At 39.9% G+C, this 72,089-nt stretch overlaps 3 protein-coding genes across 5 annotated transcripts in view; 1 reads left to right on the top strand and 2 right to left on the bottom strand.

Annotated features, from left to right (window-relative positions):
- Nucleotides 1-34,223: 34,223 nt before the first annotated feature.
- On the bottom strand, nt 34,224-57,045 carry LOC135480478 (phosphatidylserine lipase ABHD16A-like). The gene is made up of 20 exons (XM_064760318.1): nt 56,968-57,045; nt 56,552-56,608; nt 55,748-55,814; nt 54,468-54,554; nt 52,916-53,001; nt 51,436-51,509; nt 50,641-50,733; nt 49,741-49,814; nt 49,458-49,498; nt 48,720-48,824; nt 47,612-47,725; nt 47,115-47,279; nt 45,877-45,940; nt 45,184-45,247; nt 41,766-41,822; nt 41,264-41,326; nt 40,941-41,014; nt 40,249-40,347; nt 39,228-39,274; nt 34,224-37,701 (listed from the first exon to the last, which is right to left on the bottom strand). The coding sequence occupies exons 1-20, from the start codon at nt 57,037-57,039 to the stop codon at nt 37,597-37,599; spliced, it is 1,608 nt and encodes a 535-aa protein (XP_064616388.1). The 5' UTR covers nt 57,040-57,045; the 3' UTR covers nt 34,224-37,596.
- A 6,287-nt stretch (nt 57,046-63,332) lies between these two features.
- Nucleotides 63,333-71,589, bottom strand: LOC135480318 (RAB6-interacting golgin-like). 2 transcript variants are annotated; one of them, XM_064760130.1, is made up of 6 exons: nt 71,509-71,589; nt 70,111-70,207; nt 68,871-69,228; nt 67,639-67,740; nt 66,258-66,398; nt 63,333-65,490 (listed from the first exon to the last, which is right to left on the bottom strand). In XM_064760130.1, exons 2-6 carry the CDS (start codon nt 70,166-70,168, stop codon nt 64,833-64,835), a joined length of 1,317 nt encoding a protein of 438 aa, XP_064616200.1. In that variant the 5' UTR covers nt 70,169-70,207; nt 71,509-71,589; the 3' UTR covers nt 63,333-64,832. The 2 variants fall into 2 exon arrangements, with proteins under 2 accessions (XP_064616200.1, XP_064616201.1); XM_064760131.1 differs by having other exon boundaries at nt 71,417-71,542.
- Nucleotides 71,590-71,627: 38 nt separating this feature from the next.
- LOC135480580 (E3 ubiquitin-protein ligase CCNB1IP1-like) overlaps nt 71,628-72,089 on the top strand; it is an 11,377-nt gene continuing 10,915 nt past the window's right edge. Inside the window, exon 1 of one of the 2 annotated variants that reach the window (XM_064760448.1) lies at nt 71,628-71,703. The gene's annotated coding sequence lies outside the window, so the exon portion shown is untranslated. The remainder of the gene's footprint in view (nt 71,704-72,089) is intronic. The other variant, XM_064760447.1, reaches the window with a different exon arrangement.

Genomic DNA, 72,089 nt, shown 5'->3' with positions numbered 1-72,089 from the left:
AGCATATCCATGCGTAGAGCTTGTGTTGTTACATGCCGCTGACTAAATGGAATTTTGGCAGCGACCATAAATAATTTTACAGACAGCTGAAATAGGCGATTCACTAAAAAAATAGACTATAGCTCTCAGTTCCCGACTCGAAGTCCAGATGTGGAGTCAGCTCCCAGTTTCCAGTTACTGGCTTGCTATTCAGGTGTGAAGTTTGCTCCCAGTTCCAAGTTACCGGCTCGATATTCAGATGTGAAGTTAGCTCCCAGTTCCCAGTTCCCGGCTCAATATTCAGATGTGAAGTTACCTCCCAGTTCCCAGTTACCGGTGTGAAGTTTGCTCCCGGTTCCAAGTTACCGGCTCGATATTCAGATGTGACGTTAGCTCCCAGTTCCCGGCTGAATATTCAGATCTGTTAGCTCAAAGTTCCCAGTTAACGGCTTGATATTCAGATGTGAAGTTAGCTCCCAGTTCCCAGTCCCCGGTTCAATATTCAGATGTGTTAGCTCAAAGTTTCCAGTTAACGGCTTGATATTCAGATGTGAAGTTAGCTCCCAGTTCCCAGTTCCCGGTTCAATATTCAGATGTGTTAGCTCAAAGTTTCCAGTTACCGGCTTGATATTCAGATGTGAAGTTACCTCCCAGTTCCCAGTTCCCGGCTCAGTATTCAGATGTGAAGTTACCTCCCAGTTCCCAGTTACCAGTGTGAAGTTTGCTCCTGGTTCCAAGTTACCGACTCGATATTCAGATGTGAAGTTAGCTCCCAGTGCCCACTTACCGGCTCGATATTCACATGTGAAGTTAGCTCTCAGTTCCCAGTTACCGGCTCGATATTCAAATATGAAGTAAGCTCCCAGTTCCCAGTTACCCGCTCAGTATTCAGATGTGAAGTAAGCTCCCAATTCCCAGTTACCGGCTCGACATTCAAATGTGAAGATAGCTCTCAGTTCCCAGTTACTGGCTCGATATTCAGGTGTGAAGTTTGCTCCCAGTTCCCAGTTAACGGCTCGATGTTCAGATGTGAAGTTACCTCCCAGTTCCCAGTTACTGGCTCGATATTCAGATGTGAAGTTAGCTCTCAGTTCCCAGTTACCGGCTCGATATTCAGATGTGAAGTTAGCTCCCAGTTTCCAGTTCCCGGTTCAATATTCAGATGTGAAGTTAGCTCCCAGTTCCCAGTTACCGGCTCGATATTCAGATGTGAAGTTAGCTCCCAGTTTCCAGTTCCCGGTTCAATATTCAGATGTGAAGTTAGCTCTCAGTTCCCAGTTACTGGCTCGATATTCAGGTGTGAAGTTTGCTCCCAGTTCCCAGTTAACGGCTCGATATTCAGATATGAAGTGAGCTCCCAGTTCCCAGTTACTGGCTCGATATTCAGATGTGAAGTTAGTTCCCAGTTTCCAGTTCCCGGCTCAATATTCAGATGTGAAGTTAGCTCCCAGTTACCGGCTCGATATCCACATATGAAGTTAGCTCCCAGTTTCCGGTTTCCGGCTCGATATGCAGACGTGAAGTTAGCAAACAGTTCCGGGCTCAATATTCAGATGTTAAGTTAGCTCCCAATTCCCAATAACCGGCTCGATATTCAGATGTGAAATTAGCACCCCGTTCCTTGCTCTATATTTAGATATGAAGTTAGCTCCCATTTCCCGGCTCGATATCCAAGTGTAAATTTACCTTCCAGTTCATAGTTCCCAGCTAGATATTGAAATGTGGAGTTAGCACCCAGTTCCTGGCTCAATATTCAGATGTGAAGTTAGCACCCAGTTCCTGGCTCAATATTCAGATGTGAAGTTACCTCCCAGTTCCTGGCTCGATATTCAGATGTGAAGTTAGCTCCCGGTACCCGGCTCGATATTCAGATGTGAAGTTAGCACCCAGTTCCTGGCTCGATATTCAGATGTGAGGTTAGCACCCAGTTCCTGGCTCGATATTCAGATGTGAAGTTAACACCCAGTTCCTGGCTCGATATTCAGATGTGAAGTTAGCACCCAGTTCCTGGCTCGATATTCAGATGTGAAGTTAGCACCCAGTTCCTGGCTCGATATTCAGATGTGAAGTTAGCACCCAGTTTCTGGCTCGATATTCAGATGTGAAGTTACCACCCAGTTCTTGGCTCGATATTCAGATGTAAATTTACCTACCAGTTCCCAGTACACACATTAATACATGCCACACCTGATAGTGACAGCCGACATCTCATAAATGACACAGGGGCCTCCATGGCCGAGGTGGTTAGCACGCCAGCACTGCGCAATGACTCAAAAAGGTTCTCACCCATGCGGTCGCTGTGAGTTAAAGTGCAGCTCATACTGGCTTACTATCTGCTGATAGTCGTGGCTTACCTCCGGGCTCAGCCCGGTTTCCTCCCACCATAGTGCTGGCCGCCGTCATATAATTGAAATATTCTTGAGTACGGTGTAAAACACCAATTAAATCAACAACTAAATAAATAAATAAAGGCACAGAATACACTAAAATAAGGCATCTGTCAGGTGAAAATTCATTAAACACTGTCGAGGAAAATAGTTTGTGTTATTTTTTATTTTTCTATCTGTCTAAAATGCATTTAAAACATAGGTTCCTATGGTGGTCTCTGGGGATCCAGGGAGTGTCATTGACGCCACCGCAATAGCTTTGATTTGAAATAGTTCGCTCCAGGATCCATTTGTTGAATGCATTCATATCTCTAAATTAAGATGGATTTTGAATGATGAAATATAGCAATATATGTGTGTAAAGTGTTAAAAGCTGAAGTGACGTCACTAGGCCTAGTACGGAAAGAAAAGACAACAGCAGAATCTAAAGTTTTATATCTATATTACTAGGTCAAACAATATTCTAAAGAAATAAATCAAACTATTTTTTCTGCACAATATTTAATGGTGTTTCATCTGAGAGCGATGAAATACTGTCACTAATGTCTCGGAACACGACTTCATTCATTCGCCCAGAACATTCCTTACGTCTTTCCAACATCAGTGTGAACTGTTGACTGCGTCTCTTTGAATCCGTCTTAAGTTCATACTTTCATGTGCCTTGCGACCATCGACCTGGAACGTCAATTTTTGTTTCTGGTGTACAGTGTCTGTTTTTGCGGCCTCCGTTTATCTCGTTTATGGGAGAAAATGATGTATGTCTTTGTATCTGAACCGAGAAATCAAATGAACAATAGGGAATTTTGAAGTCTTTGAGCCTGACAGGAAGTGGACTATACATCGTTGGAAAACAAGATGCCGAAAATTAAGCCTACTGTTATTCATCTATAATGTTTGATATGTAAAAATGCAGTCACATGCAGATACAGGCATTTTTTTTAATGACAATCAAATTTCACAAACAGCTCCGAAGTGGAACTAAAAGGGTGATGAATCAGTCAGAATTGAGCAGGAAGCGCAACCTGAAAGTTCTGAACTTTATGTGAAATACAGCATAATTGATGTTGTTAATGTGCTCAGCAAGGCAGAAGAGTCCATCATTTTATAATACAGGTAAGACAGAAACGTCAAGGCACCAAATGGACTGACTCGGAGCAGCAATGCACCTTGTTTTCATTAGCGGTATAAAAATGTAATTCGGCCATACCAACACAATGTCTTCGTGCAACACGCAAGTCCGACTGCCGATCATTTTATGTACAGAACTGAAGTTCCAGTCATAGCCTCAGTGCATTAAGAAACAACCAAATAAATAAATAAATTGCCCCAGTATACTGATACCAAAACAGCTGTCTTTCTGCGAGGCCTGTTTGGCAATACTCATGTCCTCCAGACGCCCGTAGCCTTCCGCCTATTACCTCTGCTCTGGAAGAGCTCACAAATTTGATATGTAGATGGCTACATGCAATTTACATAACTCAGAAAGACCAATGGAAACGAACGAAGCATGGTGAGCCATAATGTGCTACTGTTTGTATAGTTATTGTGACTCGTAGAGCATGAATGAGAATGGAGGCCACATTGCACCAAATTTATGGATGGAGAGCAGTTTTTCGGTGATCCACTTGTGTGTGATCGTTGACGTAGGAGTGGCTTTTATCCCATTAGAAATCCCAGACTCGGTAGTCTACACGCCGTCTCTGTATAAAGTTAATTGGATATTAATGAAGACACATGCACTGGCACTTCGGCCAATTTGAACTGGTCTGCCAAGTTACTTTGCTCGCACGGAGCGTTCATTGCTAAGCACGGAGTACGTCACTTTTTATTCATATCAGACAGTCAGGGCCCAGTTTCACAAAGATGTCGTATTTCTACTATAATCGGTCATTTAGGACAATGGCTCCTGTTTATTTAATATGAAAAGATTTTTCCATCATGTGTAAGTTTTGTTCTCAAGATTCGGAAAACCGTTGTTAAGTTGAATTGGTTACAGAAAATGTGCATGAAAGTTTACCACTTTTACTGACAGCGTAGAAATTAAACGTAACCTAAGAACAATAAATACCGGTCTGTTGTATGTACATGTGCTGGTTAAGCTTAGTTTGTGCTGGGAAGAGCATTGGTCCTGTAGGTTTATTGCGATATACCGTTCATGGTGACTTGGAGACGGGAAAGTATCGTCAGACGAACTGGAAGGTGTGAGTCATATCCCAGCCTTGAATTCTGTGACGTGCAATCATCTCAGCAGATGTGTGGCTTAGGTTATGACTAGCAGAGATTTACAGCACATAGAATTTCAGTCTTGCTGAGGGATATAGGTGGAACTGATCTATCCGTTAGCAGCAATAAATACAAGTAGGCCGTGTATGATGCAAAATTTGGAACATTACGGACACAAAAGATGACAGGCAAATCTAATCAAACAAATTTAAAAAATAACGTGAAAAAAATATATCTCTGTAGAACACAAAATAACATTGGATTAAATTGTATATTTAAATGATTAATATTACTATATAATAATATATGCGTGTAAGCGTGCTTGTACGTATGTAAGTGTGTCTATGGAAGTATCTATGTATGTATGTAAATATGTATGTAAATATGTATGTATGTATGTATGTATGTATGTATGTATGTATGTATGTTCGTATGTATGTATGTATGTATGTATGTATGTACGTACGTATGTATGTATGTATGTATGTATGTATGTATGTATGTATGTATGTACGTACGTACGTATGTATGTATGTATGTATGTATGTACGTATGTACGTATGTATGTATGTATGTACGTATGTATGTATGTACGTATGTATGTATGTATGTATGTATGTACGTACGTACGTATGTATGTACGTACGGACGTACGTATGTATGTATGTATGTATGTATGTATGTATGGAAGTATCTATGGAAGTATGTATGCATGTATGTATGTATGTATGTAAGTATGTATGTAAGTATGTAAGTATGTATGTAAGTATGTAAGTATTTATTTATTTATTTATTTGATTGGTGTTTTACGCCGTACTCAAGAATATTTCACTTACAGCGACGGCAGCCAGCATTATGATGGGACTAAACCGGGCAGAGCCCGGGGGAAACCCACGACCTTCCGCAGGGTGCTGCAGACCTTCCCACGTACGACCGGTGTATGTATGGAAGTATGTATGGGAGTGCCTATGTATTTATGGAAGTATGCATGGAAGTATGTATGTATGTATGTATGTGTGTATGTATGTATGTATGTATGTATGTATGTATGTACACTATGCATGTGTATGTGTGTACACTGTGTGTGCGTGTCTATGTGTATGTATGTACACTATGTGTGTGTGTGTATGTGTGTTGTTATGTATGACTATTTAACGTTTTCATGTACTGTTAGTCTGCGGACCTTTGTGAAAGCATAACAGGCCCTGTTATATGTGTACAGCGCGGACCGGATCGAAAGCACCTTGTTCAATGCTTCGTTTGGCTGTTAATTCTGTGTTTAAGAATAGTTGAATCCACCTGGAACGTATATAAGCCGTGTTTTCTGTGCAGAGTGGAGGTATTTTTGCTGCATCCACTGGGAGCCAGGAGAGTGTGCGACGCTCTCGTATCGAGTCCATTATATTGATATGAGCTGGTGATGCCAGTTTCGTTTGGGAGGACAGATTTTTATGCCGGCACCGTTTGTGTACCACAGTTGTACTGATGTCTGACTTAAGTGAATTTCTGCGGAAGTCACGTTTATTGGTGTTCGGATCTTTATTATGATTATACAGTGTTGACTGTGTAATTTGTTTAACACGCTGACCTCACCTGACCGACAAGGTCGTCACGGACTCTAAACTGAAGTTTTCAGTTTTGCAAAGGACGTTCGTTCTGCCACAAGGTGACATTACTCTACGTCTCTGAACGGCTCGTTTGTGAGTTTCTGCGGGAGCTGTGACTGTTCTAAAGTGGATTATACCTCCATGCCTGGATTTACCCTGTGTTGTGCTCTGCGGGTGTGACGTCATTCAAAGGCTTGACTGTTCCAGTTCTGTGTAACCTGTGTACTGTGTTCGCGTTCGCTAACCTAGCGAAGTACCCGACTGGGACAATTTGTGACTTGTGTGAATTGTGTGTTTATCCCATGGTCTTTACGTTGGATCTCCTGGAATACGTTCCTTGGGATGCAAAGGTGAACTGGAAACTTTTAAAGACCGGTAATACTGATGTGTATGTTTTTTTATGTTGTTGTTGTTGAACTGTCTGTAAAACTGTACGTCTCATTTTATATATAAAGCATTTGTTTACATTGTAATATTGAGTCACTGAGTCTGTTTTCTGTTGCTGTTTTCAATACCGTAACAGTGTACACTATGTGTATGTATGTACACTATGTGTGCATGCGTGTGTATGTATGTACACTATGTGTGTGTATGTATGTACACTATGTTTGTATGTGTGTACACTATGTGTATGTATGTACACTATGTGTGTGTGTGTGTACGTACACTATGTTTGTATGTATGTACATTATGTGTGTGTATGTGTATGTATGCACACTATGTGTGTGTGTGTGTGTATGTATGTTTTTATGTATGCTTGGGGTTTAAGTCGTACTGTTCAGTTTTTCTACGACGTCGAGGGGCAGTAGGTGTTTGTTCATGTATTGTATTTCTTGTGGCAGGGTACCGGCCCCGATAGCACAGTTGGTAGAGCGTCGGCTTCGGGAGCGGTGCATCCAGGGGGTCGGGGTCGAGTCACACCTAAGACCTTAAAACACCATGGCGTTCAGGATGAAGGGGAAAGTGCAACGATTGGTTGACCCGTATCAGTATAACGGCTCAGGCGGGACAGCTCATTTGCCTTCGGTAAGTGAAGTCAGCACTAGATAATAGGGCGTTGGAAATCCATCCTGCCACAAGGAGGCACAGTATAGGAACTCTAAGGATTCCTCATTGTCGTATGACTGAAAAATTGTTAAGTACGACGTTAAACCCGAAGCATTCACTCAGTATTGTGGCAGGGGGAGTCCATCACACCAAAGTGCTGTTGTCACTTAAGTATCATGCCTTTGACACCAAACATGACACCACACCCAGTAACATTATATACTGATACAAAGCTAACCAGCCCTGTTTCTTGCTCTCACCTGTCAGCACTGAGCGCCAGGTATGAACCATTTTTAAAGTATTTGGTATGACCCAGCCTTCGAGGCAGACGCTCTAACCATTAGGCCACCGAACTGATCTCGTAAAATCGAGTGACGTATAGTTCTAGTATATTTAAGACATAAAAACTGGATCGGTGGGTTCACAGTAGAGAAGCAACTAAATATGTCAAACAGTTTTACACACACGGTGTGCCTGACAGTTTTAGCATATTGTGAAAAGGCAAAGGTTTATTTCGCAAAAGCAGTGTTTTTATGTGGGGTAAGGCAAACGAAGATCACAATACCTACAAAGGTATTATAGATATATTGTCATATTTGTGCCGGACACTCGATCTTTCCCACTCAATCAATACGCCAAGTAAAGCGGTAAGACGGACTATTTGCGGTAGATGACACAACCTGAATTCTACATGTGCAATGTTGGCAGGTGTTACCATGGTGAACAGAAGTAATACGTGTATTGAGGGATACGGAGAATATGATTTCCTGTCTGTGGTCTTCTCTAATGGTGCAATGAACGCTATCCGATATTTTCTTTATTTCCATATACAGCAGTTTTGTGATGCGTACAGTTTAATCTACCTGGTCCAGGTTGTTTAAAAAAGAAACGTCTTAATACCAGATTTAACAGTAAGTCAAATCTTCAATTTTGCACTTTAGATCAAAATGATGTGTTACAGTGAATTAAATATGTGCTCAATCCGCTGCTGTTATACTTTGGCTTCGGACAACTGCATTGGCTGTTCAGGCTGTGTTTCGCTAAACTCTTGAATATATCGGGTGCTACTTTGGCTTCAGACAACTGCATCGGCTGTTCAGGCTGTGTTTCGCTAAACTCTTGAATGTACGTAGTGCTACTTTGGCTTCGGTCAACTGCCTTGGCTGTTCAGACTGTGTTTCGCTAAACTCTTGAATATATCAGGTGCTACTTTGGCTTCGGACATCTGCATTGGCTGTTCAGACTGTGTTTCGCTAAACTCTTGAATATATCGGGTGGGCATAAAAAATGGGCCGTACTTTGACACCCAATATCTTAAAATTTACACACTCAAAAGCCGTTATGGCCTAAGTATACAGACCAAATTCAAATCAAGTCAAAAACCCATGTTGCGGACATTTCGAAATGATGTTCTACCTTGTTTTACTTGAAAATGTAATCAATTCCTTGTCCGCTGCAGAGAAAACCATCCTGATTCAGCAAAACTTGTGTCTATCTGGCAGAAGGGTTTCTCTGACACTAGAGCCAGACAATTTCTCCAGACGACACTTGATTGACGCGTGTCACACAGGTGCAGCGCGCGCTCTCCTCATGACACCGGGCAGGTGATGCAATGTGGGTCACCGGGACATGCGTTTTTAGGCTATGATTTCATTTTAACCCTGTGTACTGACTACCCAAGCTATGAAAATTGGTCAGTATATTAACAAAATCATGTTATTAGAATGTCTAAAGTTTGAAAGGGTTTGAACAAAAGATAATGGAGCATACAGCATCAAAGTACGGCCCATTTTTATGCCCATCCGATATAATATTCAAACTTAAAACCGCTATTAGCTAATAGACTTTTGAACAACAGAGTCCTGCTTAAATCAAAATAGCGTTAGGCGTTCTCTATATCTACTGACATTTCCAAGAGAGGAAGCAATACCGGCATTTCCGTTAACAATAGAGGGAACGATACTGGCATTCCTATAACAAAACAGGGAACAACAGGGGCATTTCCTTTAACAATAGAGGGAACAATACCGGCATTTCCTATAACAAGAAAGGGAACAACAGGGGCATTTCCTTTAATAATAGAGGGAACAATACTGGCATTCCTATAACAAAAGAGGAAACAATAGGGGCATTTCCTATAACAAGAAAGGGAACAACAGGGGCATTTCCTTTAACAACAGAGGGCCAAATTTTGGCATTCCTGTAACAATAGAGGGAACAATACCGTCATTTCCCCTAACTAGAGAGGGAACGATACCGGCATTTTATTCAACAACAGAGTGAACAATAGGGGCATTTCATTTAACAACAGAGGGAACGATACCGGCATTTGCTTTAACAACAGAGGGAACGATACCGGCATTTCCTTTAACAACAGAGAGAACGATACCTGCATTTCCTTTAACAACAGAGGGAACAATAGGGGCATTTCATTTAACAACAGAGGGAACGATACCGGCATTTGCTTTAACAACAGAGGGAACAATGGGAGCATTTCATTTAACAACAGAAGGAACGATACCGGCATTTACTTTAATAACAAAGGGAACGATTACTGGCACGTTTTTAGAGGATATACTTGAAGAGTGGTACACGTACTCCGTTAACAATACCAGCGTTGGGCACATGTCGTCTTAGCTTCAGAAAAACGTGATCTGGGTCATGGATACGGGATAACTTCTCGCAACTCTCGCACAAGTCATAATTGGGGCAGTTTCTGAAAGAACGAAGGATTCTTTTGATTGTAGCTCATTACATATATATGGATAACGTTTTAAGCTGCTTTCATATAGAATTCATTTCTGTACGATGGCTTTCGTTTTTTCTGGGTGAGTAACTTTCAGAGGAAATTAATTTAAGACCCCTAGCTACTTACGGGATCGAGATTCGAACACGCGACCATAGAAGATAAGAATGAATGAATGAATCATTATGGTTTAACGCCACATCGGCAATATTTTAGCCATATCGTGGCGAGAGCAAGGTGAAAACACGAGGCGTTTGAGGTTTCCGATATGATGGTGAGAACATCAAAAATGAAACATAAATGTTTGGACATTTTAAAAAAAACAGATAAGAACAACCAAAAACAGTTAAAACTCGAAAACCCGCATATTTTAAAAATGATATATCAAGAAATGAATATATAACTTTTTATCGATAAATATATATATCGATAATATACGTATTAAAATTTATATCTTATGATAAAAGCCAATGGCCTTCAAATAATTTCGCCAGCGATGTTGTCAAATAAATCATATATAGAGATGACTGTGTAGAATCTGTCCCAAACATGGGCAAAGTCCATACAGTCAACCAGAAATGTTTGATGCCATATTGGTCATCACATCCAACACACTCGGGAGCACTGCTCCCCTCCAAGATGACATTGTGTGTTAGACGAGAATGTCCAATACGGCATCTTGTTAAAACGACTTGATCTCTACGAGATATGTCAAGGGTATAGGAATTGTAGCCAGTGACAGGATGAATGGCATGCAGTTTATTGTGAACCTGCAGATCCCATTTACCCTGCCAAAGGTGACGAATATATTTAAGAATATTAGACTTAAAATCATTACATGGTATTTTGACTTTTGACAAAGGTTTGCTAAGGGCAGCTTTCGCCTCCTTCTCTACGGCTGTGTTTCCATGGATACCAGTATGACTTGGTATTTAACAGAATATGATATCTTTACCTCTTTTAATTTGTTTTCTATGCATGGCTAATATTTCGAGGATCAACGGATTTTTAAATTTATTATTCCTAATTGTCAAAAGGCAAGAAAGCGAGTCGCTGCATATCACTGCCCTCTGGGCATGCCCAGAAGAAACATATGATAAGGCCAGGAGTGTCGCCCTGGCCTCTACAGAAAAGATTGAAGACGAGGATGGAAGACGACGAGAAACAACTTGCTGCTCTAAGACAGCTGCAGCTGCAACCCTGTCCCCATCCTTTGACCTATCAGTATATATAAATTTATAATCCGAATATTTAGCCTTAATTTCAGCAAAACCTTGCTGAATTATAAGAGGATTTGTATTTGATTTATAGTATTTACGTAGATCGAATATCAACTTAGGTTGTGGAAGAAGCCATGGAGGGGACTCCGGAAAAGAAACCGGAACTATGTCCCCAAGATTAATGTTGGCTTCCACAATATGGTCCCAAACATGAACACCGAACGGAGGGATCTTGTTAGGACATTTAGTATATTTGTCTACATATAACTGATTGAAACTACAGTCGTGGGCAAGGTTTGTTGGGTGTGCTTTAAGCTTTGCAGCATATTGAAGGCTCAGTTTTATACGCATATGATGTAAAGAAGGCTCGTTAGCCTCTACGTATAAACTCTCTACTGGGGAGGTTCTAAAAGCACCAAAGCTAAGCCTCAAACTTTTAATATACGTCTTCTTAGCGGAACCGTAATACAATTTAGACCTCACCAGAGAACGATATAAGTTAATTAAAACAGATCGGTCAGCACCCAAATTGGTGCTAGACACGACCTAAATTATATTGAGAGCCTTTGTACATTTAACTTTAAGCATTTTTATATGAGGTATGAATAATAATTTTTTTATCGAATATAGCCCCTAAAAATTTATTTTCTCCATCAATTTTCAACGGTTGACCGTAAAAATTAAGTTCAGGGTCTAGATGGAATTTATTACAAAAATGCATACCGACGGTTTTAGACGCAGAAAATCTAAAACCATTGGCAAGTGAGACAAAGCTGCAGTTGCCGCTCGATATTATTCATATTTTAAGCACGGTAGCATATCAAGAAATCATGAACATATAAAAAAAACCTCCGTGCCAGATGTCAATGTTTTAGCCAAACTATTAATTTTTATGCTAAACAGTGTAGGTGAAAGAATACTGCCCTGGGGCACACCCATCTCCTGCTCATAAGAGTCAGAAAGTGGACCCCACCCTTACCTTAAACTGACGATCAGATAAAAATTGAGGTATAAATAAAGGTAAGCGACCCTTTGATCCCATATCACGAAGGTCTTTTAAAATTCCATATTCCCATGTGGTGTCTTAGGCCTTTTCAAGGTCGAAAAATATCGACACCACATCGAGCAAGGTCATCGAAAGTAGATCGACCCTGACGAAAACCACATTCAATATTGGATAAAAGCTTGTTGGTTTCAAGAAACCAAACAAGTCTATCGTTGATCCTCCGATCCACAGTCTTACAGACGCAGCTGGTAAGAGCTATGGGACGGTAATTATTTGGATCTGTATGATCTTTACCCGGTTTAGGGACCGGGATAATACACGCCTCCCTCCATGAGGGTGGAAAATTATGAGTTATCTAAATATCATTAAGCAAGTTCAAGAGAGTCTCAAGTGTCTCGGGTTATAAATGGTTCAGAAACTTGAATGTTATCAGGACCACATGCTGTATCGTGTTCCTTTTTTTGAATGCAAATTTAAGATCATCGATGTTAAAAGGACGATTATAATCTTCTAAATATTTACAAAAAAGGGCAATTTAATTTTCTCCTTCTGGTTTTTAATATACTGGAATTCTGAAGTATAATCCTCAGAAGAAGATTTCTTGGGTATTGGCTCAGCTAATTTATTTGCTATATTGGATGGAGCGGTTAATATATTATCTCCATCTTTTAAATGCTGGACTTTTGCTTTATTACTTTAGCCCTTAAGTTTCTGAACCACGTTCCAGACCTTCCGCATAGTTGTTTTTGACGTAATGCCCGAAACAAAGTTCCGCCAACAAGATCGTTTCTTGGACTTGATTAATCGACGAGCTTTAGCTCTAAATATACGAACTTGGTTTAGGTTATTATCGGTGGGACAAATATTAAATCTATGTTCAGACTTTTTCCGGTCCTTTATGGCTTCACGACAGTCATTGTCGTACCAGGGTTTACTTTTGGATTTGGGATTTGTCGAGGTCCTCGGGATAGTTCTATCCTCAGCTCGTAAAATAACCTCATTAAATTTTAATACAGGATCATCTGCTGCTTTCAGAGTCTCTGAGGTGATACCAGCCTTGCAGAACATCTCCAATGCGATCCAATCTGCTTTATTGAACTTCCACCTAGCTACATGTTCTAAAGAATTAGAAGTGATATGCTCCAGGATTATAGGAAAATGGTCACTACCACAAAGATCGTGATGCACATTCCAAGAAAAATCCGGGAGAAGTGATGGATCTGTGATAGTAAGGTCGATAGCAGAATAAGCGCCGTTACCCGGATGTAAATAGGTATTAGAACCATCATTGAAATAACACAGTTCCTCTTTAGATAAGAAGTCTTCCACTATCTTGCCCTTAACATTTATGTTATTACTGTCCCATAAGGGTTTATGGGAATTAAAATCTCCCATTATTATAAAAGGTTTTTGGCAATTGTTCTTTAAAATTATGTAACTGGAAAGCTGACAAGAAAGTGTTTGGAGGTATGTAAACTGAACATAATGTGACTGTTTCAGACAATGAAACACGAACGGCCATAGCCTGAAACTCTGTATCGACAGAAACAGGGCTGTGGATAATATTGTTATTTATGAAGACTGAGGAGCCGCCTGCAGCTCGCTCTTCTTCCACACAATAGGTGCTACAAAGTGAATAATTTTTCAGTCATTTTATCTTTGTCAAATGTCTTCAGGTGAGTTTCCTTAATACAAAGGGCAATAGGATTTAATGATTCAACTAGCTGTGTTATTTCAATAAAATTTACCTAAGACCTCGACAATTCCATTTTATAATTTTGTCATTTATAGACATTATGGAGGGAGACGTATAGGGGATTTCTCCTCATGTTTTGACCAAAGGCGCCCCTTCCTTGAAGATCCGCTGGAAGATCTCCCCGGTGCGGGTGATGTATCCATCCCATCCGCATCTGGTGTTGAAGCCAACGTCCTCCAACGACCCAAACCTATTAAAAGTCTGGACAGGATCCCTAGGGCCTCAGAGGGACTGAGTGGGACCACTAGGTTTATTATTTTCGTTATGAGATTTATTTTTAGACTTAGTTCTGGCAATTTTGTTTTTGCTTTGATCAGGTTCGGGTTAATCAGTTTGTTGTGTTTTATTTACTGGGTTTTTTGATTTACTGCAGTGGTCTGGGTTGAACAGGAATTACGGGCAGGTTGAGCAACAGGCTGTAAAGATATCGAACTAGGTTTGTCGTTTCCAATGGGCCAAGTCAGTGTAGTTTGAGTAGCAACAGATGCTACTCGCTTGACCACATTGGCAAACGAAGATTGCAGTGTTAGAAGTATTAGAAAGGGAGGCCAATTTGCGGGCCTCCTGATAAGAGATATTGTTTTTTGTTTTTAAATATATTATTTGTTTTCCTTCAGGAGAAGCGGACAGTCCCTAGAGGAGGCCATGTGATCTCCACTGCAGTTGCAATTGTTATGCGCACGACTGCCGTCGGTTTCTGAATATAGCTTGCCACTGTTTACATATGCTAAGTTCAGGGAGTGCTGTCTGCCTCTACCTTAGAATATTCCAGAATGCGCTCAGTTCGGTTTGTTTACATCAAGGGTTCAGGAATTTTCTTATTCTGGACAATTCCACCAGGCTATATAAGACGGGAGAGAACAGAGAACGGAGAAAGGAGAATTATTGAGAGCTTGGATGCTTTTGCTGTGTATTACTTTAGTAGGCCATTTGTGCTGAATTTTGGTGTCTTTTATAGCCTCTGGCTTTGTTATATCCTATCTCCACCGAGCACTTGTTCAGTCTGAACTTGTATGTTTAATTTGTGCTCCTGTATACACAGTGCCTATTAGTACACGGAACCTGTCTGTGGAATTTTGTGTATATTTCGTCATACACTCAGTTATACTGTGGATTTTCCCTCTTGTGAATTTGCCTCTGAGCATTTATGCCTGTGTGGTATATGTATTGTGGAATATATGCGTCTGTTTGGACTTGACAGCGTAAGTACTTTAGTATTTGTATAGATACTGCTATCCTTTCTTGTTAAACTTAAGTACTTTAGTATTTGTATAAGTCTTATTAGGCCTATCTGTTCTTGTTAAGCTAATAAATTGTTGTAAAATAGAATCTGCTGGTTTTGGTTACTTTTTTGTGCGGCTAAACTGTCGTGTATTTCGAACAAGCCATCTCTTTATAATACAGACAGTTTGGGTCGTTACACAATACTTAACTGTGTTGTTGCAGTCGGAACCATCATGACCTTCGCTGCCGCATCAGAAAAAAGAAACAGTTCATTTTTGAATTGGCCCTTGCCGTGACCAAATTTTTGGCATGTGAAACGTGTAGGATTAGGGATATATAAATCCACATTAACCCTATACGGGCCAATGTGGATATACGATGGCAGAGAAGTGTTATTAAAGGTCAAAAGGTATATGTTTAATTTGAGGATGTTGCCAGCTTTTTTTTGTTGTGAAACGCTTCACTCTGGCAACACCCTGTGGTTTGAATTCTGAACAGATATCTTCTTCAGATAACTCAATCTCCATGTAATGCAAAAACAGATACATCAGAGATTTTCTTAAGAGATAACAAATTTTTAGATTGTATTTTCCGGAAATATTCGATGAGAATGTCTCCGGATCGTAGTTTTTAAATAGTTTATAAAGTGCCTGCTGCGCCTTCTAAAGCCCTTTTTAACAACAAAAGGGTGGATTTTTAGGCCAACTTTTTTCACTCCTAGTGGAGAGAACGATAAAAGCCGGCCAATTGTCCTGTCTATTATCGAGCAGATCAGATGAAACTCCCAACTTCCTCTTTTTATTATCACCTGAAATGGGCTGAGAGGAAGATCGGATAGATATATTTGAAACATTAGGCGAAAGGTTTATGAAAGTCATAATATATAATAAAAATTCACCCCATTCCCCACCCACCACGGAGTGCCAACAAGGGCGATGCCTGAACCTGGGGATAGGGGAAAGTGGGGCAAAATGGACCCTTGGGGCAAAATGGGACAGTTCTCAGAAACGCATATTACTGGTGCTGCCACCTATGATGTCGCGTCCAGAATCAGAACGAGGCCGATTTACAACAATAAGGTCGTCATTAAAAGCTTATGTGGACATGAAGTCATTTTAGCGGCAGTTTATGAATTTTGACCCGTTTGATCTAAGGTAAGCACGTTTTTAAGCTCGGTATGAGCATAACTTATTCTAAGAAATACTACCTTAAACATATCCATTTGAAACTTTGCATAATTAGCTCCCACAAACAAGTAAATGATGTGAACTCAGCAACGAGTTTTAGCCCGTGATGGCGATGATTCAATTTTAACAGTTGGGGGCAAAACGGGTCAAACTGGAATGGGGTAAAATGGGACATGTGGGTCCATTTTGCCCCACCCAGCGGGGCAATATGGGACATACCGAACAGAAAGTATTTTTATTTTCTATTGGAATAGTCCGCGTATACGAACCAAAAATGATTTAAAAAATAAAGATATTATAACCCTTCATCGCAAACCCTCTGTTTTTACACACCAGTTTTGTAATTTAGCTACACACAGGTACATGAAGTTAAGTGTCCCATTTTGCCCCACCTTCCCCTATCGAGCAGGAAACGCGCCAGTATCCCACGATCTTCCTTTCTATTGATAAAGTTAACAAAAGATATGTTATTCCCATCGATCTATATGACAGAAATAAAGTTACATGGTAGACCGCACAATTACAATACAATACCGTTTCTGATATTTCAAGTTTGCCGAAAATCTCCCGTCGTCTAGAAAACACAGGGAGGTAACTGACTAAAACAATCAGGCTTTCTAAATACAGCGCCTTGAGTAGACCTAAGTTGATACATGGCTGAGGGGAAACCCTGGATAAACTTAACATTCAATAGTTCACTCTAAGTCAGATACGTGTCAGCAGACATTTGGAAATCTCAAATTTATGTAGATGACGTCTAAAATAATAGTACAATTTTTCCGACGTCGGCGGCATGTCCCTTTAAGGGGGGGGGGGGGGGGGATCCTTCGAGTTGTCGTAGCACACAATAGTTTTGAGCACACAATAGTTTTGGGCACACAATAGCTTTGAGCACACAATAGTTTTGAGGACACAATAGTTTTGGGCACAAAATAGGTTTGGGCACACAATACTTCTGAGCACACAATAGTTTTGGGCAAAGAATATTTTTTGGCACACCATAGCTGACACAACAACTTATGTCAGGTTAACAGCGGAATGTAAGGAGCTCCCCAAACCCGTACATGTAAATATACATACAAAACTTGAGGCTTCACATCCGGGTTATTTTCAAAATGCACCAAAGTAAATAATCAGTGACGCTCTTATGGGTTTGGACTACTGGCAGATATTACTTTTATAACAGTACAATGTAACTTACCCACATTTATAGCGAATACCGACGATTCTTTTACGACAAACGTCACAGAAATAACCCCCATGATAACAGGGTTCTGAAAACAAGAAAAGAGAAATAGATCTTTAAATTTTAAGGAAGAAAGCTGCATGGGTAAGCAGAATAAATGAAGGATGTAAAGTTATGTCAACCAGTAAGGCTGTAAGTCAACCAGTGAGGCTGTAAGTCAACCGATGAGACTGTAAGTCAACCGATGAGGCTTTAAGTCAACCAATAAGGCTGTAAGTCAAGTGATAATTATTGTTTTATGTTTATTGTTTCACCTGAAATCACATACTAGTATATTAGTAGGACAAAATGGCGCTAGTAGTCGACCATCTCCGCTGCGCCAACCAAGACACAGATTTGTCGAGCGTCACGCATACTCGCAAAGCGTCACAAACACAGTATAACAAAAACGCCATTGCGGTATAGATTAACAGCAAAAAACGCCCCCACTTTCCCTGACACGTTGTTTTCGTCCAACCGAACGTTCTAAAGGGGCGTGACCTAATTCTGGACGATACCATGATGTGTTTTACAGGGGGTGTTAAAATGCGATGCTAAATATTACGGACGTGCTTCACGACTAGAATGGAATAATAAAAAGAATACGTTTGTTTCTAGAAAACAATTCCGACTATAAAATATAGCACTATAGAGTAAAACATCTGCAGGGTTGCTTTCATATTGTCCTGCTTTCAGCTAAGACGCTGTTATCAGGGTGGGCTTCGTAAGACAGGCACGGTGTCAAACAGCGACAAACACTGACAGTGAGCCGGGGAGGTCGCTCCTTGCTGGCAGCGAGAGTTCGGACGGGTCAAAAGTTTTCCCAAACTCTGTCTGACAGAGCTAAAGGAGTTGGAAACCTCAGGCATCAGCAAAACGAAAACAAAAGTGGGGAGCTCAACTGTTTAAACGTAATTAAAGTTTGAGTTAAGTACGACAAAATAGTAATTGAAACACACAAAATTAGGTTGACAATAGTTTGATACTGAATTTTATTTGGTTTGCTGGTGTAAATGCTTTGCGGTCGTGTTGTATTCTGTATCAAATTCAGTAACACTGGGTAACGAATGTTGGAATAATGGAACACTTCAGTTCACATTTTCAATTCAATGTTAATTTTTCAACATATGTTGATAAATAACAAAACAATAGCAGCATCATAGATATGTGTTTATGCTTATTATAAGTAAGCAAATAAATATATTATAATTTATATGTTCAAGGTATCACGAGGATAAATGTGATTTGCGTTTGTAGTATTGTGAAATACAATGGATGGCTATCACAATTTAAATTTATAATGACGCAATCTGTACAAAGTCATATATACATTAAACCAGCCCCGTGCACATGTTTCACTCAGCGCGCCGTACATTTACATAAAATATACGCGTCACACTCATGCATAAAGGTCACATGATGTACCATATTTGAAGATCTGGGTCAACGGCAATACATTGGCGGCAGTCAGACAATAGCGTTTGCGGAGAGAAAACATGAGTAAACGGACTGAACACTGTAGGGGGGAAAAAACAACAGTTCAACACGGATAAATATCAAACAAGGATTGGGAGTTGAAAACGACGATCTGCAGCCAGTCCGCTATCCAGAGGATGTGAAGTTGATGTGAGCTATGCTGTTATTTGTTGTTGCATTGTTGAACACCCTCCAAAACTTTGAGGTGTGACTGAAAACTGGGATTTTGCCATTTGGATGGTATTGCTACTGTTACGTGTAATATTACAGTCGACAGCATCGGGCATTTGCACTGGCAGTGGCGTGACTGACATGGGTGTATTTTCATTCAACGGCATTTTCACTTTCAGCATTTTCTGATAACACACTGGAAGTGCTTCTGTCTCGTGATGGGGTTGGGGGGGGGGGGGGGGTTATCTAACGACTAAGATAAGGTGCACTTGGCACAGAACCAAGCAGTTCGTTGTATGTTATAGAAGGGAATCGAAGGGTAATAGAATTCTCAATTTAGCTTCGAAATAAATATCTATTAAAGACACTGTCATATATTCACGGCATAATTCGTAAAACAAAACTTGTTTCAAATACCAAATATATTTGTTGGGCCTATTTCATCGGCTACACGTCAGATAACCATTTCAACCGCATAGTGGGGAAACGTTTGTGTCACTTCGCAGACGATGTCACCGTGAGCAGGTTGGCAATCGACCTGACCGAAAGAGGTTTTGCTATCTAGCGGCAAGGGGTCCTTTAATACAAGGGTGAGCTCGGCCTGGCATTATACATACAAGTCACATTTTTCACAGCACAGAACTATTTGGCTTTGATACCAACGACACTCTGAAATGTATTTCCGTCAGTCCCGCTTTTTGAACAACTACTGATATAAACATATAGGGTCACTATTACTGTGTTTACTTTAGGGAAACGCTAATAAAGCACTGCGATTATTACACACACAGCCCCTTACGTCAGACATAAGATAAAATTCCTGCGAGAATCGAAGATGTATACTTACTGGACACCGCTTCGTTTTGCGCTTGATCATCGACTGTTTCCGAAAGTGCGAAACGCCTCTTTACGACCGCATCCGGTCTAATTCCATTTGATAGGTCTGGGGAATGTCGAGTTGATCTGTTCATATCTTCATGCGGCAGGAACCGGTCATAATACATTTCTACAAGAAAAATACATAGTCCGTAGTTCCGATTAACCTATCGGTGTCCAGCGGCGCTGCTGTAGACTGTGGTGCATGTTTTCCTTTCGCCTTTTCGGTTTTTTGGTCTCGTACTTTTGGATCTTCAACCTTTGCATTTTATAACAGTTTGTTTTCTTCGATCTTTGCATTTAAGTGTTTTTACATTCTTGATCTTACGTGTGTACACCTGACAGAAAGAAAAAATGCAAGTGATCGCATCCGCGTTCATTTCTTACGCGATTATACCCCATTAAGGCACCTCATAGAGTCTACTTGGTCACTTGGAGAATCATGAGAACTATAAATGTTTGTCCTTTTCTCAGAAGAAATTCTGCCCACACAAATGATTGGGAGTAACACACAGTATGTAAATATCTAATTATCGAACCTTTTCGCGGCTTCCACATACATATTTACAGAAAATAAAGCATGGCGGGAGTAAAGTCACAAAAGGCTTGATCTGTCCCGGGAAGTACAAGTATGTAAGATGGTGCTGGTTGTAGGTGAATTATAAGTAAATAATGAGAGAGTAAACGTTTTTACACATTTAAGGAAAACACAAAGCATTGTGATGTGCCAAAGGAAATGCTGTGGTGCATCGCTATGAGACATTATATGTTTGAAAATAAGTCAGAATTGTTTCATAAGGGCTGAAGAGAGTTTTTTATGTCCAGAAACTAGTCAAATCTGTTAGCATACCAAATGTATGGATCACAACTTGTTTTTGCTCTACGAGCGACGCCTTCGGTAAGGGTACTTATACCCTTATCAAGCATAATTAGTATTCGGTGTTAGTACTTATACCGAAACGTCGCTCACTGAAGAAAACAACTTGTCATTCATATACGTCTTATATTATCCACCTCAACTTCTAAATGCTAGATTGAAAGAATTAGTCCAATCCGAAGGTAACAAAAACCACTAGACTCGTAATTATTATATGATGCAGTGGCAAACTGCTTTTAAATGGAAAGGTCCTTGTCTTAAGTCTTTCCAAAAAATGCACAAATTACATTAGAGGTTTGGTAAAACGTTTTTGCGCACATGTGTGGTAAAAGCAGACTAACCTGTTGCTTTTCTATTAATAAGGGTTTTTGCAGAGGTCTTAGTAGTATACACGCCCATGATTTCATAGTGTAACATATTGTGATAACACGCGTTTTTGATAAATTGCAAAATGTCGCAACAAGATAATATGGACCGCTAACTGTGACATGGCTTTCACTGTATGTAGTAACAATAGTAGGCAATGTAGCAGTCATCTATGGCTCAGTCAGGTAAAACATAGTCTGGATGTCACTGCCTGTAAAAATCCAGCTGCACTCAAAAAATTAATCTGTTAACTTTAACAGAAATTCAGTCTGTTGTCTGATTAATGGAAGAATGCATTATGTGATTGTAAAACAACATTGTGTGACATTCAAAATAATATCCTGTTAGTCTAATAGAATCTTTATGTTGAATTTATAGAATAACTTTGTGATTTTTAACAGAACAATCTGTCTGCAATAACAGAATACATTCTGGCATCACTCAGATAACAGACTTTCTGTTAAATTTAACATACTTTTTTTTAGAGCTTTGCTTTTGCCATTTCGTCTGAAGCTGGTTTGCCAGGTGTATACCTAACGAAGGGCAATGGTTCATTCGGTTTCACTCACCCATAAACCTATTCACCATCATAAAACTGAAGCATCTTGACTGCAGCGGTAGATTACAGATGAGATGAATAAACTATACTCTGACCAAGTCTCTGTCACCTTCTCGGGTGAAAATGGCTCAGGACAGTTTGAATAAACCTGTGATCTTGACATTTTTTACAGGAAAATAAGGCATGATAAATAGATCTATTCTTATTTTCACGTCTATTTAGGATCTCTAGTGTGTCAACAAGCTCATGTGTGGAAACCATACAATAAAAAAATCAGAATTCATCACCGTCATGAGCGACACATGTTTTAATGCATACACTTCCAGGTTGTCCGCTGGGGGCCAAGTTTCCACCGAAGTCTTTGGGGTTGAAAAATATTCTTTGAAGACTCTGATAAATGCATTCACCACCAATGTCATAAAGCCGGGGAAACGCTAGAAGGCGTTGTGCTGAGCACGCGTGGCCTAAAACATCAACCGCCAAGCCGGCGAGTGATTGTGTTTCAAATGTATGTACGTACCTAATGTATGTATGGATGGATGTTATGTATGTTTGTGGTTTTACGTCGTACTTAACAATTTTCAGTCATATGACAACCAGGAGTTATTAGGTGCATACACTGTATCTTATTGAGGTAGGGCGAGTCCATGTCCTCAAAGCGCTGCTGCCACCACTGAAGTATCATGCCGAGAACACCAGACATGATTCCCCACCCAGCCATAAGAAACTGGAGGAAAATTGAGAGAGTGGCCAAAAGGGTCAATAAAAAAAGGCTACGTACTAATAATGTTTGGGGTTTGTTTCGCTAAAAATTGTACAGAAACTGTCACCATGTGTCCAGTGTTATTCATATCGGGGAAGCTTTCACGGCGTTGACGAAGAACACATACGTATAGTCCCACTGGAGGATGGGTTCATTTTATAGCTATAGCTGGTTTTTATTGCTATACTGTGATATATTCAGCTTAAAACGTAATCCAGGAAAAGTAAAACTGCTGTTATCATTATCATTATTGAAAATCTTCAAAACATCCTCAAAATGTCACCTCATCAGTCACGGTCTGTCGTCAACAGTATGAATGACGTCATAGACGATTGAGGCGGACTAAAATCACATGACCTGGGATCTTCAACATTTACATTGATCCTTATCATTCTTGTAGTTAGCATATATCAACGTGAATTATCTATATACTTACGTCGTCCACTGTTGTTGATTCTGAAGAACAAAAAAAATAATCCATGTATGTTTTATATGTGGTAATTCTGGTAAATAACTATGAATTTATTATACAAATACCATAAGGTTCTAACAAGTACTGCTTAACTAAAGCAAAGTATGATTTGACAACAGCCACAACAATGGAAAATGATACCAATATTGAATACTGAATGTATACCACAGTACTACATAAGAAAAGAAGTACATTGCTGAAGGGTGAAGGCAACACGAGCACTTAAGCGGGTAAGTAGAATCGTCAAGTCCAAAGAGTCAGAAATGTTCTGTAAATCTGCTGTTAGGAATTTTATCACAGATCAAGGCCTTGCAGGTATCACTCTTCTTATAGCACGTGTACCGTTTTTACGCTCGCTTTACATCGCTGCTACCGCTAATCAAGCTTGACGCTTGCAGCCTGTGTGACACGTGATGGCTTGTTTGGGCTTAGCATCACCACGTGTGTTCTCGAGAGAAACTACGGTATCAGCATTCACCAACAAAATTGTACAGGCCCTAATTAAAATCATGTCCATACTTGTATGTAAAAAGTTTGATTACAAACAAAGACTGATTCTTGAAACAGTTGATGTCAAGAATTGTTTCTTCTTTTCAAAGGTTTAAGATTATACACAGTGACTTGGTCTATAATTGGTTACGCGGGGAAGTAAATCTGAATTTATTGAAGCTCACATATAATTTAGGAAAGTCCGATAGTAGATTATACAATCTCGGTCACATTGACACAACCAGGCCTCGAGATATCCAATGTTCGTAATCAGAATGTCACAAATTAGACCCAACTCTTCACCTTGCTGTTGATATTTGTGTCTAAGATAAATGATGACGGTACTCTGCCTTTACTCACACTGGCAACATTTGGTGTATTTGAAATGAAGGCGAAGAACGAAACTGTCAGAAAATGAAGTTGACATTGATCAAAAACGAATGGGCCCTTCATATGTAACATTCTTATGATTGGTTAGACAAAGGATTGACGCCACAACAAACTTTCAAATTCGTCTATATGGAGAGGGTTGCACAGTCTTCCCGGATAGCTCAGTGGGAAATTGGAATGTTTTAAACCTTTGTGTGCGTGAGTTCGAATCCATATCTACCGTATACCAGTCGAAGACGCACTGAGGTGGTACAAGTGGTCACCCAGCCATCACCACCCAAATCACACACACACAAACATGCATTCTTGAAGAAAATAGCGTGACGTCACAACATACACGCATACACTGTAAGAGGTATGCCCTGTATCCACTGGACAAACTTGACCTTTGTAGTTTGTGCGACGCACGTAGGCCGCCACATGTACGCTTGTCACAACACTGATAACAACGTATGGTCCGATAATCAGTAGTCATCAAAAATCATTCAAAGTGTTTGTATTTACTGACATATTTTCCTGCCTCGTCACCGTCACATCAGTGACCTCGTCGATGTTCAAGATTCAGAATAAATTGGCAAGTGGGGGCAGTTTTGTAGGCCACATGGGTATCAAAGAGAGCTTTGGGGAATATGGCGTCACACTGAAATGTTACGGTGGCCAGTCTGCGGAGTTAATGGTTGGAGTTTCAGGGCGTTATACATTTATTATTTCTATACAATTTATTTATTATACAGCATTGTAAATTTCTCTTCGATATGAATGAGGACCGTTTAGCGGAACACTGTATGTCCCGCTAGCGGCTTTAAGCGGATATGCGAGTCTCTGCAAAGATAGCTGTCTCTACATCACGAATCACAGATCAATAGTGTCTTATTAGGTGTAATTAGGTATTAACTGTAATGTTTTTAGGGTCATTGGGGTATAAACGAAAAAACGTTGTGCAGCGTGTATGCTTCCGCGAAGCGGTTCATACAAACGTTTGCACAGCGGTTTTTTCGTTTATGCCCCAATAAACCTAAAAACATTACAGGTATAAACGAAAAAACGTTGTGCAGCCTGTATGCTTCCGCGTAGCGGTTCATACAAACGTTTGCACAGCGGTTTTTTCGTTTATGCCCCAATAAACCTAAAAACATCACAGGTATAAACGAAAAAACGTTGTGCAGCCTGTATGCTTCCGCGTAGCGGTTCATACAATCGTTTGCACAGCGGTTTTTTTTGTTTATGCCCCAATAAACCTAAAAACATTACAGGTATAAACGAAAAAACGTTGTGCAGCCTGTATGCTTCCGCGTAGCAGTTCATACAAACGTTTGCACAGCGGTTTTTTCGTTCATACCTCCAATAAACCTAAATAATATTAGTTAATCTGTACAGTTAATTTAGGAAATAAATTTAGTTATGTTATCTAGGCCTAATGGTTTACTTTCATGACAAACCGTGTAAAATGTCTGTCGGTTGTTTTGAAGAAGAAACGCCGAACGCTCCTGAAGACATTTTGTGAATAAGATTCTTTTGGCCAATGAAACTGGTGATCAAGGTTCTGTCGTTACTAAGCAACGCCATGTGTTTGATGCGTAGAATGACGAGGGAAATTTTGCAAAAGAACAGTCATCGAATATCTTAACATTCAGATGGTGGTTTATTTGAGTATAAAGGCAAAAAAACCCTGGCCAATCGGATCGCGCCTTCCAAACGTAAATTCAGGAAAATTCAATTATTTACATACATAAAATCGTAACTCATACCTGTAACTGCATTTTACCTTTATGAAGACGACATTCGCAGCGTATGTTATCTCAGAGGACTTCATTAAGATATCACCAATCTTATCCACCTTCTCCTGTAGATCATCTCTGGCTGTTTGGCATTCGGCGTACCATTCCCCATGGCGTGTTTTCACCGCCTTCAATGAGTCCACCCGCTTTGCTTTAAGCGTTTTCAATGCATCGTTGTAGGCAGCTTCCACTGCTTCGTTGTGTAGGTCTTCCTTTTCCTGTGAGAATGGATATATAATCATATGTGGTGGAAAACACAAGCCACAGCTGTGACGACAATCAATCGCTTGGTCCGAATGTCCGCGTTCGTCTTAAGTTCAGTATTTAGTACAAGCCCCGCTACCCTGTAGTCGTGAAGAGTCGGACAATAAATACAATTGCAGGAAGGTTAAATGAGCACGTGGATTTTCCTCAGTATTTATGTAGGAAATTTGTCAATTTAACCCCAAAAATACATATCCCGTAACTGTCTGGTGGTGCCATGTCATACCACCATGGGCATGCAGCTTTCACTTTTCTCTACAACATATCAAAAACTAAACGTAACTTATTTTTAGCTGTCGTTTTTAGCTGTCAGACAGGTAAAATTTTGATATTTTAACTACATGTAGGTGCAAAAAAAATAGTGCAGACGTTTATAAACTCAAAACATGAATCTGTTAAATTTACCAGAAAGTTTGTTGTCTAGAATGTGTTCTGTGTACTATGCACAACATAATATTGCCGTATTCAACATAATATCTTATTAGTCTAACAGAATCTTTATGTGGAATTAATGGAATATGTGGGTTACATTTAACAGAACAATATCCTGTAATAAAATAACATATTCTAGTATCACTCATATAACAGACTTTCTGTTAAATTTAACAGATTGTCTTAGAGTGCAGTCTGAGTGGCAGTATTATCCAGTCAGTGCTCCGTCACTCTTCTGTTCGGAAGGAAATTCTGGAACCAATTTGTGAAATTTTGCATGTGTAACCATTAAAACTAAACCGTGTTAAAACTATAACTCAGAAAATATTGGCCCATAGTTTGTACACAAGAAGGCCAGCTGCTGAAAAAATCGTGAACAGTCAAGGTGGCGCTTTTAGTTAATATGATGACAATAATCGGAAAAGTCAGCTGAGTGTTGATTTTGTCACCAAGCACAAGAACATGTATGAAAGAGAAAAGAATATCCAGCAGGGAGAAAGTCATGTCTGGTAAACCTGGTCACTTCAATGTGAGATGTAAACAGCTGAAAACAGAAAGAATTCTTTTTTTAAAAAAAAGCAGACAGATCAAAGCTGTCCATGAGCTACGCAGATGGTGATTAATCAAAAGATGGTGAATTTGTGCTTCCTGCAACAAAAGAGGACGTTAATTTTGTAAATGTCTCGTATCGGTTAACTAAAAATACATACTGTCAAGAGTTTAAAAAACAAAAAAAAATGTTGACTTTCAACTTGACTGCGAACGGGTTGTGGGATCATTTTTACATTAAGATTTTCACTGGACCTTTTAGTGAAAAACAGTAGGCCAACTACAATGATAGTGTATACACGCAAGAGTACAACTTGCCCCGTCGTGAAAAATGTTTAAATGTCCAAAATTTGAAAAACGAAAAGAAGTATGAGGAATCTCTGATTGTGAGAGGGTGATGTCAAGCATCTTGGAGCAAGGGCAAGTCAGAAAAATGGGTATACTTAAGTCCACAGATGCAGAATTCATGGAAATTTTGGAGAACCAATTCCCACTTTCCTGTTTTACGTTAGATGAATGTCTGCCCTGTGTGTATTTTTTCAGTTGTGAAACTACTTTGTTGGATAAAGCATGCATTTGGTGGCCTCCACGGCCGACGTGATGATAACGCCAGCACGACGCAATGACCCAGTAGCCTCTCACCAATACGATCACGGTGAGATCAAGTCCAGTTCATGCTAACTTCCTCTCCGGCTATACAAGTTGTATCAGCAAACTGCGGATGGTCGTGGGTTTCCCCCGTGCTCTACCCGGTTTCCTCCCATCCTAATGCTGGCTGCCGTCGTATAAGAGAAACATGGATACGGCGTAAAACACCAATCATATAAATAGATAAATAAAACGTAGATTTGCATAGGCTTTCTTTCTTTTCTTTCTTTTGATTGTTGTTTTACGCCGTACTCAAGAATATTTCACTTATACGACGGCGGCCAGCATTATGGTGGGTGGAAACCGGGCACAGCCCGGGGGAAACCCACGACCATCCGCAGGTTGCTGGAAGACTTTCCCACTTACGGCCGGAGAGGAAGCCAGCATGAGCTGGACTTGAACTCACAGCGACTGCATTGGTGAGAGGCTCCTGGGTCATAACGCTGCGCTAGCGCGCTAACCGACTGAGCCACGGAGGCCCCTACATTTGTATAGGCAGTAAAATATACACAAACCTGGATGTTTGCCATGACAACATCAAATTTCGCTATACAGTCCTCCATTGTCTTCTTTAGCTCCTTACATTGGTCTGTCTTCTGCATAAATGACACCTATATCAAAATATGACGCAGATTTTAAGCTCTCAAAGCGTAAGTATCGCTTCCAATCAGCATGTCTCATCCAATATAGAATAAGCTTGTTAGAAACTTGAGACACACACATTTGTGGAATCGGCCACCATTTGTATATACAAGCTTTTACTGGTTAGACTCTCCAGTTCAGTGTATAATTTCGAATGACGAACTGTCAACTGGTCTAGATAGAACACTGAAGACTGGGCCTGTTTCGAATACACATGCCTCTTTAATCTGTCCATCTAGAGACACAAAGCAATCCTGTTGTGTCCCTACACCAACACTTAGGGATATTCTGACAGCGGCAGTGTCATGTTCTTAGCCCAGTGGTATAAAATATATTTCCAAAAACGCAAATAGAGTTTTCTAGATGCCCAAATTCGGACTGCTCGACATAATATTATACTCATACCAGAAATGATAACTTCTTAAAATCAAAAATATATGGTAGAATACAAATTTGTGGACTGTAAGTCGCAGGCTGTATGGTATAACATGCAGTTTTCAACAGCCTGTGGGCGTTAAGCCATAATCATTCATTCAACAGTCTGTGGGGCCTGACATGTGCATCTCTGAAATGCATAAAAGGTGAAGGAATACGCAGTTTTCGAGTTACGTCATTGCGTATTATGATTGTGGTTCTAATTTATCTGTCAGTACGTATCACTGTAGGCACGGAATTCTAATCTTATTTAACGATATGATCTGAATTGACCAAGTACCATGGGTACCTCCCTCATACACTCGTATATAGCTCTCTTACACACCGCATATCACTCCTTCTGCGAAACTGTGCAGTAAACATTTACGGGCAACAATAGCCCCAGTATGTAAAAAAAAAAAGATCCACCATTCGATGTAAGGGCTTTACAGATGACAAAGGGAATCGTAAAGTAACCGTGACACATAAGAGAAATTGGTTACTGTGAGACTAATGTACAGTGGTGTAATTATATTAGTGCTCGTACCTTCATGGATTCACTGGCTTCTGGTATATCACTGAACATGTGCTTATTATGCTGGGAGACGCAATGATGACATATCAGCTTGTCACAGCTCACACAGAAGATGGTCACCATAGATTCATGGTCTTTGCATTTCACTCCAGGGTTTAATCCTTGCAAAACATCTGGTGGAGGTCTGTGTATGAGGAATTCACCCAAGGGCATCACATTATGCCTCCTCAGTGGACCTCTCTCGGGGTGGATCTCACTCAAGCACCCATCACAGTACACGATACGACAGGTAGCACATGCCTTGGTAGCTGCAGCCTTACTTTCGCCCTCGCACATGTCACATGGAAGCGATTTGGACCTAGTTTCACCGTTTTCCTGTAATATCTCCACTATTTCGGCCAGTTTATAACTGGGTGGTAAACCAGCCACCCCTGTGCAACCCAGGCTAATGACAGCACGACATGCCGGACATGAAATGTGCTGATCTGTCTCAGTGACTGAATCGGTACGACTCTCATCACCTGTGGTTTGTCTGGAACTGTCCGCGAACTCTTGGAGACACGCCCTACAAAAGGTGTGCTGGCAGGACAAAGTAACGGGCTTTTGGAAAAATTCCAGGCAGATAGAACATGTAAGGACATTCTGAAGCTTCTCCATGTTCCTAAACAAACAAAACAGGATCGAAACAGATCAGAAAAGACACATGTAAGAACTTCGTCCTTATAAGAACACAGATTGTTTCCAAAACTTAGTCAATGGATAACTATGGCGACACAATAAACCTGACTCCCGTCGTGTAACTCAAATATTGGCCAACATGTCCATATTTATTTATTTATTTATTGGATTGGTGTTTACGCCAGACTAAAGAATATTTCACATATACGACGGCGACTAACCTTATGGTGGGACGAAACCGGGCAGAGCACGATAGAAACCCACTACCATCCGGAGGTTGCTCGGAGACCTTCCCACGTACGGCCGGTCGGGGAGGAAGCCAGTATAAGCTGGACTTGACCTTACAGCGACCGCATCGGTGAGAAGGCTCTTTGGTCATTGCGAGGCGCTAGTGTGCTAACCATCTCCAATCGACAATAACTATAAATATGCTTAGTGAACCACTTTATAATTTGGTTGTCATGTACATGTACGTTTGGTTTACTCTCCGATGGAAGTTAAGACGTTTCCTCAGTATATTCGTAGTATGTAAGATAATTGTGGAACTGCCCTGCTATTTCTGAATGACGCGGAATTATTGCGATAAGACTGCAGCATGAAGAGTAAAACCGGAGCAGCGGCACTGTGATAGTTGGCAGATGGCTACATGTACAAAAAAATAAAAAAGAAAGCCCGCCCTCTTGGCAGCTTACCTGATTTAGGGTTTTGTCGCCTTTATGTGAATGTTTATAAAGTAGCAACACAAGTCCCTAGTATCATAGTTTAAGCAGGACTAGGTAAGAAATTCAATGACGTTAAGTGCATTTTACGAGACTTCACTGGTCTAAATTTAAAAACGTGCGGAGTGTGTTTCCCCCAGTTTGTGCCCTGTTTCCGTCCAGCATGTAATGCTGGCCGCAGTAGTGCGAAGTATTCTTGAACACAGCGTGAAAAATCAATCAAATAAATACATAAATAAATCAAAATTTGAACTGGTCGAAGCCCGTGTGATTATTAAATTTGCGACGATGACATATACACGTTAATTACTACTTACAAGTCGAATGGCAAGATTTGATCTCTGATTCATACACGCAGACCCGGCTGTTCGATCCAATGACATCAGCCTAGCCCCATGTACTTTGCAAACGATTACGGCCCAGCTTGTCACTGTCACTTGAACGAGGCGTGGCGTTCTAAGCGTGTGTTTTAAGCACATCCATATGAACAGCTAAAATAAAATCCTAACTGAGGTATTTATAATGTGTGAACATTTGTCAACTATCCCACTGTCGTCACGTCTCTGCTTATCATCTCTAGGCTGTAATTATTTATAGTGTGGACCTCAGGTTCTATAGGAGTCATCCTGTGTCCTAGTTATGTATAGATTACTAATCGAGCATCTCCTTACCGATATATAACGGAAGTTACGAGTTATTCGATCATTACACTCTCAGTAATCGAACTAGAAACATCACCATGTCCGACGAATCTGCATTGGACATACGTCGGGCTGAAAACTGTTTTATTTCAGCCATTTCTCATGCGCGAATATATAATACGAGCAAAATTACACAACTGTGCGGATTTGTGGTATACTCTGTCCAAACTCATTTCCGCTATAGACTTAAAATGCAACTAGATACGCATGTGTGAAAACACTAAAAGAAAAAGTGTGCTGAGAGGATAAAAACAGACAATGACCGGTAATGATGATAAAAATACGAACAAAAGTGAACGAAGGCTCATTTAGATCTGTAAGTAAGAAGTTTCCCGACAGATAGTGTAGTTGGGCAGAAATGTAAAATGTATATAATGTGCGTAAACTGTTGTGGAATACTTTTAATATTATTTTTCACAATTTTTATATGTCCTATATCTTTTACCTAAAGCGTCACTGTCTTTACAGCCAATATAGGCCTTTGACCAATGAACTGACGCATGGCCGAAGGCCCCTGGCTAGTTCTGCTAAGACTTTAGATCAAGAATTATTTATTTGTTTCGTGTCAAGAACATTTCACTTATATGACGCCGGCCAGCATTATGGTGGAAGGAAAACGGACAGAGCCCGGGGAAACCCACGACCATCCCCAGGTTGCTGGTAGACCGTCCCACTTACCGCCAGAGAGGAAGCCAACAGGCATGAGCTGGACTCACAGCACTGTTGGGAGGCTCCTGGGTCATTGCACCGTGCTGGCATGCTAAACCTCTCGGCCATGGATGGCCCCTTTAGATCAAAAGGTTTGCCACTTATATGCCGAAGGAGTGATATATCCTCCACATATAAACTTGATCGTGGGTCCCTGTAAGTGAAGCAAAATTTGAATTTTAACTACCATGTCAAACGCCAATCAAATAAATAGATTAAAACAGTGTGAGGCTGAATGCTATAAATATTTTGGTCACTATTCGTGCATTACTGTGCAACATGGAAGTACATGATCCTAGATTCTGAACGTATGCATTTACCCTACGCAAATGTCTACAAGTATATGGGCACGAGTGGTCCCCACATGGGTCGTTAACACGGACGTCCGTTTGTGCATGGTTTGAAGTCATCTCACGGCAAACTGAGACACATCGGTACTGGATTTGTGTACATGTATTAATTCAATTGGCGTTTTAAGCCATGTGTACTAAAGAATATTTCACTTATACGACGGCGAGGAAATCATACGGGGAAACCCACAACCATACCTAGGTTGGTGGCAGACCTGCCCATGTACAACCGGAGAGGAAGCCAACGTGAGCAGCACTTGAACTCACAGTGACCGCATTGCTGAATGATTGTAGTGCTCGGACACGCCAACCAATACACCGTGGAAGCCCCGTTGTACATTTATACAGAAATGGAAATAGACTTAACTGATATATCCCCAAAAATAACATTGTCTTCCCAAACGATAAATTTTAACGAGTTTTATATGAAGTACAAACGGAAAAATGTCAAAACAGACTGCCAAATAAACACTTTGCAATGTATGTATGTATGTATGCTTGGGATTTCACGTCGTACTTAGAAATTTTCCATTCATATGTGACGACAATGGGTCATCAGGTGTGTGTATTAACACCCTGTCTCCTTGTGACAGGACGGGTCCAAGCCGCCAAAGTGCTGCCAACACCAAAGTATCATGCCAAAGACACCTCACGAAGTCACATTGTACTGACACGGGGCCAACCAATCCTGTTTCCTTGGTTTAACCTCTCAAGCTAAGCACTGAGCGCGAAGAAATGCAGCAACAAGTACCAATGTTCAAGTCCTTGATGTGAACCGGCCCGGATTTGATCTCGGGTCACCCAACTTCCAGGAGGATGCATGCTTCAGCCATTCACTCCACAATGTCCCTAAATCAGCATTATGTACAAATTATGTACATATTGCCGTGATACGTGTATAAATTCTAGGGCGTGGTTGTTTATGCCCAATGCCTCTATAGCTTCCGCGATGCCAGACCCAGGAATGATTCCCGTATGATACGACCACCATATATTCTACACTGTATATGCTGTGGTACAGGGAGTTCAAGTCATTATACTTATATAAATTCACAGGCTACAAATACATGAAAACATAAGTTGACGAATTCATGGTATAATATAATCGTAGAAATTGAGACATCCGTGGTCTAGTCTTTAGCGTGCTAGTGCAGCATAAAAAGCCAGGAGCCTTTCACCAATGCTGTCGCTCTGAGTTCAAGTACAGGAGTACGTAGGAAGGTTTGTCGGCAACCTGCGAATAGTTGTGTATGTTTTTATGTTTGAACTAACCATTCAAATGCGGGACTGTATAGGACGGAATTGGAAAACATAAAGCGCTGACCCAACCTTCACTCAAATTGCCTGTATTTGGAGAGATAAGATGGACAGGTCAACTGTCAAAGCAAGCATCCCGTTTTAGGAGTATAATACGGCACTACATGTGGTAGTTGTTCTGCCTTCGACAGCTTGGCGCGATAATAATTTGGCATGTGATTGACATGTTACAAACAACGATATACTAACAAAACCGAATACACCACGTTTCACCTGGTTTGACAATACCAGCGCGATACCATAATTCTGTCTTCCTGCGAGACAAACTCATCCGGTGATAATAACTATGAAGTACATGTAGTTGCTTTTAATGAAAGTTTTTATTTATTTTTTTTATATTTCACGCAGAAGCTTGTCCATGTGAAAACAAACCATTACATAATGGTCCGTGAATATGAAATAGACAAAAAAAACAAAACAAAACAAAAAGAAAAAAACCCATCAGACTACAAATTAATGTTAGATGTACTTAGAGAAATAAATTCAAGACATTATAAATCATGCCTCTATCAGTATGTTGTAAACATCAGTAAACCCATTATACATTATGACATAGTGTTCAGAGTTACCCGCGGGAATGCGACCTTATGTTCACCATTTCCACTTTGCCCTTGTTTAACATTAAGGCTACCATACCAGTTTTGGCAGACAAATAAATACTGTAAATCTTCAACTTCAAAGCACTTCTTTTCAGTAGAATTTATTCATACAAATATGAATATGGCACTAAAATGATTTGTTTGTGCAATTAAAGACGCAAACTATTTCTCTACACTTCATAGTTCTTTCACAATGTTTAAAAATGTTGGTTGCAGAGGCGATTGAAAAGGTTGAAGAATTAGGGTAGCTCACAGTTAGTTTCATTATCGCGTTTTCTTCAACCTTAATCGCTTTCACGTGCAAGAGCCTAAACTCCATTATGGGCAAGGTAAAATATGACAAGCAACACTTTTCTTTTCCATTTTTAGGGCAGTTGATATTTCTACTCATAAAGCTCTGATTATTAATTTTCAGAAAATAAATTAAAATACAGTACCGGTCACAATCACAATATTTCTACATGCACCATAATTGTTACCAAAAAGCTAATTTTACCAACAAAAACAAGTAAAGACTTTTAACAAAAGTGATGAACCAGGAAGGTTTAGGCTAATCCTTTCAAGCATTTAACCAGGCATTTCACTTACTTGTACGTTCCCACTGATATCTGACTAACGTCGGCAACTGTTCTGTTATCCGCATTTCACTCACGTGTACATGTTCCCACTGATATCTGACTAACGCCGGCAATCTTGTGCTATCGACATTTCACTTACGTGTACATGTTCCCATTGATATCTGACTAACGCCGGCAATCTTGTGCTATCCGCATTTCACTTACTTGTACATGTTCCCATTGATATCTGACTAACGCCGGCAATCTTCTGCTATCCGCATTTCACTTACGTGTACATGTTCCCATTGATATCCGACAAACGCCGGCAATCTTCTGCTATCGACATTTCACTTATGCGTACATGTTCCTATTGATATCTGACTAACGCCTGCAATCTTCTGCTATCCGCATTTCACTTACGTGTGCATGTTCCCATTGATATCTGACTAATGCCGGCAATGTTTTGCTATCAGCATTTCACTTTACGTGTACATGCTCCCGTTGATATTTGACTAACGCCGTCAATCTTCTGCTATCGACATTTCACTACGTGTACATGTTTCCATTGATTTCTGAATAATGCCTGCCATGTTCTGCTATCGACATTGCACTACGTGTACATGTTCCTATTGATATCGGACTAACGCTTGCCATGTTCTCCTATTGACATTTCACTTACGTGCATATGTTCCCACTGATATCTGACTAACATCCGAAACGCTCTACTATCGACATCCAAGTATGTACATCTAAATACATGTATTTATGAAATTTGGGCTTATTTGGAAGCGTCAGTTTGTTTTTCAAATAGATTGCCAATTACTGCAGTGATCATTCGAATACTACAAATACTTCTATATGATACAAACGTGAATTTATAACAGTGCTACTGAATATCAATGGAACTGGTTGGAGAACCCCACACAGAAATTTTGAAAGGGCTGATTTCCTCTCACAAAGGCGACAAAAAAGGCCCGAATAAAATCCAGCCATTCAGTGTTTAGTCGCAGAAACTCGTAAATGTACCGCATTTATACAACAGGACGTGAGTAGCTGAAGGACATGATAATATCAGCATAGCTTAAATAGTACAGTTCTTTGATGCCCGGATCTGAAGACATTGCGGTGGATCATGAACAAATTATGTTAGATAAGTTGAGGCACATCTAACAATTTCAAATCAAAAATTAATATACATTCTTTGTAAAAAAAAAACAGTATATACATGTGAATAATATATGTATATATATATATATAAAACAAGAAGCACAATGATCTTCACACATGACATACAGGAAAAGAATTTTACATCAAAAGTTCTTTTGGCAAAGATCTGGAAAGCAGTTACTCTGAATTGGTTACAAGCAATGTGTATAAACATTTATCACTTCGGTGACAATGTAGAACGTACACGTGAAGCAAGAACAATAAATGCCGCTGTGCGAAATGTACATAAAATTGATTTATAAAGAATTCTTACAATGCAGGAATCACAAACCCATCACCCTATTCATACAGCCTTTTACCAGTTTACATGCAAAAAGTTTGAACCACAATTCAGCGTTTTTTTCAGAATATGAAACTGGAGGTAATTGTTACAGCAAGACAGTGTAATCACACCTGCTGGTTATGTGGCTTAAGAGACTTCAAGATGTATGGTACAATCTTCACGTCTAATTACTTGGTAAAACACTAAACGTATCTGTATGAAAGATTAGCCACATATAGCCACGGACACAAGCAGCTAGCAAACTTAACAGGCAAACAGACTTGTCAAAGAAGATGGAAGATGGAGTACCTACCTGTAACCAACTGAAGGAGCAACTACAGGTAACCAATTGAAGGAGATGTTCACCAATTCAGACTAAAGCTAATTTCCACGTCATACCTGATGAACACATCCATATGACCAAAACTACATTATCAGGTTGTTTCTCTCTTTCTCTCAGCAGGACTACGTAATACTCTTACAGCTCTTTAATATTGTGAGCATGAGATCCCAAAGATAGGAATTTTAATAAACACAAAGGATCTCTCCAAAATTTGGTTGCATTATTTTGGGCCTGTTTCATTTCTGTATGACAACAAAACCCTCAATGATTCCACTATGCAGTAACTGTCCTCAGACATTCATGTGGTTGTACATGCAGGATATGTTTTCAAGATCCTGGTAAAGCTCAAATATTTCAACAATACAACATACAGTATAAAGAATGGAAAACCCTGAATTCAAAACATTCAGCCTTTCCTTGCTTTCCTTTTCATTTATCTTAAATGAAAACTATCAAAGCCTTATCAATCAACATTCAAGTATCTTTACAACATTTCTTGTTATTTTTACTTTCTATCCCAAATTTTATTTCCTCTAAAGCCTCCTATATATATATATATATTTGAATTTATTTACATTCATGTTTATTATAATCTACATGTACATATACAAGATATTCCTGTATGGCACCATGTCTTCACAAATCAGCTTTCAGTAAATTTTTTAAAAATGATTTCAGTTATTTGTGTTATTTACTGTTCAGGTATGCACCACCCAAATCTTTAACCAGAAGATTCTGGTTAACGCCACAAAGCCTGGCATACTGTGAGACTAGTGCTCATGCAAAACGCCCGAGCATCATTCAACAGACTCATTGGTAATGGTTAATCATTGTAATGATGATGCAGACTGAAGACTCCAGGGCATGACGAAGAAAGAGGCGGGCAGGGGAGAGCAGTGCGTGCTGTCGTAGTCAACCATGTGACGGGAAGCCTACAAAACACAAGGTACACCAAGCAGAATGAAGAAATATCTGATTATGCCTTGATGACACTTCCGGGATATTGCAGCCAGGTCGAGGAGATATAGCAAAGAGAGATCAAAATGGTACATCAGGGCTCATGGGTTACAGCATGTTTTCATCTTTATCTATATGATTGGTGTTTTACGCCATACTCATGAATATTTCACTTATACAACAACGGCCACCACTGAAGTGGGAAGAAACTGAGCAGAGCCCGGGGGAAACCCACAATCATCCGAAGGCTGCTGACAGCCCGTCCTACATATGGCTGGAGTGGAAGCCATAACGGGCTGGTCTAGAACTCGGCGCAACCGCGCTGGTGAGAAGCTCCTGGGTCATTGCGCCATGGAGCCATGGACGCCCCCTCTTTTCATCTTTAATATAGTACTCAAAGGACTATTTCACTCTTAAAAAAAGCTACTGGTTAAGGTCATGGAAGACAAGGAAACCACCAGCCTTTGGCATCAAACTGACAAACTTTCCTACGTGCAAGTCAAGGCACACAGATTTTCACCTGCAGAGACTGCTTAAGTGGTATATCATTTTGTTTGATGACCCATGACCTCCAGTCAAACCAGTTATATAGGGCCATGCAAGCATATTTACCATGTCCATGATGAGAAGCGCCACATCTGGACTACTGATGATGGTACTGATGAAACCATATGGTAATAAACAGCAACCAAGTGATATGGTGTGGAAATCATACGACACTGTGGAAAACATATGACACTGTGTGGAAATCATACGACACTGTGTGGAAATCATACGACACTGTGTGGAAATCATACGAAACTGTGTGGAAATCATACGACACTGTGTGGAAATCATAGGACTGTGTGGAAATCATACGACACTGTGTGGAAATCATACGACACTGTGTGGAAATCATACGACACTGTGTGGAAATCATACGACAATGTGTGGAAATCATACGACACCGTGTGGAAATCATATGACTGTGTGGAAATCATATGACACTGTGTGGAAAACATACGACACTGTGTGGAAATCATATGACAATGTGTGGAAATCATACGACACTGTGTGGAAATCATACGACACTGTGTGGAAATCATACGACACTGTGTGTAAATCATATGACACTGTGTGGAAATCATAGGACTCTGTGTGGAAATCATGCGACACTGTGTGGAAATCTTATGACACTGTGTGGAAATCATACGACACTGTGTGGAAAACATACGACACTGTGTGGAAATCATATGACAAGGTGTGGCAGCTGCTGCTGGATGTGTCGATACACTCATTCTGCGTAATAAGTTAAATGAATATTAAAGATGACACATCTCTACTTTGACCAATAAAAATTTGCACTTGTTTGCTGAGGTACTTTGTTCACCCCGTAACTGAGCATTCACTGTCTGACACAGATTATCATACTTTTCTCTTCTGTCACAGAACCTGGCGTCTTTCCAGAGAGCACAGAATGGATAGATTGGACTGATCCATCATAGAGAGAGTAAGTACTCACCAGATACAACACCAGTTGCCGCTTTGTTTCCTCAGTAATATCTCCTCCTACAAAAACAGGGTATTTATGTATTTATTTATTTCACTGGCGTTTTTTTTTTCATCTTCCACATAAACCATGTCTGTCAGTTTTAGGGGGAAATTAGAGTGCTCTGAACAGCATTTTATGATTATAATATTGAGTAAATTCACCTTAAAGCAGGGCTTGGGATTAACCTAGTGCTTTTCCTTCATGTAACATGACACAAAAGTAATGCTACTGAACACACAGGCAATTGGGGGATACACTCCACAAACCTTCAACCAACATCCACGAACCTCATCCCTCCTAAACAAAAGACTAATGCCCATAAACTTTGTTTTAGATATTCTGAGGTGACACTGTGGAACTGACTCCCTAAACATACTAAAAAAATCACTGAATGTCAATGTTTTAAAATAAAATGAAATGTTTACTATGTCAAAATATGCCTCTGTTGATAAAGTGCAGAATTGTCTATTTATTTATTTATTTATTTGATTGGTGTTTTACACCGTACTCAAGAATATTTCACTTATACGATGGCAGCCAGCAATATGGTGGGAGGAAACCGGGCAGAGCCTGGGGGAAACCCACAACCATCCGCAGGTTACTGACAGACTTATGACCGTAGAGGAAGCCAGCATGAGCTGGACTTGAACTCGCAGCAACCGCATTGGTGAGAGACTCCTGGGTCATTACGCAGAATTGTTTATGATGCACTACACTGCATATACCCGGTGATCATCTTATATCAGGCTCGTCTATATTTTATATATACTGTATACACACGTAGCAATATCTAGCTGATACTCAAACATCAAGCCCAAAATTTTAACCTGGGCTGTTGACACCGAAAAGCCAGCCAGTTAGCCAGACCTCACCTACATTATCTATCACACTCTACAGACCAAGATGGTTGTATCAACCAAATTTTGACCCAAGTTGGCTGCAGGGTAAAATTACATTCAAACCTTGAATAGCACTTCCTTTGAGAACTAACCTTCTAGGAACGGGAACGACTGTGGATGCTCCCTGGACAGAGACAATAATTTGGTCAGACAGAGATCATCATCTACGCCAACAGAGGTGTACAATTGAGCTGAAATAATGACAAACAATACTATATCAGATGTGGTGTACAGTTGATCTGAAAATGATACCTATTAAAACATCAACTGTGGTGTACAGTTGAGTTGAAAATGACACACAATAAAACATCAAATGAGGTGTACAGCTGAGCTGAAACAACCAACTTTCAAATCTAAATGTATATGTACAAACAGAGAAAGTTTAATTCCACTCATTATTTACAGTGACTAAAAGGGCTGGAGTACAACTGCAAACAAAAAGGGTAACGTATATTTTATTATTAACAAATTCATTTATTTGATTGTCGTTTAACACCATAAAATAAAATGTTTCATTTTATGCGATGGTCATGAAAAACCACTATGCTTTTGGCATGTTACTGACTCACTTTCCCACATGACTTTTAATTGAACACAGTTAGTTGTATGTATACTATACTAAATATACATACAATCACCTCATGAAATGGGTCCTACAGTACTCTGGTGTTCAGAAACCAATGACTTTTTATACAATGAATTGTTAATCTCTGATTCTTTAAAACTCCAAAATCTCATTGCATACATGTACGGAAGGTGTATTTTGATCATCTTCATATCTGACCTTGCCCTACAGAGTCCTTGCTTAGCCAATCCCTCAACAGAGGTAGAGTCTCCTCATCTACTAGCCTGGGGTACCTGCAATATACAAAAACATAACACAATGCAACATAATACATCACCAACAGCATACAGACTGAAACCAAAGCAGTGCTGGTAGACTGATAGTTGACAAATGGGCACAGGTGTAGCCGGGAAAATATAGCCTCTTGTCAGTTTCAGGGCATAATTTTCTTCATTTGGCAAAGAAACATACTCTTTGTTTTATAGCGCCTTCTCGTGTATCTCTTAACACGAAATGACAAAATCAAAATGACTTTTCTTTACCTGTACTGAAGCAGCTTGACCAAGAGATCATTTCCTCTGTTGGTATGAATCAGGGAAGGATCTCTGGAAAACAAATTGTACATGTAAAACAAAACTGTACAGTTGTTATGAAGGGAACAGATTTAGAGATTATCTCAAACCTCCATTAATTCTGCCAGAGTTTAATACAACAAGTCGTTATACATAGACTATAAAATAATCATCAATGAATGAATGCAAAGTACCTTTCTAAAAATTAAGATATTCTTTCTTCTAAATTTTATTCAACTATACACAAAAAATTAAAAAAATATATTACTTCAATGTCAATGTACAACTTTTGCATTTGTCTCTTAGAATGCCATACTCAAGAATATTTCACTTATAGAACCTTCCCATATAAAACCGGAGGAAGCCAGCATGAACTTTGCATATGAATTTGAAATTTACCACTTATTCTTTTTAATTCAACCACATAAAAATAAAATGATTATCAATAAATGTTAATCCACGAACTACTTACAAAGTTGTAATCATTTCATCCCGACTTCTGCGGATCAGCAACACTGGACCTGGATATCTGCACAAAACAAAATAATCATGGTTTACACCTGCTCTCAACACTGGGCCGGGATATCTGCACAAAACAAAATAATCATGGTTTACACCTGCTCTAAACACTGGGCCGGGATATCTGCACAAGACAAAATAATCATGGTTTACACCTGCTCTCAACACTGGGCCTGGTTATCTGCACAAAACAAAATAATCATGGTTTACACCTGCTCTAAACACTGGGCCTGGATATCTGCACAAAACAAAATAATCATGGTTTACACCTGCTCTCAACACTGGGCCTCGATATCTGCACAAAACAAAATAATCATGGTTTATACCTGCTCTCAACACTGGGCCTGGATATCTGCACAAAACAAAATAATCATGGTTTACACCTGCTCTCAATAGTGGGCCTCGATATCTGCACAAAACAAAATAATCATGGTTTATACCTGCTCTCAATACTGGGCCTGGATATCTGCACAAAACAAAATAATCATGGTTTACACCTGCTCTCAATAGTGGGCCTGGATATCTGCACAAGACAAAATAATCATGGTTTACACCTGCTCTCAACACTGGGCCTGGATATCTGCACAAAACAAAATAATCATGGTTTACACCTGCTCTCAATACTGGGCCTGGATATCTGCACAAAACAAAATAATCATGGTTTACACCTGCTCTACACACTGGGCCTGGACATCTGAACAAAACAAAATAATCATGGTTTACACCTGCTCTAAACACTGGGCCTGGACATCTGCACAAAACAAAATAATCATGGTTTACACCTGCTCTCAATACTGGGCCTGGATATCTGCACAAGACAAAATAATCATGGTTTACATCTGCTCTCAATACTGGGCCTGGACATCTGAACAAAACAAAATAATCATGGTTTACACCTGCTCTCAAAGTTTTACCCTGTGTCCCAATTTGTGTGAATTTGACCTTTACATCAAGAGTCCAAATCTTTACAACCGGAAAATGAAAACTGAGGGATTTTTTTCTGGTCAGATTGAGTTTACTCGCATTTTAAATGCCAATTTTAACCCAGTATTGAGTTAAAATTCTACTTTAGCAGATCAGAGACACAAGTATAATTATGATAAAGCAGTTATAAACCGTCCATGTTCAGTTGTTGGTTGTTATATTAAATAGAGAAGCACTTGAAAATCCTCCATACAGGTACACTGCATGCTGTAAGTACCCGAGGGAGCCTCACTTCAGATCACTGGATAGCTTTGACCTATCATAAATTTACACTGCCTGTAAAAAAAACTGATAAATAAGGAAGAGGGGAGCCAGGTCATGTTGTGTTGCATGAAGTTTAAGGGTGAACTATAAGCTGTTGTATCATATGAACTTCCCTGTATGGATTTGGAAAATGCACAGGTCTGCCTTTTCAAGTACCTCTACTATTGTTATCACATCACAACAATGTATCAGTAAAAAGACACTATCCTATCCACCAAAGTTTCCTTGGCATTATTGGGCTGGTGACCGTCAATGACAGCCTGGGAAATCATGCCAATCACATGATACCTGACACACTTCTGACCAGAAAAAAATTATCCTTACACCTGACTAACCATTTTGCTTAATATCGGATGTCCCAAACAGAAAACTTCTGGCGCCAAAACATGTTACTACAAAATTTAAGAATAATCAGTTTCAATTTTTCAGGGATAACTTGGCCCATAGAGATGTACACCCGTCCATCACAAAACTCATTTAAATCACACATAGTAAACTCACAGCGCAGATTCAGTAATTGATTCAAACCGCTGCCTGCTCCCTATATAAAACCGATATGTGCGCAAGCTCTCTTTACTGTTATATACTGTTTTGCACTGTATGCTGTGTTTTATTTATACAAAGGATCTATAAATTATAAATATGGGAGAACACCACATTGCATATGTTCAGAGGACAACCCACGGACGATCAAAGTGAAAACACAAACAAAACTCTCCACTGCTTTCACCTGAAAACACCTGTTCTGCTGTACACTGCTGTACACAAGGCAGCTCCCAGCCCCTGGCATGTATATAAGGCAGCTCTAAGCCCCTGGCATGTATATAAGGCAGCTCTCAGCCACTGGCACATATATAAGGCAACTCCCAGCCCCTGGCAGGTATGTAAGACAGCTCTCAGTCCCTGGCATCTATATAAGGCAGCTCTAAGCCCCTGGCATGTATATAAGGTAGCTCTCAGCCCCTGGTATGTATATAAGGCAGCTCTCAGCCCCTGGTATGTATATAAGGCAGCTCTCAGCCCCTGGCATGTATATAAGGCAGCTCCCAGCCCCTGGCACGTATATAAGGCAGCTCTCAGCCCCTGGTATGTATATAAGGCAGCTCTCAACCCCTGGCATGTATATAAGGCAGCTCTCAGCCCCTGGCACACATATAAGGCAGCTCTCAGCCCCTGGCATGTATATAAGGCAGCTCCCAGCCCCTGGCATGTATATAAGGCAGCTCCCAGCCCCTGGCATGTATATAAGGCAGCTCTAAGCCCCTGGCATGTATATAAGGCAGCTCTGAGCCCCTGGCATGTATATAAGGCAGCTCTGAGCCCCTGGCATGTATATAAGGCAGCTCTCAGCCCTGGCATGTATATAAGGCAGCTCTCAGCCCTGGCATGTATCTCAGCCCCTGGCATGTATATAAGGCAGCTCTCAGCCCCTGGCATGTATATAAGGCAGCTCTCAGCCACTGGCATGTATATAAGGCAGCTCTCAGCCCTGGCATGTATATAAGGCAGCTCTCAGCCCCTGGCATGTATATAAGGCAGCTCCCAGCACCTGGTATGTATATAAGGCAGCTCCCAGCACCTGGTATGTATATAAGGCAGCTCTCATCCCCTGGCACGTATATAAGGCAGCTCTCAGCCCTGGCACGTATATAAGGCAGCTCTCAGCCCTGGCATGTATATAAGGCAGCTCTCAGCCCTGGCATGTTTATAAGGCAGCTTTCAGCCCCTGGCATGTATATAAGGCAGCTTTCAGCCCCTGGCATGTATATAAGGCAGCTCTCAGCCCCTGGCATGTATATAAGGCAGCTCTCAGCCCTGGCATGTATATAAGGCAGCTCTCAGCCCCTGACATGACTGGTATATTAGGCTGCTTTTAGCAAAAGAAGTTTTAGGTTGCTTTTAACAAAGGAGTTTTATGCTGCTTTCAGCCACTGGTGTTTTACATGTACATGTAGGCTGCTTTCAGCCAAAGGCGTTTCATGAAGCTTTTAGCCAAAGGCGTTTCATGAAGGTTTCAGCCAACGGTACTAGGTGTTTTAGCCTGCATTCACCCAAAGGTGTTTTCGGTTAACTTCAGCCACCGTTTTATAAGCAGCATAAATTTACTGGTGGTTTAGACTCACCTACAAAGCTGCTCGGCATTCTGCAGGTCCATGTACTTCTTTATGGTGGTTGTGACAAGGTCCTCTGAAAAATGAACACGAAGTTTTACACCATGCTCAGTCATAATGGTTTTCATATAATCATAAATGCAAAAAAACCCACTTCAAATGAGTGAAAATTTCATCAAAAAATGCAGTTTTCGAGGCAAATAAACCACTGTCTGGCATGTCTGGATGCTGAAACTTTCAAATAGAGTATCATTCTACATGTAGAATCCAAATAAAACTCAAACACCTTTCCCAGATCGAATGCTCAGCAGCAGAAAAAAAAGGAGTAACTCTGTCATGGATAAAATTTCACAAATTTAATACAGTCTATAAAAAATGAAACTTCTCACACAATTCTGTAACAGAAACATTGTTCTTTTTTTGTTCCTTTTCATTTTGGGAGGTGGGGAGGAGAGAAAGTATTCATTTACTTCAGTTTTGTCAATAAAGGGCATGCTGAAGAGTATTAAATAAACAATGGCAGTAAATTTATAATACTTGCACTCGTGGTAAACTCACGACTTCTGGCAAGTTACTGACAGACTTTCTCACAAACGATGCACAGATACACATAACACTTTGGTGGAAGAGAAGTGCTTTTCACGAACCGCAAGACTATGTAAACAAATGCTCAAACATCATCAACCATCTATTATCAATACTTACTCAACAACTCAGGCATTCTGGCTACAGCTAGAGGTAGCAGTGTGTCAAATGTGGCATCCAGCACCTAAACACAGAACATTTCACTGGTTATTTTTATTGGAAGTTTAAACTCTATAACAGTATCAAGATTACTTAATATATTTCTTTATGTAAAACCATACATCATTTTTTTCATCACAAACTCGCATGCATACAATATCTCACTCACAAAGCTTTTGCCAAGGCTTAAGATTTGAAACTGGATCACATTTATTTATACTTTTTTATGGAATCTGATTGGTGTTTTACACCGCACTCACAAGCATACTTCACTGATGCGACAGCCGCGAGCATTATGGTGGGAGCTAGCAGACTGCATGGGGAGAGCTCGAGGGAAACCCATGACCATCTGCACGTTGCTGACACACCTTCCCAAGTATGGCTGGAGAGGAAGCCAGCTTGTGCTGGACTTGAGCTCATAGCGACTGCATTGGTGAGAGCAATAGCATACTTATGCTACTGCACCACTCTGGCAAGCCAACCAACTCGGCCCTCCATTTATTTATGAATATTCATTAAGCAAGAAAATTCTCAACACAAGCAATAAACAATATATCCGCCAGAATTAGTTCACTCTAAATCCTCAATAAATTTGACCAGTAAAGTATTAATAAATTTAGATCCAATTTTTTAAACTTTAATCAGATGATTTTGAAAAGAAAAATGCATTATTCTGGTACAGCAGGAGCACATATGAACTTCACAAAAATTCTTAAACAGTCTGTCCAGCTCTGAGAGCTATCACTTAATATATGCCAAAGCATGAACTACAGTATGTCTGTCTTCAAACAGAGTATGCTGGGAAGTTTCCCAATTGGGCAGTTTCCAGATGGAACTCTCGTCCTACTGTGCCATGTGAATGGTGAAAAATGTTAGACAACCTTGATGAAATTGATTTACTGATCACCTGTCTTTTCCAGAGACACAAATGACACCTCTTTCCCTTAGGCACTTCTCAAGCTGTTCAGATCCCCAGTTTTCACTTTCATTCATCTACTCTAAATTACTTTTTATGACACCTTTTAAAGACGCCCATGTTACAGTGAATGAGATCAAAAATAGTTGCCTAACATTTTCAGCGGGTAACATGATACAGTTGGACTTTTTCTACCTTCAAGGATAAAACAGTTCGAACTCAAAACTCCCCAACTGACTTCTTTTCCTGGTCTTCTGAGTGTTTTAATAACCGCACAACTCACCACGCCCTTGACATCTGGGTAATTCATGGCCGCCCATGAGGCTGGGTATCCACCTATAGACCAGGCAAACAGCACGATGTTGTCTGGGGTGAAGCCGAGCCTGTGGATTGCGTACTGCATTACAGCATCTATAGCATTCTGTTCGTTCTCAGGGAAAGGCACACCCTGGAGGGGTCAAGGAGAACATGTTAAACACCAAAAGGCTGTGAAATAGGTCTACTGATCTTCTTCTGTTTTTATTTTTCTTGTAACTAATGACCAAATGTCTTCTTGTACAATTCATTGGTCTTCTCCAATTGAATCTTCCGTTAGTTTTCATGTATGAAATGCACATTATAAACATAGAAGGTGTGCCTTGCTCAAGAATTCTACCTTAGTCTCACTCTCAAACAAGAGCAGCAGAGCTGAATGTGTACAAGGAACAAACAAAATAATACTGCAACTTGGCAAATATCTGGGCTTCAAAGAGTGAATCAAATGTTAGACTTTTCACTTACCGAGCTGCCAGCAAAGCCTGGATGGTTCCAGCCAAGGACGGAGTATCCGGCTTCTATTGGGGTTACTGTACAACCAATCTCGTAGAAGCCTGAGTTACCCTCACTGCAGACAACCTGTCACATCAGAGATACATGTATCTGGTGTACCCTAAAATGGTATGCCCAAATACCTCTACTCTGATGTCCTGTACACTTATACTTGTAGCTGGTAGATTTGTTCAAGGGTCTTTTTTTTCACTATTTGCTAAACTTCAAATGCTAATCTTTATGTGGCAGATCCACCATCATTTATCTTACTAATTTTTTTTATATATTTATTTATTTATTTCAATGGCCTTGTACTCTGTACTCAAGAATATTTTCCTTATACCACAGCAGCCAGCATTATGGTGGGAGGAAACCGGGGGTAAACCCACAACCATCCACACATTGCTGACAAACCATTTTTTGAATATGGCAGCCAGTATTACGGTGGGAGGGAACGGAAATCCATGACCATCTACAGGTTGCCGATTTTCCCAAGCGTGATGTTAGAAAGTGGTCTTCAGTACTGGTCAAGCACAATCGCATAGAGCACAACTGTAGCACAATCGCCACCAAATGTCGAGGCCCTACACCCACAATGAGGGGGGAGGAATATGCAAATTCCCTGTCTTTCCACGCCTAGCACTAAACTCAAACCCTGCGTGCTGCATGGCTTTGATCCATATTCCTTTCTACCATATACCTATGCCCCACTCCCATGTTCCTCTCTACCATATACCTATGCCCCACTCCCATGTTCCTCTCTACCATATACCTGGGCCCCACTCTCATGTTCCTCTCTACCATATACCTAGGCCCCACTCCCATGTTCCTCTCTACCATATACCTATGCCCCACTCTCATGTTCCTCTCTACCATATACCTAGGCCCCACTCCCATGTTCCTCTCTACCATATACTTATGCCCCACTTCCATGTTCCTCTCTACCATATACCTATGCCCCACTCCCATGTTCCTCTCTACCATATACCTGTGCCCCACTCCCATGTTCCTCTCTACCACATACCTAGGCCCCACTCCCATGTTTACAGAATGTTTTGTTACCATGACGCTGTGGACATACCAGTGTTTGACCCTGAGGAAAGAGCAAACTCCCGCGCTTGTCTATAAACATGGTGTCTATTTGATTGCCATCAGCTGTTTGCAGCTTGGCACGATGGCCTCTTTTCTGAAAAACAAAAACCAAATAGCAGTCAGTTAATTCTAAAATCTGCAAACAAAAGTCAACAATAAGTTCTATGGGTGGAGAAAACGGTGCCCGGTGTAAACTTTTGACTTTTGGCGAGTTACTGACAAACTTGTGTGATGTACATGATAGGAACACTCATTTGTTGGAAGACGAGTGGTCTTTATCTAATTTAGATTTATCTAAATCTAAATATCATCAACCTGAACCTAATGTTCACCAACTGTCTCATACTGATTTTGAATTTTAAAATAGATTTGATTAATGATACTCAATACAACACAACGCCATGTTAAATATGATGATCAATGTGTTTTGGAATATCAAGCCAACATGTGAAATGCTAACAAATGCAGTGAGCATCAGGCCCACTCTGACATAAAGGCCAAGAAAACTAAGGGAGATAACTCTTGGACAAAGCATTACAGATACACATAAGCATATAATTTTCCACTATATCCTGTAATGTAATGAATCTGAGCCTATCACGTTCAGAGGGTTAAATTGCTGGTTTGTTACGACTTGTCAGCTGTTTGACCAAAGCTTGCTTTTCTTGTTTCGGCAGCACTACGGACTATGGCACTACGGCACTATGGAAAAGGTTGGTTTACTTACTTCTTCTATTAACTTAGCCCTCTGCTGAATCAGAGTGGGCCCTGAAACAGAAAAAAAAAACTGAAGTGATTCTGCTTCATAATGTCTGCATTTGGAGTCCTGGAAATTGAAGAACACATTTTTCAGAGGAGACAACTAGATTTATACATACAAGTACGTGTGCATAACAAAAACCAATGATGGATTTCCCTGAAAATGCTCGCTAAAAACTTTTCCTGTGCTTATTCCAGAAACTGTTATCACCCATTACCCAGTTGTGATGGAAATATTGTCAGCCTCTTACCGACTAGCATATTGATGAGAGCTGTCGTACCAGGGTAAACCATCCTTCTGCCAAATGTGTGAGCCAGCAGGAAACTGTGAAGGGGAAGTATTTTCATGAGTAAATCCTTTTGAATCTTACATGTAACTATATTTATTGACTATTCATACATCACTAGAACCTGCTTCCCTCTCCATCAACCACACAAGAGGAGGAGAGAGGGCCAATAATGTCCAAAGGAGAAAGGGTCAATAATGTACAAAGGAGAGAGGGTCAATCATGTATAAAGGAGAAGGGATCAACAATGTCCAAAGGAGTGAGGGTCAATAATGTCCAAAGGAGAGAGAGTCAATAATGTCCAAAGGAGAGAGGGTCAATAGTCCGAAGGAGAGAGGGTCAATAATGTCCAAAAGAGTGAGGGTCAATAATGTCCAAAGGAGAGAGAGTCAATAATGTCCAAAGGAGAGAGGGTCAATAGTCCGAAGGAGAGAGGGTCAATAATGTCCAAAAGAGATAGGGTCAATAATGTACAAAGGAGAATGGATCAACAATGTCCAAAGGAGAGAGGATCAATAATGTCCAAAGGACAAGGGATCAATAACATCCAAAACAGAGAGGGTCAATAATGTCCAAAGGACAGAGGGTCAATCATGTCCAAAGGACAGAGGGTCAATAATGTCCAAAGGAGAGAAGGTCAATAACGTCCAAAGGAGAAAGGGTCAATAATGTCCAAAGGAGGGAGGATCAATTATGTCCACAGGAGAAAAGGGTCAACAACGTCCACAGGAGAGAGGGTCAATAATGTCCAATGGGGATAGGGCCAACAAAGAAAATGCAGAGAGCAGTCCATGCACTGTAAGGAGCATTACCATAACTTCTTGTATTTTTTCCGGTCTGCTTCATGCAACAACAACAACTCACCTGAGCACATGACAAGGTATGGCCTTCACATGACTGGCCACACTGCGGGGACGGTTCCTGTATGGGCTGTCAACTCTTATTTTACTGGCATCCCTGGGAAATATTAATAATATCAAATATGCTACTAGTTAGTAGTTGACTGGATTCTGAGACAGGGATGTGGCACACAGACACTGAATTCAGTGTGCAAATCACACAGATTAACTGACTGGCTGATTGATGTTTTACAATGCTTTCACAAATTTTTCACTTTTATGATGGCGGTAATATTTATGTGTGCAGCGAACCTACAAATATCTGACAAACCTCCTGACTTAGAGGGATACACAATCAATTCTGAATGGCCGGTGTGAGAGATAGGCATGTCCATGCTACACCATCCATGCCTAAGCTAAATTTTAAGTATGGCAGATTTATTCAAGCGCGACCAAGGCTGCATAGCTTAACCCAGGAAACCCTATATCCACTGTCAGCCAATCAGCGTCAATGTTTCAATATGCCACCTGGTTTCAACATGTGACCTCATTGGACTGGCCAAGGGTCTGATGGTCACAAGGTCATTTCTGTGGAAACCTGACTGGTCATTTGATTGTCCAGCATTGTGTGGAACACATGATCAACAAGGCATCACAACTGTATGGAAAGGGCAGTGCCGTTATTCTTCTACAGATAAAGACAAACCTCACAACACAGAGAGTACATGTAGGTCGAGCAAAAACCACCACGTTGTCAATCACACTAAAAGAAGTTCAAAGTTTAAATCTTGACATTTATGAAGTGTAGAAAATTCTTCACCCTCTTCCACCCTCATTCCACATGAAGTCCACAGGCCACGCCCAGAATTCACTGTCATACCTCAATAAATTTTTCTGAAACACACACACAGAATCCATTTATAATGTTGAGATTACCTTCAGCTCTCTAATTTAGGCACCATACATGTGAGTTAATTCAGGTCAAGATATTTTCAGATATTAAGAAACCTGAACATTATGTCTTACATATGTACATGTACACCAAACGTGGATCCTTCAAGCATCGAGACCAAATGTGGATCTCGCAAGCATCGAGACCAAACGTGGACCCCACATGCATCGAGACCAAACGTGGATCCCGCAAGCATCAAGACCAAACGTGGATCTTGCAAGCATCGAGACCAAATGTGGATCCCGCATGCATCAAGACCAAACGTGGATCCCGCAAGCATCGAGACCAAATGAGGATCTCGCAAGCATCGAGACCAAACGTGGATCCCAAAGGCATCGAGACCAAACGTGGATCCCGCAAGCATCGAGAGAAAGATTTTATCATTTTACTGTACCTGTTTCAAACCTTGTAATTTTATAAATCGGACTGTCCGGGTTAGAATGTGAAATGCTGAGTTGACAATATAAGTAATGATATTCACATACAAATACCCTAAAAAGATTAAAATTTCACAAAGGTGCATTTTTAGAGGCAAATAAATGTCACTAAGTATTACTTTTAGTACTGAAACTTGTAATTTTCCAGTAGAATATCATGATTCATTTGTTTATTTATTTATTTATTTATTGGATTGGTGTTTTACGCCATACTCAAGAATATCTCGCTTATACAATGTCGGACAGCATTATGGTAGGAGGAAATCAAGCACAGCCTGGAAGAAACCTATGGCCATCCACAGGTTTCTCACAGACACCTTCCCAAGTTCAGCCAGAGGGGATGCCAGCATGAGCTCATGAACTCACAATGACCACATAGGTGAGGTGTTCCTGGGTTATTGCACCCTGCTGGCAGGCTGGCATGCTAGGCCACATAGGCCCCTATTATGTTTCATCCCATGTCCCAAGCAAACCTCAGAACACCTTTCTAAAATTAATGGAACTCTCAGAATCATGAAAAATGGGCAAGTTAGTCATGGACAAAATGTCTGGTCATTCAGGGTACCTTTGCTAAAGTGGGCCCCAAATACACTGATTATACAGTATTCCAGTGTTAATGGACAACAGTACTGTGTTAATCATACAAAGCCAGTCAGAAAGAGCTAGCTTACAAAATGACACATGAAAATTTTCTTGAACTCATTTACATGCATTAAAAATACTTCTGAAAATTTTTGATTTTTGAAATTCAGCATAAAATCATCCACCGTACAAAGTACCAATTCAAAACACCACAACTACCAATTTTCGTCGAATAATGATACACCCTTATTTTATATTTTCAAGAAAGTGATACTGAGTACTTGCTCCCCATCCTGCTCCAAATATATGAATTTATAAAAAAAACTTACCTTTGTTTGTTCATTAAAATTTTTCTGAGCAGCCGAAAGGACACTAATAAACATTACATAATCAGGATTAGTTATCCTTCCTATACCTGAAAGAAATGAAAAAAAACAAACACACTGTACTGAGTCACTCAGATGATACATGAAGTAAGGAGAATCAACAAAATGATACATGAAGTAAGGAGAATCAACAAAATGATACATGTAGTTAGGAGAATCAACAAAATGATACATGTAGGTAGTAGAATCAGCAAAATGATACATGTAGTTCGGAGAATCAACAAAATGATACATCTAGTTAGGAGAATCAATAAAATGATACATGTACATGTGGGTAGTAGAATCAACAAAATGATACATGTAGGCAGTAGAATCAGCAAAATGATACATGTAGTTAGGAGAATCAACAAAATGATACATGTAGGTAGTAGAATCAGCAAAATGATACATGTAGTTAGGAGAATCAACAAAATGAGACATGTACATGTAGGTAGTAGAATCAACAAAATGAGACATGTAGCTTGGAGAATAGACAAAATTATACATGTGGGTGGGAGAATCAACAAAATAAGACATGTCGGTAGGAGAATCAACAAAATGATACATATAGTTTTTCATACCTGAGCAAACCACTATAAAACCTTACATCAGAGATAACTTGAAGTCTTAAAAATCAGTGAATAAAGTGAGTTACTGGACACATTGATGTGACACATTTTCCTTGATACTCATTGACTCATCCAATTTATAGGGCCAATTAAGATTTTTTTGGGAAGTTTGATTAATTTCTCATCCAAAACACTTAAGTGTTGGCATCAAGAATATCATTTAAAGGCTGTTATTTGCTTTTGAAGTGCATTTTTTTCATACCAAACATAAGGTGAAATACAGTAATTCAATGACCAGTTTTTAACAAAGTTTGAGTGAAAGAAGCATCACTTTCACATGGGGCATGAATTTATCATCATACACATGGCATACAATGATATCCTGACCCTGAAAGTTACATGGATTTAATTCCACACTGCGTACCGGGTATAAGTATCTGTGACCTCAGGGTCAGGTATATCAAAAGTGTATTCAAAGTTAAACTAGGGTTATATCCAAATACCAGTTGTATGTGTAGTATTATCTTAATAGAAACCAAATGTCATCCAAAATCCTAATATAAATTTGAACAACTTGAACTGAGAGCAAGTAGGGCCTCTATGGCCTCTGTGGCTAGCGTGCCCAGGAGCCACCAGCTACTTGGGAAGGTCTGTCAGCAACCTGTGGCTGGTCGTGGGTTTCTCCTGGGCTCTGCCCGGTTTTCTCCCACCATAATGCTGCCTGGTGTCGTATAAGTGAAATATTCTTGAGAACCCTGTAAAATATCAATCAAATAAAAAAATTTTAAAAAATTAAACCTCGCAGTCATACATGTCTGGCAGTTAATTTAGATTTCTCTTTTAGTGCCTTTGACTCCGGTCTAAGAAACAAACACCATGAATACATGTAGTCAGAAATTGTACCCACAAATTGTTTCCATCGTGATGTCAGGTGCAAATGCACTTACCTCTAATAATATACGCCCCAGTATAAATAACAACAACTGAGAATATTGTTTTTGATAAACTGCCAGCGCCTTCTAAGCTGAAATAATCTGAAAAAAATATATATATTTATGCTCATGAAAATGTTACACCTTAATATAATACAGCTTTACAGGTGGAAGAAACCAGAGTAGCTGTAGTTAACCACTGAATATCTTGGAAGAAGCCTGAGTAGCTGCAGTTAACCACTGAATATATTGGAAGAAGCCTGAGTAGCTGTAGTTAACCACTGAATATATTGGAAGAAGCCTGAGTAGCTGCAGTTAACCACTGACTATATTGGAAGAAACCAGAGCAGCTGCAGTTAACCACTGCATATCTTGGAAGAAACCAGAGAAGCTGCAGTTGACCACTGAATATCTTGGAAGAACCCAGAGTGTGTGCAGTTAACCACTGAATATCATTGAAGAAACCAGACTAGCTGCAGTTAACCACTGCATATCTTGGAAGAAACCAGAGTAGCTGTAGTTAACCACTGAATATGTTGGAAGAAACCAGATTAGCCCAGGTTAACCACTGAAAATCTTGGAAGAAACCAAAGTAGCTGCAGTGAACCACTGCATATCTTGGAAGAAACCAGAGTAGCTGCAGTTAACCACTGAATATCTTGGAAGAAACCAGAGTTGCTGCTGTTAACCACTGAATACCCTGGAAGAAACCAGAGTATCTGCAGTTAACCACTGCATATCTTAGAGGAAACTAGAGTAGATGCAGTTAACCACTGCAAATTTTGGAGGAAACCATAGTAACTGCAGTTAACCACTGCATATCTTAGAGGAAACTAGAGTAGTTGCAGTTAACCACTGCAAATTTTGGACGAAACCATAGCGGCTGCAGTTAACCAATGCAAATTTGGAGGAAACCATAGTAGTTAGAGTTAACCACTGCATAGTTTGGAGGAAGCCAGAATAGCTGCAGTTAACCACTGCATATTTCCAGGTACTTGAGAAACCCCTTCAGTCTAGTTTTAAAACCACAGCGAAAGCTGTATCTGAAGATGCATCCTCATTACCCAAAAACCGGATGGTCACAGTAAGCCTTCAGGGCCCGTTAGACACCTAACGTGATATACTGATGAGCCACATGCCTGAAAAGTTTTTCCAATACTGAAAACTAATATCACAGGCAACAGGTCAGTAAATTAAGTTTATCTTGCACCCTCCTTAGTGTCCTGCTAGATGAACAAAGTAAACTAAAAGTACTGTAATTCCTACTGAATGGACACTACAAGAAGCCGTCTTACTTCTACGATAAAGCACTGTCAACAGTACAGGAGATGTCCAAAATGAAAGAGACCAGCAAAATCGTATCTGAAAAAAAGATAAAAAATGAATGATAACCATTTATTTATATATTTATCTGATTGGTGTTTTATGCCGTACTCAATAATATTTCACTTATTTGACTGCGGCCAGCATTATGGTCAGAGAAAACCGGCCAGAGCACACACTCACACAATCAAACACACATATAGCATCCCAGAATAGTCCAATGTTCTTTCACATGTATTAGTTACATCAACCCCACACATTCTGAAACATAACTTTTACCTCCTTCATTCTGCCATGAAAAACATAAGAGAACTTGTACATACATACACCCACATATAATTTATAGTCCGTGACAGCACAAAATCATTTTGACAATATTATTTGGCCAGAACAATATGAGCCAGGAATGGATTAAAACGGGCAGCAGCAATTAATAATTTAGGTCCAATATTAATTCTCTTCAATCCAGGCAAGAAACGGGTGCTGCAAATCATGTTCAGACTCCTTGACATGAGGGAAGTGCGTTTTTTGGTACCTTAACAAAGCCATTATTGTGGTCTGGTTGATTTCAATCCGCATTCCTCATTGATTTTATTACAAGTTGGGGTGTGGGCATACAATTTCTCAAGCAGAATTTCAACAAAACAAATATTAACATGTAATCAGGCGCGAATGACGCTGCCAAGTTAAAGCTGTCGGTTGAAAATTAGCACCCTGCTGCAGTGTACTACCAGATCTCGTGAGATTTCAACTAAAAATATATATACAGTACATACCACTTTAATAAAACTATCCCCAGTGGCTTCCACGAAATTCGGCTGATAAAGCCTTCCCTTTAAACAAAAGAAAACAAACACAATGGGTTATAGTAATACCATAAACATATGCGCAAAACCACACGCCAGGAAACATACACGTTAGTTTTTTCGACCAATAGAACACAACTCGTTACAGTCACTAGACCTGTGCACGACGAATGAGAACTTTCAGTCAACTGTTTTAACATTTTCACCACTACGTTCGAGAGTGACTTGTAAATAAATCTTTGCATTATGCGCAAAACCAAAAGTCAAGAAAATGCATTTAAGTTTAGAAGCGGATAGCAGTTTTACAGGTAGCGCTTGGTACAAAGTAATTTATGATGATGATTTTACATTCTACAAATTCCGGCTGGGCTAGAAGACTGCCTTACATTGTTATTGTCACTCCGGTGAATTCGGAATAGTCTTGGACCCTTCAGGCAGTTTATCAAAGTACTTGCCATCTTGAATTTCGAAAGTGACAGCACTGAAGATGGACTCGAAAGGGAGACTACTCTTGTTCAAAATAGCCGGGCGGAACAAAACAGTTGTAGTTCTTGAAAAGTCATAAAAAACTGAACAGAATAGGATTTTCACAATGTCATTTGTTTCAGGTCCGCAAAATCAACCTGTGGTGCAGGCGTGACGAGCAAAAGTCTATCCAGAGCTAGCGTGTAGGCCAAGGTACTGTAGTTCAGTCTAATCCTTGAGCTTACACACAAGTTAATCATGAGTGACCAGGTAGAAACTATGTAACTCTTAATGGAGCAGTGTTCTCCAAGGAGACGAGCATATATACCAAAGAGAAACCATCAGCTATATAGTTCTTTGGCAAGACTATCAAACATATCAAACTTTGAAAGAAAACCATCAGTTTTTTTTTCTTAAAAACCATCAAGGAATTAAACAATCTTTTGTAGAGAGATCATCAAACATATCAGTGGAAAATCGTGAGTGTTCTTTAGGGAGACCAGCAAACATATCCGTAGGAAATCGTGAGTGTTCTTTAGGGAGACCGGCAAACATGTCAATGGGAAATCGTGAGTGTTCTTTAGGGAGACCAGCAATCATATCAGTGGGAAATCGTGAGTGTTTTTTAGGGAGACCAGCAAACAAATGAATGGGAAATTGTGAGTGTTCTTTAGGGAGACCGGCAAACATATTAATAGGAACTTGTGAGTGTTCTTTAGGGAGACCAGCAAACATATTAAATGGAAACCATTAACTAGTGTTCTTTAGGGAGACCATCAAACATATCAAATTTAAAACGTCAGTGTTCATTGGGGGACCGTCAAAAAAGTCAAAAGAACACCACCAGTGTTTTTTGGGGAGACTAGCAAATATGTCAGTGGGAAATCATTGGAGTTCTTACGGTAGACCAGAAAACACACCAAAGGGAAACCATCAGTGCCCTTAAGGCAGTCTAGAAAACACACCAAAGGGAAACCAATGGTGTTCTAAAGGCAGGCCAGAAAACACACCAAAGGGAAACCAAGTGTTCTTACGGCAGACCAGAAAACACACCAAAGGGAAACCATCAGTGTTCTTACCACAGAGCAGAAAACACACCAAAGGGAAACCAATGGTGTTCTAAAGGCAGGTCAGAAAACACACCAAAGGGAAACCATCAGTGTTCTTACCGCAGACCAGAACACAAACCAAATGGAAACCAACAGTGTTCTTACAGAAGACCAGAAAACACCAAAGGGAAACCAACCGTGCTCTTAAGGCAAACCAGAGAACACACCAAAGGGAAACCAACAGTGTTCTTATGGCAGACCTGAAGACATGCCTGAGTGAAACCAACAGTGTTCTTATAGCAAACCAGAAAACACACCAAAGGAGAACCATTAGTGTTCATTGAGGAGGCCATCAAACACACAAAGGATAATCATAAGTGTTCTTTAGGGAGACCAGCAAACATTTTAAATGGAAACCATCAACTAGTGCAGTGCAGCCAAATGACCTACCAATGTCGATTACCGTGATCCAACTTCCAGCTCGTGTTCTCCGGCCGTACGTAGGAAGATCTGCCAGCATCCTGCGGATGGTTGTTGGTTTCTCCACGCTGTGCCTGGTTCCCTTCCACCATGATGCTATCCACGATCGTATAAGTGATATATTCTTGAGTGCAGCGTAAAACACCAATGAAATAACTAAATGAATAAATAAATGAACTAGTGTTCTTTAGGGAGACTATCAAACATTTCCAACAGAAACCATCAGTGTTTTTGTTGGGAAATCATCAGTGTTCTTTGGGGAGACCAGAAAACATATTAGAAAGAAACCATCCATTTTCTTTAGGGAGACCAGCAAACATAGTAAATGGAAATCATTGTCAACCAACATTTTTCCAGGAAAATTTTAGTTGGGGAGGCCAGGAAATATGCCAAAGGAAAAGACCATCAACCATATCAAGTAGTCTATCCGGAGCTACGTGTAGGCCCAGGTACTGTAGTCCAGTCTAATCCTTGAGCCTACACACAAGTTAATCGTGATTGACCAGGTAGAAACTATGTAAGTCTTAATGGAGATCATCAAACATATCAAAGGGAAACCAATGGTGTTTTTGTTGGGAAACCATCAGTTTTCTTTAGGGATAACAAGAAACATATCAAAGGGAAACCATCATCAACTAGTGTTTTCCCAGGAGACCATCAAAATACACCATAGGGAATCCATCAGTTTTTGTTGGGGAGGCCAGCAAACATGTCAATGGAAAAGACCATCAAACATATCAACTAGTGTTCTTCAGGAATAACATCCAAACATATCAAAGGGAACTTGAAACCATTAACTAATGCCATCATAAATATCAAAGTTTAACCATCAGTGTTTCTTTAGGTAGACCAAATTGCGTTCTTTAGGGGGACCATCAAACATTTCAAATTGAAACAATGAACTATTGTTTTTCAGGGTGACCATCAAAGACATCAAGTGAAAACCACCAGTGTTCTTCAGGGTGACCATCAAAGATATCAAGTGAAAACCACCAGTGTTCTTCAGGGTGACCATCAAAGATATCAAGTGAAAACCACCAGTGTTCTTCAGGGTGACCATCAAAGACATCAAGTGAAAACCACCAGTGTTCTTCAGGGTGACCATCAAAGATATCAAGTGAAAACCATCAGTGTTCTTCAGGGTGACCATCAAAGATATCAAGTGAAAACCACCAGTGTTCTTTAGGGACACCACCAAACACATCAGAGGGAAACTATACATGCTCTTTGAGGAGACCATCAAACATGTCAAAGGGAAACCATAATTTTTTCTATTTGAGAGATCATCAGTAATTTTGGAGAGACCATTCTATGTGTCAAAGGGAAACCATCAGTGTTTTTGATTTAAACTATCCCTGGTCTCAAGAGTGATCTCAAATAAAAACCATGAGCCCTATAAGTATTCTCAAGCCCAATAATCAGGGGTTTACATGGAATTAAATGTTTAAGTGGTCTGCAAAAAACATCATAAACTCGAGATCCTAGCAGTAAGGATTGAAAGAGTTATTTGTTTGCTTCATTCTGCATCAAGATCTCCAGGGCGCACTTGGTTAGCGTGATAGCGCAGCATAATGATCCTGAAGCCTCTTACTAATTCAGTCGCTGTGAGTTCAAGTCCACCTCATGCTGACATCCTCTCCGGCCGTAAGTGGGCAGGCCTGTCAGCAGCCTGTGGATATTCATGGGTTTCCTCTGGGCTCTGCCCAGTTTCCTCCCACCATAATGCTGGCTGTCTTCGTATAAGTAAAATATTCTTGAACATGGCATGAAACACCAATCAAATAAATCAAATAAATTATTCTACACCATTCTTAGCTTTATCTCAAGTGAAGACCATTCTTAGTTTTCGCTTGAGGAAACCATACAAGCAGTACCCTAAGAAATAACCCTGAATTCTCTTGAACACCTATACAAGCTTCTGGGCATATAGCCGGAATGTGGACAATGTTCGAGCATTTTCCTTTCTTGACATTCATGCTTTGCATGCGCTTCACATCCTTTCAGGGTCTGCATGAGTGCTTATATAATACAACACTACGGGATAACAGAAAAAAAACTCACACACAAAATACTCTTTATGCATTTCATAAACCCTCATAAATTTTATTCAACTGTTAAAACTACAGTTAATACTCCTTCATTTATAATATTCATAAGGTGGAGAATATGAATCACATTAATTCATTCACCACGATATGGCTGAAAAATTGCCGATATGGCACTAACCCATAATCAATCATTGATATTAATTCATGTATATGTTATCATAGACAGTCCTTGCATAGAAGAATACATAAAAATGTCATCTGTTAGCATCATTTATACAATAACACATTTCAATTCCATATGATTAGATGATATGGATTCCCATGCACTAGATATGTTATGTCTGTAATCTGTTTCATTACAAACTACAATTAATCCCTCTTATGAGTTATTGGTGTCTACGTAATGAGTTCAACCCTCTGCACATAAAAAAAACCCCTCACATTTAGAACAGTGTGCCCAATTTCCACCGTCAGTTCGAAATTCGAAATGCAAATGTTATAGCATTATCCTGTCTTGATCAGTGAAAAAAAGAAATTAAGTGTTTAATAAAGCATATAAATGTAGCATGAGATCACAAAATGTCAAACATTCTACAAGCGAATATTAAAAGAAGAGTGTGTGTAAAAATAAAGGCCATGAATAACTGTCCAAAACAAATAGTTGGATTCTATAACTGTTTGTTGTCACCATACAGTCTCATGGGAGCTCAAGTGACATCAAAACATATGTTTTCATTTTAAAATAGCTTGCTACACAAGACCATAAGTGGCATGCAGTCAGCACGTGACATAGGTACTGGATGGGAAGAAATTTTACTTACGGATTCAAGACACAAAAGCATACATTACAAATGGGAAAATACATGTAAGCTGTTTGACACCACATGGACTCAAATGGAAGACTTGGTGAATATGGTCACTCAGTTTGAAACATTTGTAAAAAAATAAAACAAAAAATATTCTTGGGAAGTTTTAGATGGCCATTGCTTTGATATAAACTTTATTTAAGGTATAATATACTATCCTATTTTACTGATGCTGATTTCAAGACAACTATACTAAATCAGCCTTTTTCTACAGTGTATTCCCACACAATGCTAAGGATGCGCACGCGGTTGATCATCTGGAGCCCCCCCCCCCCCCCCCCCCAAAAAAAAAAAACAGAAAAAGGGAAAGTGACTAACACAGCAAAACCTACAGGTACATGTGAAAAGGAAAAATTTTTAAAAAAGCCACTAATAAAAAGGTGTCATAAAGGGATACAGAATCGATGCTGATTGGCTGACTTTGGAGATAGCGTTACTTGGGTTAAACCCTCCAGCTTTTGTCATGCTTGGATAAATCTGCCATACCTAAACTTCAGCTTCAGCTGAGTATAGCCCGGACTGGCCCTCTCTCACGCCAGCCAGTCTTATATCATTCTTTCTCTTTTTAACTGTAAACTCAATAAAGTCATGAAGATGGTAAACAAAATGTTCTAACAAAGGTATTAGTAACTATACCAATAATGAGGCATGCATGTACATATCATATATGTACAAGAGAGTCTGTTCACTTGGCACATTAGGTCATACTAAATACATTCCATTAACATAAGAGGCTTAGCAGTGGCCGGTAACAGTGCATGGAACATTATGATGGCGAAAATAAATGTGATACATTCACATCTTCAAAACAATGATACTAATAATAATAAATCCAATAATTCTAAACCCATTTTTGTACCAACACTTTGTTCCATAATTAAAACTACCGTGCTTCTTTTGAAATATTCTGAGATAACTATGGGGGTGCACAGAAACGATCAGCACAGTCATGACAGCTTTATGAAGCTTGCATCTTCTGCAGTGACAGAAATAGATCTTTTTGGCCTCATTTTCATGATAATTCTCTTGAAAAAAGTGATTTAGAGGCTGAAATGGTTTATGATTTACATCCATGATCTGTATATGCTGGAAATTCCATTCACTGCTCTCCCTGGAAAAGGACTACCATGCTTTAGTACATCATTATCATAATAATGTTTAGTGATATACCAATGGTTCCTTGGGGTCACAAGTAATTGGCTGTATTCTTGGTAAATCATCAAAAACAACCTAAAAATTTAACTTGAACTGCAAGTATTCTCAGTGAGTCAAGCTTTCATTCATCATAATGAGCCCTTTTGATACGGTTTGGAAAACTGATACTTGATGGGCTGACAGGCCCTTTAGTCCCGTGAGTAACTTTCTGTTGATTTTAACAATTTACTTCCTTGTATACCTTCTGTATTTTACCTAAACTTTGGTATGTAAAGGGCAATTTCAGAATCACACAACAGCCTTAAAATGAGACTTTTAGGGCTGATGTTTAAGTTTTCGGACAAGAAATAAATATTTGCAATAAACTTCTCAAAAAAAAAATCCTTAGTGATCATATAATGTGGATGAATACTTCAAAATTAAGCAAAATGTGTCACTTGAAAAATGCTAAACTTTACGTAAAACAATGTCTAAATTCTTGTGGAAGACATCCTTAAAAAACCCTATTAGCACTGCCCATCAGATCACCTACATGTATATCAGTTTTTTATTCTAGCTAATGAAAACTAGGATTTGCTTAAACCAATCAACATTGAGGCAAAAATAAAACAGTATATTTTTGTGTTTGCCTGGATGTTTATGTTGTACTTTATAACCTTTTGTCAGTCATATGACGATAAGTGAGTGAGTGAGTGAGTGAGTGAGTGCGTGAGTGCTTGGGGCTTAACGTCGTAATCAACAGTTTGTCAGTCATATGACGAAGAAGGAATCCTTAGGGTGTATTTAATGTGCCTCCTTGTTGCAGGACGGATTTTCACCGCTCTTTTATCTAGTGCTGCTTCACTGAGACGACTTACGAAAGGCAAGTAAGGCACCCCGCCCGAGCCATTATACTGATACAGGTCAACCAGTCGTTGCACTATCCCCTTCATGCTGAACGCCAAACAGGGAAGTTACAACTTCCTCTTTTAAAGTCTGACTCGACCCAGGATTGATCCTGGATCTATTTCTCCCGAAGTGGACGCTCAACCAACTATGCTATCCGGGCCAGTGTGAAATATCATGACAAAGACACCAGGCAAGACACCCCACCCAGTTACATTACACTGACACCAGGTCAAACATTCGTATTTCTTTGCTTTAACATCTGTGCACCAAGTGAGGCAGTAACAAGAAATATTCATAATGAGCAAAGAAAATAAACATATATACATACAACAGAAAACATAGTGTGCTATTTGGTTTTCACATACTCATACCGTTCAAATGATATTTCCAGCAGTAGGCCTAAACAGTAGTGCTGTATCAGGCTTAGGTGTAACAGGCGCTTAACCACCATTTACCCAGTCTTCACCTGGTGAGGGCGTGAACATACAAGTGTTGCTGTCATCTGCAACACCACAAGCAAACCCATACATGTAGCTGGTGTCTCGCTTTCCACTATCACTCACCCAGCCTTCATCTGCTGAGAATCTTACAGCCCCAAACTGGATACAGTGTTTAATGTCATTAGCTCACCATGAGCAAAGTCATAGCTGGCTTCTCGCATTCCACTACCATTCAGTTAGAGAGCGCTGTAATATCACTGGCTCACCACTGGCTCACTTCTAGCATTCCACTACCACTCCACTAACCTACTGTTGGGGGTGTAGACATGGTAGAGTTAGTGCTGTGGTCTGTGATTATGGTGCCTAATATCACTGGCTCACCACTGGCTCACTTCTAGCATTCCACTATCACTCCACTAACCTACTGTTGGGGGTGTAGACATGGTTGAGTTAGCGCCATGATCTGTGAATATGGTGCCGAATATCAATGGCTCACCACTGGCTCACTTCTAGCATTCTACTACCACTAACCTTCTGTTGGGGGTGTAGACATGGTAGAGTTAGCACTGTGGTTTGAGGATATGGTGCCTAATATCACTGGCTCACCCCTGGCTCACTTCTAGCATTCCACTACCATTCCATTAGCCTTCTGTTGGGGGTGCAGACATGGTAGAATTAGCGCTGTGGTCTGAGGATATGGTGCCTAATATCACTGGCTCACCACTGGCTCACCACTGGCTCACTTCCAGCATTCCACTACTAAAGACAAACCAACAGCAGGCTAATGTCTCACATATCGTGGGCTATGTGTGGACAGTGCCTCTAATTTCGCTGATACAGGAAAGACAGCTCTATATGTTTTACTGGTTGCTCAATCCCTGCTGCTGTGTCTGACCATTAGTAGCACCAAGTGATGACACTGGTGCATCCCCCTCTCCATGGAGATTAGACAACGGAGACTGAGCGTGAGATTCATGTTCTTGAGTTGGCTTTGGTAAAGTTGAAATGTCTTTTTCCTGGTCAGAAAAAGTCTGTTTGGTTTGCTGTGAAACTTGCGCTTTGTCCGCACTTAACCTGTCAGAGTTGGATTGTTCCAAGTTTTTGATTGGCTGAGAATCTGCCTCACTTTCTTCCGTACTTTTGATTGGCTGTGGGTAAGAGTCAGACTGAGGCTGACTGTCTTGATGAGATTTAGCACTGTTGTCAGCCATTTTGGATTCTGTTCCTAAACCTCCTGTGGTTGGGAAAGTCGGAGATCGTAACACTTTTGTTGGAGACAGCGTCGGCATAATGTTGAATGAGCTCAAGGGAGGTAAATCAACCTTAACCTCAATGTCTTCTACAGCGGTCTCCATTTCCAGCTCTTTCATTAGCTGCGCCAATTTTTCTGATTTACGAATTTCATTCTGATGAATGATCGTGTACAGGTGCTCAGTCAATTGCTCTTTCATCTCTGCCTTTTCATGCAAATAAATTTTGGCTTCAATAAATTCCCTTTCTGCCCTCTCGTATCGGTGCCTGGAGAGAAACAGGATCAAATTCATACATTTACTTCCTGATTGCTGTTAAATACCATACACAATAGTTTCTACTTGTATTTATGGATGGAGGAAACCAGAGTTTGTGGGATAAACCACCGACCTTTGGTAAGTTACTGATGGACTTTCAAAAGTGTACGCACAGATAAGCAATGCGGTCTCTCATACCTACTGACTGAAGTAAACAACTCACTGTGCCTCCAGGTAGGCCATGCTGGCTTGCTCAATGGTTATGCGGTCTCTGATCATGCCTACTGACTGACATGACTGAAGTGAATGACTTACTGTGCCTCCAGATAGGCAATGCTGGCTTGTTCAATGTGGTCTCTGATAATGCCTACCGACTGAAGCGAATGACTTACTGTGCCTCCAGATAGGCAATGCTGGCTTGTTCAATGTGGTCTCTGATAATGCCTACCGACTGAAGCGAATGACTTACCGTGCCTCCAGATAGGCAATGCTGGCTTGTTCAATGTGGTCTCTGATAATGCCTACCGACTGAAGCGAATGACTTACTGTGCCTCCAGATAGGCAATGCTGGCTTGTTCAATGTGGTCTCTGATAATGCCTACCGACTGAAGCGAATGACTTACCGTGCCTCCAGATAGGCAATGCTGGCTTGTTCAATGTGGTCTCTAATAATGCCTACCGACTGAAGCGAATGACTTACTGTGCCTCCAGATAGGCAATGCTGGCTTGTTCAATGTGGTCTCTGATAATGCCTACTGGCTGAAGTGAATGACTTACTGTGCCTCCAGATAAGCAATGCTGGCTTGTTCAATGCGGTCTCTGATAATGGTCACTCCATTGGTCAATAGCTGGTCAAGATGACCCAACTCTTTTTCAATGTGCTTCAGCTTGGTCGCTTCAGCTTTTGCCTTCTTACTCCTAAAACATACAGGGAAATGAATGATTTATTTATTTATTTATTTATTTAATTTGTGTTTTACACCGTACTCAAGAATATTTCACTTATACAATGGCGGCCAGCATTATGGTGGGAGGAAACCGGGTAGAGCCCAGGGAAAACCCACGACCATCCACTGGTTGCTGACAGACCTTCCCACTTACAGCCGGAGAGGAAGCCAACATGAGCTGGACTTGAACTCACAGTGAGCGCAATGGGGAAATGAATGAGAAACCAACACCATAACAATTTCATGATTCTGGGGGGCCTCCGTGGCTCAGTCGGTTAGCGCACTAGTGCAGCGTAATGACCAAGGAGCCTCTCACCGATGGGGTCGCTGTGAGTTCAAGTCCAGCTTATGCTGACTTCCTCTCTGGCCGTACATGGGAAGATCTATCAGCAACCTGCGGATGGTCGTGGGTTTCCCCAGGGCTTTGCGCTGTTTCCTCCCACGATAATGCTGGCCGTCGTCATATAAGTGAAATATTCAAATCAAATAAATAAATAAATAAATCATGATTCTGGTCCAACTTCTTATCTAATTTTCGGCTGCAACAGGTCTAGCTCATGCAGTCTTGCTCCCTAGCAATACGTGGGTAAGGTCTTGCACCAAAATGCATATGGTCATGGGTTTCCCCCCAGACACTGCCCGGTTTCCTCCCACTATAATGCTGGCGTAATGCTGGAGTGTGGTGTAAAACACTGATCAAATAAATAAATTTGGTGGTAAATAAACACATGGTGGCATTCCATGGCTAATGCCACACTCATGAATATTAATGCTTGTATGATCATGATAAGTGTATTGTGTGTGGTGTAAAATAGAATTCCAAAAGTAAAAGTGTGGCGTAAAACACCAATCAAATAAATAAATCTGGCTGCCATGGAACACATGGTGGCTTTCCATGGCTAATGCCACACTCATGAATATTAATGCTTGTATGATCATGATAAGTGTATTGTGTGTGGTGTAAAATAGAATTCCAAAAGTAAAAGTGTGGCGTAAAACACCAATCAAATAAATAAATCTGGCTGCCATGGAACACATGGTGGCCTTCCATGGCTAATGCCACACTCATGAATATTAATGCTTGTATGATCATGATAAGTGTATTGTGTGTGGTGGAAAATAGAATTCCAAAAGTAAACCTCTGACTTTTAGCAAGTTATGAATATGTAATTGCTGAAGTCAAAAAAAAGGAGAATTACAGCAGCACCCACCTCTCTGAGATAGCCTTGGCCAAAAGGTTTTTCCTTTGTTTGTTCAGCTCTTCAATTTGCTTCTGTTGTTGTTGGTACTTCTCAAGTTTGCTCATCTGGTGGCTGCACGTGAAAAAATATAAATGAAATGAAAAATAACAACACAGTTAAAATGAACAAAAATAATGTTCATCTCCCCCAACAGAAAAAATACCAACACAGTTGGCTCCTGTATTTTCTTCAGGCCTGCCTGAGCCAGATCTGAAGAGATTTTGAACCCTGTTTATGGGCTTTTAGCATAGCCACACAAGGAATGATGATAAAAAGATGTTAAATCAAAATGGCATGGATTCGTTCAGGGTGAAATTCTTTCAGAAGGGCTTCAAGGGGCTATTTATGCTACAATTCTTTTTTATATTGCCGCCAAGGTGAAAACTTCTTGTCAAACCAACTGGACTGTAGAACAGTTTGTATCGGTGAACAAACATTGATCCTAGGAGATCATTCCTTACTCAGGTTTCCCATGGAACAAAGAATCCATATTGGAATTAGATGATGTTTGAGAATGAAGTTTATTAAAAAACAAAAACAGGATGTAAGAATTAGTTAATTATAGTACAGTGTTTAGCTATATACATCTTCTGAGTCATTTACAGTTTATTTATTTCATTGGTCTTTATCTTGTCATTAGAGGGGTTGCACCTGACGTCATCACCTTGGCAGAACCGTATTCAAGAATATTTCACATTTAAGACAGCTGCCAGCATTATGGTAGTTGGCCACAGCCCGGGAGAAACCCACGACCATCTGCAGGTTGCTGACAGACGTTCCGATGTACGGACAGAGAGGAAGCCAGCATGAGCTGGACTTGAACTCACAACGACCACATCGGTGAGAGGCTCCTGGGTCATTACGCTGTGCTATTGCGCTTACCAAGTCAGGGAGACCCCCTGGAGTGCTGTTAACATGGGCTGCTATAGCTACAGTACTCCAATATGGCTACCAGAAGTAGGTCATGCAACCCCTCTACTAAGAGTTTTTCACATACAAGTACATGTACATGTACGTGACAGTTGTTAGTTTTATGACTCGCGGTCAACTTCAGGATCTGAGTAGTTCCCCACAGGTAAATGTAGCTGCCGGTGCATCCATTTATCAAAGAAGAATAATGCTTCAACAGACATTTTCCACCTATGTTCAATGTTATGTGTCACTTTGACTACTAAATACCATATGTACCTTAAACAGCTTACCTCAAAACCTCTGACTGATTCAATTCTAGCTCCTGAACCTCTTTCACTTCAGTAGAATTCTGCCCAGCGGCGTTTTCAACATTCCCATTGTTATCTTCTTTATAGTTTAACTGTGTCTCAGGGAGATTTGAAGTTTTTATTGGAGGTACATTCTGTATTAACTTTTCCTCAGGTTTGAGCGGGATTGTATTGTTATTGGATGGCACAGTTGGCTTAGACAGCATCTGTGCAGGGGGGATAACTCCAGGCTGAGACAAGTTGACGGAGTGGTCTCCTTTGTTTTGCTGTGGCAGCATTCTTTGCTGTGATGACTTGGGCTTGGTGAAAGTTGATGGTTTCCGTGTTCCAGGACGAACCCCTTCGAAAGGACAAGAAGGGATATCATTGTCTGATGCAGTAATTAAAGGAAAAAGGTAAGCAATCAGAGTCATGGATGGACAAAACAAAGAATAAAAATGAGCAACTTATCAACGACATATTAGATCATTCACAATGAGTTTCCAAACCCTGGACATTCATGACTGATATAGTTTCTATTATATAACTCAGCACGAAAATGTCCTCATCCAGATATATTTTCAATCATCACAGTAATCATGTATTATACATGTGTTTGAATAACTGAATGAAGTGCAGCACTGTAGCCATAAAACCACTTCATTATTGTCTTCCAAGCAGACCACATATTATCACATATTATTATGTGTAAGTAATATGTGATTTTAATATCTATGGAAATAAATTATGATTTCAACATTATTTAACACATCCAAAAACATACAAATATACTATGTGGGTGTATTTATGTTAAAGAGATGTATATCTATATGTCTGCTTGAATAACTTTCAAGGTCTTCAGATTTTATCAGAACTGATCAAAAACATTATACATTCATTTATCAGACGGTCACAATGTTTAATAATTTGAGCTCTTCAGAATGATGACCTGGACAAAAATTCAGGTCATCCAATATGATATAAGGTGTGAAATATATTCGATTTTATTCATATCATTGTAAAACAACAAGGAAGTGGATAATAGACAGGGAACCTGGGTTCAGTTTGAGGACATCATTTTTATTTTGAATGACCAAACATTTTCACCCCTGTTTAAATCACGTAAGACTTTGTATAAAAACGTCTGTTACAACTGTCTCCTAGTCTTTAGGGTGTTCAAGGTAGGACACAGAAGTTCAGTGTTTTGTTTCCAAACAAATACAACAATGTATGCTCTCATTACCTGTTGATCCCTTCATACGCTGAAGTTCAGCATCAGTAAAACCAGCCCAGCCAGACATTTTGGACAAAACTCAAGTGCTGCCTCACACATTCATTTCCTAGCCGTACAAAATGAAGAAATAATCAATTGTAAAAGTAAATTCATGATGCTCAATGATTATGGTGCCCTAGATTAGCCAAATGCTCTTGGCTAAACTAATTTGATATCTATAAAACTCATCGCACTATTGTGGAAAGACTTGAACTTCCAGAAAGTATGAGAGAGATTTAATTTACAGGGCAGGTTATATTTAAAACATTAAAATTGGCGATCTTGATATGTCCCTTCTTTATGTTCAACATATAAAGAGGTCAGACTATCCGTGCTGCCTAGCCTGACTGGGTGGGGTGTTAGGCCTGACCAGTGTTTTTTTGGTCATGTTCCAGTGAACTAAAATCTAAGCAAAATAATGATCATCGGTCTCGCACTGAGATATAAAGTGTCTACAAGGGTACACCTATAAGTTATGTCCAAAATAATGTTGAAATGTTTAGCTCCAATTACAAAATACTATTTTAATTTATCAATCCTTTTGGCATTTATGTCTTTCTGTAGTTACTTCACAGTGTAATTTGCACACTAAAATATCTGTATTAGCAAATAAGCAAATCTGAATTTTGTCTGGTTCTTATGATTGCTGGGGTAGCCTACACAGTATGGCGTGAAACATCTCACTCGAAACAAACAAAGAAGTAAATAATACTAACAATAAAAAATGAACTAATAATTATAACCATTTTGAAAGCATTCTTCAGAATTTATTACTTTATGAGTAGGTCAACCTTAGTTTGTTGTTTTTTTTTTTAATTAAGAATAATGAAATACAACAGAGAAATCATTTTTCCCTCACAGGTCCTATCTTTATGCAGTATCTACATGTAACTGTAGGAACTAAGAATCATTAAATCACAAAGGAACTATATAAATATAAAAAACTGATCATTTTATAAATTTTATAATATGTTTTTATAATACGTATGTATTGGGAGAGTTGCCAGTTGGACACAAAAAGTTAAGGTCCACTTATTCCGGGGAAATTGTGAACTTCTACTCTAAGATTGATTTTAAAAAAATGAACAAAAGACACACGACAAGTAAGAACTGTAAATCCTATTGTATGGTTGTGTAACAAAATTACAAAAACATCATCACATGTACTGGTGTTGCACTGGCAGATTCGCTACCACTATTGCCACGTTTGTCAACTAGTTTACAACAACAACAACAACACAACATTAAAAGTTATCACTACCAGTCGCTTACTTACACTGTAATGGACAAATTGACAAGGATAATAGTTTAAAATTTGGATGTAGTAAGTTCCACAGAACGAAAGATACAGAACATGTGGTTTCTTACCGATCGTTGACCGATTCTCAACTAACGAAAGTTTCAAACTGTCAGCAAGTGCGTGTCGTCGGTCCGTCTCGCCCCGTCCTTCACCTCTCCCTCAGCCGAGGTCAAGGTCACAAAGTCACAGACAGAAGCAGACGAACTTTTGACAGCTTTTGACTAGAAGGGGGATTCCAAAAGGACCACACAATTTGTACAAAGGTTCGTATATAGACGAATTGGAATGTTTTACAGATACTATTAATCAATGAAGATCCATTGTCCAGTTTCATTCAGAATTGTGTTTTAATTTTGCAGTAAAGATGAAATAATGGTGCGTACATGTACGCCGGCCGTGCATGACGCATTAAAATATAAATTGTAAGTGTCAGTGTAAATCATGGCCTTTGTATTCGATTTCAGTTTTCTTTCAAATTCAAATCATGTCTTGATCCAAATTGTAATATAAGCCAGTGATGTAGTGTTTTGTAAAAACCCAATTCCATGCATTTCCAGGCACTGTAAATGTTCAGCCTTTTCAATCACTAGAGCACTTTTTGAAATGGAATTTATGCATACAGTTATTATGAAAATTACACTGAAAAGAT

The sequence above is a fragment of the Liolophura sinensis genome, chromosome 13, assembly GCF_032854445.1.
Source record: "Liolophura sinensis isolate JHLJ2023 chromosome 13, CUHK_Ljap_v2, whole genome shotgun sequence".
NCBI classification, from domain to species: Eukaryota; Metazoa; Mollusca; class Polyplacophora; order Chitonida; family Chitonidae; genus Liolophura; species Liolophura sinensis.
Note: the sequence above shows the minus strand (reverse complement) of the source record. Positions and strands in the feature narration are given on the sequence as shown.

Bases quoted from the DNA above. Each gene is read 5' to 3' on its own strand.
- LOC135480478 (XM_064760318.1), bottom strand. From the start codon at position 57,039: ATGGCAAGTACTTTGATAAACTGCCTGAAGGGTCCAAGACTATTCCGA. The intron at 55,815-56,551 runs GTATGTACTGTA...TCTTTTTTTCAG, and splicing joins GGGATAGTTTTATTAAAGTG to ATACGATTTTGCTGGTCTCT. The intron at 47,726-48,719 runs GTATGTCCACAG...CTGATGTGACAG, and splicing joins TTCCTCAGGGTCAAACACTG to GTTGTCTGCAGTGAGGGTAA.
- LOC135480318 (XM_064760130.1), bottom strand. From the start codon at position 70,168: ATGTCTGGCTGGGCTGGTTTTACTGATGCTGAACTTCAGCGTATGAAG. The intron at 69,229-70,110 runs GTAATGAGAGCA...GTCCTTTCGAAG, and splicing joins GCGTATGAAGGGATCAACAG to GGGTTCGTCCTGGAACACGG. The intron at 67,741-68,870 runs GTAAGCTGTTTA...TTTCACGTGCAG, and splicing joins AATCAGTCAGAGGTTTTGAG to CCACCAGATGAGCAAACTTG.